The 72,089-nt window shown below is 38.0% G+C and overlaps 1 protein-coding gene and 2 pseudogenes across 4 annotated transcripts; 1 reads left to right on the top strand and 2 right to left on the bottom strand.

Moving 5' to 3' along the window:
* Positions 1-4,682: 4,682 nt before the first annotated feature.
* Positions 4,683-5,729, bottom strand: LOC114491109 (annotated as a pseudogene).
* Positions 5,730-17,372: 11,643 nt separating this feature from the next.
* CD200 (CD200 molecule) lies at positions 17,373-41,357 on the top strand. 4 transcript variants are annotated; one of them, XM_028504520.2, is made up of 6 exons: positions 17,373-17,597; positions 27,239-27,320; positions 30,271-30,591; positions 32,909-33,181; positions 34,331-34,438; positions 40,208-41,357. In XM_028504520.2, exons 1-6 carry the CDS (start codon positions 17,586-17,588, stop codon positions 40,213-40,215), a joined length of 804 nt encoding a protein of 267 aa, XP_028360321.1. In that variant the 5' UTR covers positions 17,373-17,585; the 3' UTR covers positions 40,216-41,357. The 4 variants fall into 4 exon arrangements, with proteins under 4 accessions (XP_028360321.1, XP_028360320.1, XP_035873978.1 ...); XM_028504519.2 differs by lacking the exon at positions 40,208-41,357 and adding an exon at positions 38,364-38,473 and having other exon boundaries at positions 17,448-17,597; XM_036018086.1 differs by having other exon boundaries at positions 17,459-17,597; positions 32,914-33,181.
* Positions 41,358-46,496: 5,139 nt separating this feature from the next.
* Positions 46,497-49,184, bottom strand: LOC114488765 (annotated as a pseudogene).
* Between the last annotated feature and the right edge of the window lie 22,905 nt (positions 49,185-72,089).

Consider the following 72,089-nt stretch of genomic DNA (forward strand, 5'->3'; position numbering starts at 1 on the left):
TCCATCATCACTTGTTCAACTAGGTTTTCTATCCCTTGTTCTTCTTCTTCTCCTTCTGGTATCCCTATTATACGGATATTATTACGTTTCATATTGTCTTGCATTTCTCTTAATCCCTCTTCATTCTTTCTGAGCCTCTTTTCCCTTTCTTGCTCTTTCTGGGTGTTTTCTTCTATTTTGTCCTCTAGCTCGCTGATCCGATCTTCTGCTTCATCGATCCTGCTTTTCATTCCTTCTACTGTGTTCTTCATTTCAGAGATTGTATTCTTCATTTCCTCTTGGCCCTTGTTGAGAGTTTCTACTTCCTTTTTTATGCTGATGTAGTTTTCATTGAGTTCATTGTAGCTTCCCTGTAGTTTCTCGTAGCTCATTGTGAGCTCATTGAGCTTCCTGACAATCACTGCTTTGAATTCAATATCTGATAGTTGAATTGCCTCTGTTTCATTTAGCATTCTTTTTTGAGGCTTCCTCCTTTCCTTTCATTTGGGGAGTATTTCTTTGTCTTCCCATTGTTTGTGAGGCTCTTCTTGTTCACCTCAGCTTCTTATATTGATCTGTTCCGGCTCCCTGGGTGTATGATGTGAACTTCTTTAGTAGAGTAGCAGTGAGTTTCAGTGGTGCTGTTTCCTTGACCCCCCAAGCTCGCTGGTCTTGGGCTGTTGCTTAAGTTGGCTTTGTGTTTGCCTTTGGGTTTTGATTGTTGTTGAGTCTTTCTTTGGTGGTTCCTTCCCGCCAGCTGGTTAAATGTGGGTCACTCTGTCCACCACCTTTTGTATTTTGTTGTGCTGGTGAGGGGAGGTTGTGTTGAAGCTGGTTCTTCTGTGTGTACAAGGTTTAAAGAAATCTTGTTCAGTTGTTTGTATTGGGTACTGTCTCTACTGTTTAGTTGTATTTCCAGATAAGTCCTGGATTGAGGTTTGTGTGGTTACTACTCCCTCCTTCACCTTCTTCTGCTGTTATCTGTTAGTGGTTCCTTAGTTGTTGGGTTTCCTCTACCAGTGGGTATCCTGGTGTTCACCTCCTCCACTTATTCTTTTTTGTCATCAGATGGAGGGGAAGGCAAAATGGTTTAAGACAGCAACCAAGAATTCTATGCTATTTACAGTAGTAGCAAGTAGGGAAGATATAGGAGATCCTTTCACTATGTATAGTGTTAACCGTGGTCTTCCACCCAGCTAGCTGATTTTTGGAAAGGATGGAAAGAAGATAATACTCTTGTTGGGGGAGGAAGGATTGTGAGTTGGATCTATCAAGCAGAGAGGTTGTGGGCGGTCAGATTCTGGGGTAAGGTGAGAGTAAAGGATAGTAAATAGGTGTAGTGTGTGAGAGAATAGAGTTAACCACTACAGTAATAGAGTTCAGGAAACTTTGAAATGGGCTAAGATCTGGGGCGGGGGGGGGGGTGTTGTGAAGTAATTACAATTGCATGGAACAGCAGTTATTTACAATAATATTATGGCGACATTCATATGGCAGAGTCTATGAAATCTAGGTAATAAGGATAGGGAGTACAGAACATTGAGTAGTATGCTGATAGGACACAGGTAAGTTAATGGACAGTAGATTAGTAATACGGTATAGAAAGAGATATCAGGGGAAAGCTGTCAGGTCATACAATAAAACCAGCCTAGCAAAGCAGGCTATACAAAAATAAGAGGGATATAAAAATATTGTTAAAAAAAAAGATGTAGGAACACTGGAAAAATAATAATAATAATACAAATATGCAATAACTTGAAGGTTCTCTGTAATAGCAGAGTGACATTTATTTCACTGTCCCAGCTGTTGTGATGCCCCTTCTTTGGGTTCAACTTTGGTCTTTTCACCGATCCAGGATTTTGTCTCACTTGTAGGTATTTAGGAAAAAAATTAAAAAAGAAAAAAATAGAAAAGGCAGACGAAGGCAGGAAGAAGAGATAAAATTGGAGGACAGGAAGGAGGAAGGAATAAAACAAGAAATCAGGTAAGAGAGGAAAAAGAAATCAAAAGAGAATAAAAACAATAAAACTTAAAAAATTAAAAATTGTTAAAAAAAATAGAATCAAATTAAAAAGTCTCTTGATTTCAAAGTGGCCAAACCGGTTTTTCTGCTCTTGCTGCTTGAGGCAGGCTGAAGGATGACTTGTTTGGCTTTTCTTCCTAGGCCTGTGGGGTTCTCACTGGCTCCACGGCCAGTCCGCCGCCCCGTGCTACCCACGCAGCCTGTCCGCCGCCCCACGCGACCCGCGCTCCCGTGAGCGGGCGCGGGCCCGTCTGCTGCTCGCACGGCCGTCAGCCACCACTCGCTGCGCTGGTGCCCCTGCGAGCGGGCGCGGCCCGTCTGCCGCCTGCGCACTCACAGCTGGGGAGCAGACAGGCCAGAGCCACTGATCACTTCAGGAGAATTCCCCAAACAGTGTCTGTGTCCATTCACTCCTTCCTCTTGGGAAATTCCTCCCGATCGAGCCCGCCGCTCTCCACAGTGGCCCGGCTTCTCTCACCGCCAAAGCTCCAGCCAGAACGGTGACCCTGGGAGTCCGGGTCCGCAGCGCGACTCGGCTCTGGTGTTCACCGCCTCCAAAGCTGCTCGCCACCCGGTGTGTTTGCCAGCACCTGGATTCCTCCCAGAGCCGCCCAGACCTTGCTCGGCAGGGGAGGGAGCAGTTGACCTGGCTCTCTCCCAATAACCCTATGGTAAACCCAGCCACGGCCCCCGGGCCTGGGGCTGCAGCCCCGGGACCACACGCCTGTCCTGGGAGCCTACCTTGATGCAGCACTCCCCCTAGGATCCGTTCTTTGTTCTTTCGGTTCTGCCACAATCCTTGGTCCTCTGTTTTCAAAAATGCTGAAATATGTTGGTTGCTTGCCTTTCTACTCCAAAGATTGGTCAGGACTCTCTCCCCTGAGCAGAGGAAAACCAAATCTGCTCCTTCCTACTCCGACGCCATCTTAGATCCCCCTGTTGATTTGTTTATGATGGCCATTCTGAGCAGTGTGAAGTGGTACCTCATTGTGGTTTTAATTTGCATCTCTCTGATGGCTAGCAGTGTTGATCATCCTTTCATTGGTCTCTGGGTCCTCTCTATTTACACTCAATAAATATTTATTGATTAGGTAGTATCTGCCAGAAACCCCTTTAGGAACTGTGTATCCATAGTGAAGAAGATAGAGAGTTAATTTTTAAGTGGTAAAAACAGGCAAATAAAAAGATAATTATAAAATAGTTACATGCTGCTATAAATCTAAGGTAGTATAAAACCACATTTCTCTTAATTCAAACTGGGTTTTATTTTCAGATTCTCCACACAGGATAAAACACAAAAACAAGGAGACAGCTGTATTAGGAGAAAATGTGACAATTTTCTGCAATTTAACAGCTCCAGCAGATGTTGTACAAATAACCTGATGGAAGATCCAAGATTTTAGTATTATTTTCACTGATATGTCCCCTAGAGTAAGGGACATAAAGAAAAGAATAAACACATGGGACTTCATCAAATTAAAAAGCTTCTGCCTGGCTAAAGAAAACATCAGCAAAATGAAAAGGGAACCAACCACATGGGAAGATATATTTGGAAATGATACCTCAGACAAGGGTTTGATCTCCAAAATATATAAAGAGCTCACATGACTCCACTCCAGGAAGACAAACAACCCAATTAAAAAATAGGCAAAAGACCTAATCAACAAAACAAACAAGCGAGCAAAATATAACCAGAGACATGGAAATTAAGAATAAACTGACTAACCAGAGGAAAGGTGGGAGGGGATAATGGGGGAAAAAGGGAAAAGGGTTGTCAGGAACATGTATAAAGGACACATGGACAAAGCCAAAGGGGCATAGGATTGAGGGTGGGAGGTTGGGGGGAGTGGTGGGGAGGAATGGAGACAACTGTCCTTGAACAACAATAAATAAAAGTGAGAGAAAAAAGATCCAAGATTTTTGCCACAAAATATTGGCATGTATAGCAGTAAATATTGAGAAAAGAATCCTCCACCATATATAGATCAACTGCATTGCAAGGTCATCGATCCCCATATCTGATTCATAACTATCTGTGAAGTGACATTTGAAAAAAAAAGCCTGCTACAATGTCTATTTAACATGTTTGCATTTGGCAGCTGTGAAGGACGTCTGCCTTAACACTATAAGTATAAATTTTTTTTGAGATTTTTAATTGAATTCATTGGGGTGACACTGGTTAACAAAATTATACAAGTTTCAGGTGTACAATTCTACAACACATCTTCTATACACTGTATTGTGTGTTCATCACCCCAAGTCAAGCCTCCTTCCATCACCATTTAACCCCCTTATACCGTCCTCCAGCTCTCCCTACCTGCCTGCCCCAACAATCAACACACTTGTCTGTGTCCATGACTTTCTTTCTTTTGCTCAATCCCCCCACCTCAACCTCACTGCTGAACCAGAGCTGTCAGCCTTCTCTCTGCCTATGAGCCTGCCTATACTTTCCTTGTTCAGTTTGTTCATTAGATTCTACATATGAGTGAAACTACATGGCATTTGTCTTTCTCTGACTGGCTCATTTTACTTAGCATAATGCTCTCTAGGGCTACCCATGCTGTTTCAAAGGGTAAGATTTCCTTCTCTTTATTTGCACATCAGAAATGCATTTTTATTTTTATTTGAAAACAACTTGCATTTTTTGACAAATGATTTTAGTGTATAAATTTGATTTTGTTTTTACACAGAGAATATAAAGATTTCCCTCATTGATCTTCCATGTGAAAGGTATTACAAGCTGAAGGGATATCCTTTCTGCATACAAGTGTGTCTGTTTCATGTAGGATTCTGGCAACCAATGGTGCAGTGCTCCCACACATAAATTAGGTCAAGTGACATTGCATATTAAAAAGGGGGTAAGAGAAATATTCTAGTTTATCAGATTCAAGAAGCAAACGTGACACAAAAACTGCAGATAAGACCAGGTCAGTAGCCTTAGTTAGGACACGAGATTATGCTGGAATGACAGCTTCGTGAGGCTATCATGTACACCACATTAACACAGCAAGGAAGAGTCATTATATAGAAAGGCTGGAGTGAGGGATTTTCACTAAAGCAAGTTAATTTCTTGTCAACTGCCCAAACAAAACAAAGCAGAGCATAAGGGTGTCAGTATACTAAAGGCATGATACACTAGTTTCTGTGCAGCATGCTAAAAGTTAGAACATCTTCACTGGTGCATCTGAATCATTAATGGTCACGAAACTGTTCTCTTTTTTTGCCCCCCTCACTAAATTTCAGACCTGTGTTATTTTAGATGGAGTCTAGCTTTTATCTATTATTTCATCCTGCAAAAACATGTGAAGACAACATTTATTCTGTGCCAGAGGATGACCAGCGGCCTTGTTTATGAATGGCTCCAGCCCTTGCTTCCTTTCTTCCATAAAACTGTCATCAAATATTCCATCATCTCCTCTAAAAGGAAGCTGATGCAAAAATGCTTTCCCAGGGAGTGGGGGAAGTACAACCTTGCTCTCTTTTTCTAATTCACTTCATGGCCATTCAAAGCCACTGTATTTTTTCTAACAGTAGTTTCCTTCAGCTGGAAAATAGGCAGATTTGTCTTGACTTTGATTTCGTAGGTGGTGAAGTGGCCCTGGCTGACCCCCATCACCTGAGGGTTGCTCACATCAATCTCAAGGAAGTTGTTGGGCAGCCCGTAGGTGTCTTCCAGGTTCTGGGGGTTGGTGATGAGCTGCCCAGTGACTGCCACTATCTCTGCCATTTCACAGTTGCAGCCACCTCCCGCTGTGGGTTTCCCACTGCCTCTGGGCTCCCCACTTTCCACAGAGGCTCCCCCAGCCTCCGTGGGTTAACGTTCTTCATCACTTTTGGAATATTCTTGGCAATTATCTTTTCCTGTATTGCATCTGTCCCATTCCTTCTCCTCTTTTTCTGAGACTCTAATTACAAATATATTGGATATATAAAATAAATAAATTAGATTTTTAAATATTATACATCTGAGAATTCCAATACTTGGATCTTTCTGTGTCTCTTTCTATTCTCTATTTTTCTATCATAGTTTACAGACAGCAGTGGCTTTTTATTTATAGTTATTTTTGACTGAATGCTAGATTTTGTATTTGAAATATTGCAGAGATAATTGAAACTTTGAATGTTTTTGTAGCTTTATTGAGATACAATTCACATAATGTACAATTCACACATTTAAAATGCGTAATTCAGTGGTTTTTTTGTATATTCACATAGTTCATGAAGCCATCAGCAAATCAGAAGTGCATCTAAATGTCATGCTTACTTCTCTTGGCTTCTGACTTTCACTGGATCTTAGTCCTACAAATTCTGATTACTTGGTAGCTCTTTAATGCCTTCAAAACTTTTTAACAATAACTTGTTCAGTTTTTTTTTATTTTCTCAGAAACTACCTAGATCATTGCTTGAATTGAACCCTTCTCTCACTATCCAATTTTATACTATCACCTTTTCACATTTTACAGCTATATTTCCATAGCTTCTTTGTCAATAAGTCTTGTCACCAACATCCTGAAATTAATGTGCTTTGACCCCAGTTTCCAGAAGTACAGGAAAGCACAGTTTCCCACCCTCACCACATAGCCGTGAATATTTCCTATAGAAATAGGGATACGATCCTGGATTATCTACTAACTAGAGTTTCTATTTCTTCTTCCAGAAGATATAGTCCTCCTAACAAAAGGTAGAAATTTTATTCCCATTCTAGTGTTTTCCCACATTTTCTTGATCCCTCAATATTTGCATAAATACTACAGAATAAGCTTTGGATGTCAGTGGTGGGAGGACAATCCTGCTTATCTCTTAATTTTTGATAATACATGATCTATAATTATATAATATAATCTATAATTATATCACAGATAATGGTATAAGTTGTCCAATGGCATTAGTTATATATCAATAATCTGTTCTTTTAGTCTGTTATTTATTTCACAAGCTTATTGCCTTTTACCCAGTTTAATTAGTCTCAAGGCTCAGTACTCTTTGTTACATTAGTTTGTCTGTTTTGACACTAACAAAAGTAGAAGTCACTGAATGTGGCACTGTCACCATTTAATTCAGCGGATAATCACTGAAGCCTATCATTAGGAGTTTTTTTCAATAGCCATGCCTATAATATTAGGTTAAACCATGTGATGTTGATAACATTCAATCACTTTTATCTATAAAATAAGTAACTCTATAAGGTTTAATCTAACATTAATATACTAGGTTAAACCTAATATAGGTAAGGAAATGTCATTTGAATATTATCAAAGCCAGACTAACAAAGCTTCCAATCATGAATTTTCAATTCACAAGAAGTTTTTTTCTTGCTTGACTTCACAACAGATTTTTGTGACATAAATCCCTGTTTTTGCTGAAATCTTAAATAGAGCTTTATTTCAATATGTTTTGTTGTGGTTGACTTTAGGACTGTGTTCACATTTTAGTGCCAAAGTCTTCCCATTCAGCCTCTTCCACCCATTTTGAATGAGCTCTGTGGTATCAAGCTGGAAAAAAAAAAAACGCAGTTGAAACTAGAAACTGAGATGAAGTGATGGCTGAACAGTCAAAAATAAATGGCAAAAATTCCTCAACTAAAACACTTGGACTTTCTAAGAGTATCTCAGGGAAGAAGCAATTGCTAACAAGCATTTGTCTTTTCCTTCAATGGTAATTAAAGATTCAAACCAGCAAGTTAAAAAGGGATGAGAGGTTGCAATGAACAAAGAAATGGCATCAGTCTGGACCAAAAAAACTATCATGAACAGAACTAAGGATGCAAAATAGTTCATGCCATTAATGTAAGCACAAATTTTCCTAAGATTAATCCATAGTGAATAGGTTAGTTTTTACATCGAAGAACTATGATTGGTATTCGTAATAATGGCCTTTTGCTAAGCTTAAATGGCAGTGAAATATGTAAATTGTATTCATAAGGCTATACAGAAAGAAGTAGAGTTTGTATGGTAGTTCCTCTTACTCATGGGGTATACATTCTCAGAACCCCAGGAGAAGCCTACAACTATGAATGGTATTGAACCTTATGTATACAATGTTTTTTCTTATACATACACATCTACAATAAAGTTTATTTTATAAATTATAAACAATAAATTTATTGTTGCAAGAGACTAGCAACAATAACATATTAAAATAAAACAATTATAGAACAATTAAACATGTACTATAATAAAAGTTATGTGAATGTGATTACTTCTCAAAATACCTAAGTTCTTAGCACACACTATGGCTGTAACTGTTGCAGTTAGAGTTGTGACAACAAAACTGGCACAAATTTCTTTTTTCTTCTTCACAATTTCACAAATAGAAGATTTATTCTTACTGTAGATCTTGGCAACTTCAGCATATGATTTTTTTCTTTCCTTATTAAGCTGGGAAGCTACCTTTTTACTTAAAGGAAGCACCGTATTGGTTTTTCTTTGGCATATTCAAATTGCCAACACCACCACTCTTGTGCTTTGGAGCCATTATTAGGCAAAATAAGGGTTACCTGAATACAAACACTAAGATACCTTGACAGTGGATCTGGTAACTGAGATGACTGCTAAGTGACTAGTGGGTGCAGGCTCCTAAGAGTGCAGGCTCTGGAGTCAGATAGAACTGAATGTGTTTTCAGATCTGCCACCTAACACTTTGCACCTTAGGGCAATTTTTTAAAACACCTTAGAGCTTCCATTTTCCCATTTGTATCTGATAACTGAACTCTGCTAGTTGATGCAAATAATCCTTATAAAATTCTTATTACATTTCCTAGAACATTACTCTTAAATACTACTATTATTATTATAAACTTATTTTCAGAGGATATTAAAGTATCTTTGGAAATTTCATTTTAGTAATTGGGTAGTATTTCATCAAGTAACTATATTATATTTTGCTTAAACATTTTTAGTTATATCTAGGTGACTATTCAGGTGGTTTTATCTTTTTTTATTCTTAAGATTGATAGGAAAATATTAAATATTATGTGTCTTCAATTTGAATATGCATTAGTATATTCTTTTATAAAATGGAATATGGCAAATAATCTCAACACATCCATTTGAATGTCAACAAAGTAAATGGGTATCAAAATAGCATTGGAGAGCAATGGTGCTGAAACGGCAGCACATTGTATAGGAAAGAAGTATGGTCAAAAAGAACACGTTTCTGGTTTGTGTTTCTCAAGTACTTCTGTTTCTTCTTCTATTTGGCTGTATACAGTTGTTGTATTTGTAAGTATTCTACTTATTCTTTGTGTTGTTCTGAGAGAGAAAAAGTAAGTTGTATCACTACTTGTCTGCAGTAGAGAACTAAGAGAAGGTGCTGCTGAATTTGAAGCTGAAACCTATAGAGCTTGTCCTGTAGCATCAACTGATGAGGCAAATTCATGTCAAGATCTCCTTTTGAAAACATCACGAGAATATGCACAGATTTTGCAGAGAAGTTATATGATCTGAAATATAAACAGTACTTTATGTAAACTGGACTGAAATATAAATAGTACTTTATGTAAACTGGACTGTTTGCATAATATTTTAACTATTTTCCACTAAACCCCTTGATATGTGAAATCTTTATTAAAGAAAAATATTTTGGGATCATAAAAAAAACCTATAATAGAGAGGTAGGTAAAATATGGCTAGTTTCAAAGCTAAAAAAAAAAAAAAAAAACAGTCCAAGGGCTTTAGCAAAATTTGTTGTGGAAAGAATCATCATTGAACACTCTTTTCCATGTGCTTGGTAATTCTTGCAGTCAAAGATTTATTCTTGTTTAGATGATATGCTAACTGGGATTGTTGAAAAGGTCAGCTGTTAGTAATCATTTATGCTTATAGTATGTTGAGTTTAAGATTCTTTCTTGAGGGCAGATTTTTGATGGGAGAGAGCATATGAACTTTAGACAACTGGTGGGAGCGGGGTACTGGGTTGTGAAAAAGGCTGAGACTGGACGCTTGAGATAAAGCTGCCAAAAAAAAGCCACAGAAAGATGAAAGTAGTGTTACTTTACAGGACTAACATAATAAATTATCAGCTCATTTACTCAACAAATACTTCTAGAGTGCCTATAGATTGTTATGCATTGTTCAGGGTGTGGGAGCCAGTGACAGTTAAAACAGACAGGTTCTTCACCTTCCAAAATGTACATCTCAGTGGGGAGAGATAGTCAATGAAAAGATACAAATGAACAAACTCCAAGAATATATTGAGTAAGTGATAAGGACTATTTAGAAAATAAGGTAAAACGATATCATTGAAAAATAAACACAAAAAGTTTTTTGGTGAAAGTTTCTTGGTGAAAAGTATTCCAGACAAAAAGGGAAGTATTAGTGTAGAGGCCAAGGTGGGAATGAGTGCAGTACGTCCCTCCCCACTGCCCCACTTCCCCAAAAAAGAGAATGTCAGTGTGGCTAAAACAATGACTTAGAAATAGAGATCAGGGCCAGAGCAGGTAAGGCCCACTGGCTTGGAAACACTAGCTGCAATATCAGCCCATTAAAGTATTTAAGACAAGGGAATAAGACAAATGATCAAATGTATACATTAATAAGATCTCTCTAGCAGGAATGTGGACAAAGTTTCTTGGATGTCAAGAATGAAAAGAAGCAGGTTTTTAAAGAGATGATGGCCGTGGTCAAGATAGGAATCAACAGTGGTCTGGACCAGAATGGTAGCAGTGGGAACTGAGGAATTAGGGATATGTTTGTGATGACAAGATTCGCTGATGAATAAGATGTGCAAAGAGTGAAAGAGAAAAATTATCCTGATGATTCTAAACTTTTTGCCATGGATAAAGGAACCTTTTACCAATATGAAAAAAGTTGGAGGAAGAACAAACTTTGGAGGGACGATCAAGAGTTCTGTTTTGAACTTGTTAATATTTAAATGACTATTTAACATCCAAGGAAATATATCAATTTTCTATGTATATGAGTCTGAAAGTTGCAGAGCAGATAAGTATGGGAAGTATAAATTTGAGAGTTACAGAGGGTATGTTCTCTATAGGAAAAATTGTAAGTTAGGACTTCCACTATTATACAGTAGAAATAACATATAAGTTCTCTATTAGTGTATTTCTATGCTGAACTAAGCATTGAAAGATCTTTTGATCAATCTCTCAATAGAATTTGAATCTCCCACTTCTTTATTCATAGCAGTAATAATGTGCTGCAGTGTACTGCACTGGTCATAAGGGGGAGCGTTTGGGTTGTATTCATCAATGTCATTGTGTCTTTGGAGAGTGCACAAACAGCTGAGACACCCCGACATGAAGACCCTTTATGAGCTTCTCATAAGCAATTGGCATGTGTGTTGATTGTTGTCATTGTGTACACTTCACATTTAAGACTTAACCTTCCACATTAAATCATCCATTTGGCAGCAGCAATTATCAGTTTTAAAATAAATGGAAATAAACATTTGTTTATATAATCCAGTTTCATGAACTTGTTGTTTTAAATGAAGTGATATTAATGTTAATGTCTTTGAATGTTTCTATTAATTCCCTGAATCAGGACCCCTCCCACCATCACCAAATCAATGGTTGCTTTGGTTTGTAGGGTTTTTTTCCTGATTGTTAGTATGAATATGTCTTCATATATTTGTTAGTCTTTGGGTTTTCCCTTCTGTGAAGTTTTTCTGTATATCTTCATGTGATATTTGGTTGGTTGTATATATTTGCAGAAATTCTTTATACTCTAGTTTCTTTACATATTATTAATAGATCTTGATTACTTCTTCCTATATGGCATTGCTCTATGAAATTTCTCAATTACGTAATTAAAAATAACAGAAGTCTTTAGTACTTTAGTGTTGTTAAATCCATCAATTTTTCACCTAATAGTTTGAGGTCTTATTTAAGAAGTCTTCATCCACCTATGTTCCCAAAAGTATAATCATATTTATTAACTTAATATTTTTCTATTTCATATTTAGGTCCTTTAGACCTTTGTACATAATGAAGAATTGATATGTACTGTTAAATTTTATCATATAATGTGCTAGATTTCCTAACACTAGCTACTGTAAAGTTTGTTCTTTGCTTACTGATGAGCTCTATTTTCAGCTCTCAAATGTGCAACTTTTCTTTCATTATTTATTTTTTTGTTTCTTCATAATTGCATATAGTTTTTATTACTATGGTTTTTTGTTATACATTAAAATGTGTTAGGGAGAGATTCCCCTAGTTTGGGTTTTTAAAAAATTTTTTGTAACAACATCAATTCAGGGATGCACAAAAATGTACACATTAAATAAATTTAAGTTCTTAAAAATTACAGCTGAAAAATTTTATTGTATTTTTTCCATTGTCATTTATTCTCTTTATACCCCTCTCCTTTACCCACTGCAGTCACCACACTGTTGTCCATGTCCATGAGTCCTTTTTCCTTTTTGCTCAATTACTCTACCCACTAAACTCACTCATAGCTATCATCCTACTCTCTATCCATGAGTCTGTCTCTATTTTGCTTGTTATTTCAGTTTGTCCCTTAGATTCCACATATGAGTGAGATCATATGGCATTTTTCTTTCTCCAGCTGGCTTGTTTCACTTAGCATAATGTTCTTCTGGTCCACCCATACTGTTGCAGCATAAAATTTTCTACTTTTATATGGCTGAGTAATATTCCATTGTGTAAATATCCCATAATTGTTAGATCCACTCTTCCAGTCATGGACACTTAGGTTGCACCCATTTCTTAGTGACTGCAAATAACACTGCCATGAACACAGAGGTGCTTATGTTCTTTGGAATTAGTGTTTTGGGTTTCTTTGGATATACGTGTATTTCCAGAAGTAGAATCACTGGGTCAAAGGGCAGGTCCATTTTTAACTTTTTGAGGTATCTCCAAACTACTTTCCACAGTGGTTGCACCAATCTGCATTCCCAGCAACAGTGCAGAAGGGTTCCCCTTTCTCCACAACCTTGCCAACACTTACTGTTTGTTGACTTCTTGATGATAGCCATTCTGACTAGTGTGAAGAGATATCTCATTATGGTTTTAATTTGCATTTCTCTGATAATTAGTGATGTTGAGCATCTTTTCATATGTCTATTGCCCACTCTGTATGTCCCCTTTGGAGAATTATTTATTCAGGTCCTTTGCCCATTTTTAATTGGATTGTTTATTTTTTTGATGTTGAGTCTTATAAGTTCTTTATAAATTTTGGATATTAACCCCTTATCAGAGCAAATATGTTCTCCAATTCTGTGGGTTGAATTTTACTTTGTTGATGGATTCCGTTGTTGTACAAAAACGTTTGGTCATATCAATAAATGCAGAAAAAGCATTTGATAAGATCCAGCACCTTTTATGATAAAAACTCTTAGCAAAATGGGAATAGAGAGAACATACCTAAACAGAATAAAGGTCATATATGACAAATTCACTACCAGCACCATACTCAATGGGCTACAACTATAAGCGTTCCCCTTAAGATCAGGAATAAGATGGGGATATCCGGGTTCCACCTCTCTTATTCACCATAGGACTAGAAATCCTAGCTATAGCAAACACATAAGAAGAAGACATAAAGGTGTCCAAATTAAAAAGTAAGAAGTAAAACTGTCTTTATTTGCAGATGACATGATACTGTACCTACAGAACCCTAAAGACTCCACCAAGAAACTACTAGAACTAAGAATTCATTTACTGATAAATGAATTCAGTAAAGTATCAGGATACAAAATTAATATCTAGAAATCAGTTGCATTTTTATATGCCAATAATTAGCTATGAGAAAGAGAAATTAAAGAAAAACACAACCCCATTCATGATTGCTTCAAAAAGAATAAAATACCTAGGAATAAACCTGACTAAGGATGTAAAAGATATGTACTCAGAAAATTATAGGACACTGGAAAAAAAAATAAAAGAAGATACAAATAAGTGGAAATACCTAGGAATGAACCTGACCATGGATGTAAAAGACCCATATTCAGAAAAATATAAGACACTGAAAAAAAGAAATAGAAGATACAATGAGTGCAAGCACATACCATGGTCATAGAAGGAAGGATAGGAAGAATTAACATCATTGAAATGTCCATACTATCCAAAGCAATCTATAGGTTCAATGCAATCCCTATCAAGATTCCAATGATGTATTTCACAGAACTAGAACAAATACTTCAAAAATTTATACGGAACCACAAAAGGCCCCATATAAAAATAGAAACCCTGAGAACAAAGAACAAAGTTGGTGGAATCACATTACCTAATATCAAACTATACCATCAGGCCATAGTGATCAAAACAGCATGGTACTGACATAAAAACAGACACATAGATTAATGGGACAGAATAGAGAACCCAGAAATAAACCCATGCCTTTATAGTCAATTAATATTTGGCAGAGGGAGCAAGCACATACAGTGGGCTAAAGATAATTTATTCAATAAATTATGTTGGGAAAACAAGACAGGTAAGGCCAAAAAATAAAAAGAAAAAGAAACTAGACCACCTTCTTACACCACACACAGGGATAATTCAGATGGATTAAAGACTTAAATGTCTAACCATAAAAATCCTAAAAGAAAACATAGGCATTAAAATCTCTGACATTGCTCTTAGCAATATTTTATTTGATGTATCTCCTCAAGCAAGGGAAATACAAGAAAAAATAAACAAATGGGACTACATCAAACTGCTAAAGTGTTGAGTAGTCTTACATTAAATTCATAAATTAATTTAGTTTGAAGAGTATCGATATCTTTTCAGAGTAATTTTCTCCACCATATATATGCTCTCTATTTAGTCAAGTCTTTCTGAATGCCATTTAGGAAAGTTTTAAAATATTCTTTGTGTAGGTTTTATATAATGTTTACAAAGTTAATTCCTTAATAATTTAATTTGTTTAATATGGACTTTTGTTAATAGAAATTTCTAGCTGGTTACTAGTGGTTTAGGAACAGTTCTGAATTTTGTAAGTTAACCTGCATTTGGAAACCTTGCTAAACTCTATTAATTCAGAGTTCTTCTGTTGATCTAATAGTTTTCCATGTGGATGAACACCTCTCTCTTGCACATAATGATATTTTTTTACTCTTTCCAATTTTTATACCTTTTTTAAATAAAAAATATCAACAACAACAGTTATACTGCCTTATTTCTGAGCTCACAGACTATGTCTAAAATTCTTCTCAGTATGATATTTGACCATTAAGCACATTATCAAGTTTAGAAAATGTTTTATTATTTCTATTTCCTGTTGGTTTATCATATTTAGATGGTTTAACTTAAGTAATTTTTTTGTACTTGTTGAGATAGTCATATGAATTTTCTATAGCAATCTACTAATAGGATAATTTAGATTGGCAGATTTTCTAATGTCAACCATTCCGGAAAGCTTATATATAAGTAAAACAGAAATATAATTATTTTTTAAATTATTTTTCCCTGGCTTTGAAATAAAGATTTTCCATAAAGTTTTTGAAATTAACACTAGCCACAAAGAAAGAGTTTACTCATTTACTTTTTCTCCTTTTAGAAACATGTATAAAATAGAGATTTCTATTCCTTAACAGCCATCTGGGTATATGGATATTTTGACCAGGGACTCTTTAAAATGTAAATTTTAAAAGTAAGGAAAAAAAGAGAAGACCCAAATAAATGAAAGAAAAAATGAAAGAAGAGACATTATGACTAATAGTACAGAAGTAAAAAACAATCATAAGAGACTACTATAAAAATCATATGCCAACAAACTGGATACCCTAGAAAAAATGGATAAATCCCTAGAAACATAGAACCTACTAAGACTAAATCATGAAAAAGTAGAAAGTCTGGGTATCTATCCATAGAAACCCCAAACACTAATTCAAAGAAAATATACACCTCTATGTTCATTGCAACATTATTTACAATAGCCAAAATATGGAAGCAACCCAGTGACTCTCAATAGTCAAGTGGGTAAAAACGTGGTACTACTTGTATGTGTATTATTCAACCAGGAAAAGAATGAAATCTTACCATTTGTGATAGCTTGGATGAATCTAGTAGGTATTATACTAAGTGAAGTAAGTCAGACAACAAAAGACAAATACCATATAATTTTATTTATATCTGGAATTTAAAGAACAAAATAAATGAACAAACAAAATAGAAACAGAATCATAGATCCATAGAACAGTTTGATGGTTGCCAGAATGGAGGGGGTTGAGGGACTGGGTGAAAAAGGTGAAACGATTAAGAAGTACAAATTGGCAGTTACAAAAGAGTCACGGGGATATAAAATACAGCATAAGGGACATAGACAATAATATCATAACAACTATGTATGGTGCCAGGCGGATACTAGTCTTATAGAGGGGATCATTTTGTAAGGTATAACTGCTATGCTGTACACCTGAAACTAATATAACATTCAAAGTCAACTGTCATTGAAAAAGAATAAAAAAAGGAAATATACCCATGTAGCCATATTTATAAAAGACAAAGTGGAATTCAATGTTTTTCCCCCCGCCAACACTTTGAAAATTAACTCATAGTCTTCTTGCATACAGAACTGCCTTGTGACCTTTAATGTCACTTTGGTTCTCTTTGGTTTTTGTCTCTCTTTTTCATTTTTGAAGCTTTTAGATTTTTCTTTTTGATTCTTTAATTCAATCTTTTAAATTTCATTATGTCTATAAGTTGGCTTTCTGTTAAGTATCTGTTTGAAACTCCATGAGTCTTTTACTCCTTTTAATATGTATATTTAATGTTTCTGATTTCCTGAAAATATTCAGTCATGATCTTATTATTTACAGCCTTCAGATTCACAGCCCAATGGATCCTTAAGTAAAAGCTCTTTCCCAGCACCTTGTCAGGGGTTGGTGGTAGGAAAACAGAAAAACTTTAGATGAACGTTTTATTGATCTGTTTTCTTTTTCTTTTTCTCCTCCTTTTCTTTTTTTAAGAGACAAGAACTCTGGAACTTGTTAAAAATAAGAATCCTTATCATCAATGCAAACGGGAGGAAATTCCTCACAATAAAGAAAAAAGAAAGTCACATGATGAAAGGAGGGCTTATTAGAGGATTTATTGCTTGAATATGTAATTTGATCTAGGATAAAAATAAAAATAAATGTACATTTGTTTTTTAAAATGTTTATTGGCTAAATTCGGCTTCAAAACATTTTTCATTTTTATAGGCAAATTTGGAGAGATAGAGTTTAACACTTTTCAAAAATCTTGATTTCCTACACTAGTGCTGAACACTGCATACTGCCATTCCTCCAAATGCTAAGGCAGTTAATCCATGTCTCTCCTTCCTCCATTTTTTTCTCTCTTTTAAAAATTAAAATGGACCAAAGTGTGTTTTTTAAACATAAGATTGCAAATGTTATGAAGATAAGAAAGGGCGATGAATAAAGGTTTTGACAGCTACACCGAACCCACCTGCCCCTTGACTCTTTTGCGCTTTTCTGTGAGCTGGAGGACCTAGCGCGTGGGGGGCGGAGGGGGGCGGAGGCAAGGAAGCAGAGGTGGGCAGCAGGCGCAGCTGCTAGCCATCTAGCGTTTCTCAGCAGCACTCGAGGAGCACTGCCTGGGCCGGCATTAGATCTTCTGGACTTTCCAGCTGAAGCTGGCTACCCTGCTCGGCCAGGAGCAAGAATGGAAAGGCGGGTAAGAGAGGCTGAGCGAGGGAAGAAGGGCGCAGGGTGGGCGATGTCGTACCGATGGCCTCGGGTGGCGGCTGGCTGAGTGCGCAGGGCTGAAGCTGGCCCCCTATTCTGGTCTGAAGCTGTGTTTTCCACTTGGGATTTCCACGTGAACCTTGCTGAAAAGCTAATTTTGCTTTCCCAAGTGGTCTCCCGTCCTCCTGATATTCTGGTTCTGTTTCAATGCCTTAAAAAAAAAAAAGGATGCTGCCAGCTGGGGGCTTCAAAAGTCCACCTCTCCATCCAGATCATTGTCATCCGGGGAGTGGAACTGGACCCGGCGGCGCGGGTCCTCTGGGCAGGGTGCCGCAAGGAGGCTCACTCGCCCTGGCTGGGAGCCTGACTCGCTCTCGGTGAAGACTAAGAGAAAGCAGGCTCTCTTAAATTGTCCCAAGTCGGAGAATGGCTCCCTGTTGACACAGCTGGGTGGGGCTGCAGAATTCAGGGCTAAGGACCCTCTGGCGTCTCTCTCCACCCTCTGGGCCTTTGCTTGCGAAACAATAAAGGATCAGATAAATCAAGTTAAAACCCTGATATCTAGGTATCTAGGAGAGACAGACGTCTTGTTTATTCGGGATTTGTTTCTATGACATGAAATGAAGGGAAAGATTTTCATTTACATTGGCATAATTGGTTAAACATAAAATAACAATTAAGAAAAATAAAATCCCATTGCAAGTAATGCCTCAAGATAATTTTTTTCATGTATAGTTTATTGGCAAGACCACACAGCCAGTTATTTCAAATGTCTTTCTGAACAAAGGAGAATGGTGGCCATTGAGCTCATGTTTACTGCGTGTGGCACGCTCTTAACAATTATCCTTCAAAGGAAAACTTATTACCTGATTTTACAAGTAAAGAAACAGGCAGAGGGGTTGATTTTTCCAAGTCCATGTGACTATATGGGGTGGGATCAGGATTTGGACCTAGGAATTTTCAGGAGGAAAGGTATGAACAGAGGTGATGTAACTGGCAAGTATGCAGCTGTCAGGTAAAACCCAGGCTTCTGTGAAACCTGGCCCTCTTGGAGGTAGAAGTGCACTTTCTTCATGTCCATTGTTGTATACATGATTTCAATAATAAATTTAGCTACCTAACACATATTAGCATTTATTGTGTCTTAAGCACCGTGTTAAGTGCCTTAAATGCTTAATTCTTATGGTAACCCAGTGAGATAACATCACTTATTTATTTTTTACCCTTCTCGATATTAGCTATTGTAGTTTTTCAATTATCATTGATATTCAATATTATTTTATATTAGTTTCATGTGTATAGTTAGACATTTGTATACCTTATGAAATGATCCCCTTGATAAGTCTAGTACCCATCTGGCACCATATATAGTTATTACAATATTATTGACTGTATTCACTATGATGTACTTTACATCCCCATTACTCTTTTGTAACTGATGATTTGTACTTCAAATTCCTTCACCTTTTTTTTTACCCAGTCCCTTAACTTTCTCCCCTCTGGCAACCATCAGTCTTGTTCTATGTGTATATGAGTCTGTTTCTATTTTGTTGGTTCATTTATCTTATTCTATTTATTCTATTTATTTATTTATAGAGAAAGGAGAGAGGGAGAGAAACACCAATGTGTGGTTGCCTCTGGCATGCCCCCTACTGGGGATCTGACCCACAACCCAGGCATGGGAATTCCTGATTGGGAATTGAACCAGTGACCCTTTGGTTTGCAGGCTGGCACTCAATCCACACCAGCAGGGGCTATTTTGTTCTTTAGATTCACATACAAGTAAAATTATATGGTATTTGTCTTTCTTTGTCTGACTTACTTCACTTAGCATAATACCTACCAGATCCATCCATGCTATCACAAATGATAAGACTTCATTTTTTTCCTGGTCGAGTAATATGTACACATGTAGCACCATGTTTTTACCCACTTGACTATTGATGGTCACTTAGGTTGCTTCCATGTTTTGGCTATTGTAAATAATGTTGCAATGAACATAGGGGTGTGTGTATTCTTTCAAATTAGTATTTTGGGATATATATATATATATATATATATATATATAAAATCTATGTGTGTATATATATACAGAAGTGGATATACAGAAGTGGAATTGCTGGGTCATAAGGCTGTTCCATTTTTAATTTTTTTAACAGAAACTCCATACTGTTTTCCATAGTGTCTTCACCAATCTTCATTTCCACCAATAGTGCCTGAAGTTTCCCTTTCTTCCACATCTGTGCCAAACATGTGTTTGTAGATTTATTAATGGTAGCCCTTCTGACATGTGTGAGGTGATACAACATTGTGGTTTAATTTCCATCTCTCTGACACTAAGTGACATTGAGCATCTTTTCACATGTCTATTGAGTACCTGTATATCCTCTTTGGAGACGTGTCTTTCAGGTCCTCTACCCACTTTTAAATTGGATTATTTGGGGGTTTTGGTGTTGAATGAGTTCTTTATAAATTTTGGGTATTAACCTTATTGATGTATCATTGACGAATATGTTCTCCCAGTTAGTACATTGTCTTTTGGTTTTGTTGATGGTTTCTTTTGCAGAAACTTGTTAGTTTGATGTAGTGCCATTTATTTATTTTTCTTTTGTTTCTCTTGTCTGAAGAGATATATCAGAAAAAAAATACTGCTGAGAGCAGTGTCAGAGAGTTTCATGCCTATGTGCCTTAAATGCCTAGTTCTCATATGCTTAATTCTCTTAATGATTAATTCTATGTTTTCTTCTGGGGGTTTTATGGTTTTAACTTTTATATTTAAGTCTCTAATCCATTTGAGTTTATTCTTGTGTATGGTGTAAGAAGGTTGTCTAGTTTTACATTTTTGCATGCATTTATTTAACTTTCCCAACACCATTTGTTGAACACACTGTCTTTACCCCATTGTTTATTCTTGCCTTCTGTGTCAACATATTAATCGACCATGAAGATATGGGTTTATGTCTGTTCTTATGCCAGTGCCATGAAGTTTTGATTACTCTAGCCTTGTAGTATACTGATACCAGGTAGCATGATGTCTCCAACTTTGTTCTTTCTCATAATTGCTGTAACTATTTGGGGTCATTTGTGGTTCCACATAAATTTTTGGATTATTTGTTCAGTTCTGTGAAATGCCATTGGTATTTTGATAGGAATTGTGATGAATCTATAGATTCCTTTAGGTAGTGTGGACATTTTAACAATGTTGATTATTCCTATCCATGAACAAGGTACATGCTTTCATTTATTTGTTTCTTCTTGAGTTTCTTTCTTCAATGTCTTAAAATTTTCTGAGTACAGGTCTTTAACTTCCTTGGTTAATTTATTCCTAGGTATTTTTTCAATGCAATTGTAAATAGGATTATTTTCTTAATTTCCCTTTCCAATAGTTCATTATTGAGTCAAAAAAGTACAACTGATTTCTTCATATTAATTTTGTATTCTGTTGATGTACTGAATTTATTTATCAGTTCTAGTTGTCTTTTGGTGGAATCTTTAGAGATCTCTGTATAATAGTATTTGTCAACAAATAATGACAGATTTACTTCTTTCCAATTTGGATGCCTTTTATTTATTTTTCTTGTCTGATTGTTGTAGCTAGGTCTTCCAATGTTATGTTGAATAAAACTAGTGAAAGTGGACTACCTTGTTTTGATCCTGATATTAAGAAAAACACATTTTTTGCTTTTCCTCATTGATTATGATATTACTGTGGGTTGCCATATAGGGCCTGTATTATGTTCCCTCTGTTCCCACTTTGCAGAGAGTTTTTACCATTAATGTGTGCTAGATTTTGTCAAATGCTCTTTCTGCATCTATTGAAATGATCATATGATCTTTATCCTTTTCTTTGTTTCGTGTTAATTGATTTGCAACTATTGAACCTACCTTGCATCCCAGGAATAAATACTACTTGATCATGGTCTGTGATCTTTTTAATGTATTGCTGAAATTGGTTTGCTAATTTTTTAATAGATTTTATTCATCTATTTTTAGACAGAGGGGAAGGGAGGGAGAAACAGAGGAAAAGAAACATAAATGTGAAATAGAAATATTGATCAGTTGCCCCTTGCACATGCCCCAACTGGGAACTGAACCCACAACCTAGATATGTGCCCTGACTGGGAATTGAGCCAGTGACCTTGTGGTTTGCAGGAAAATGTTCAACCAACTGAGCCACACTGTACAGGGCTATAGGTGATATTTTCTTGTTCATTCAGCTGCCTTATGCTTTGTGATTGGGGAATTTAATCCATTTACATCAAATGTAATTATTAATAGGTACATATTTGTTGCCATTTTATTCTTCAAAAGTATGTTCCTCTTTTTTTTCTTTTATTTCTTCTTTCTCAACAAGTTCCTTTAACATTTCTTGTAATACTGGTTTGTTGGCAATGAACTCCTTTAGCTTTTTCTTCTCTGGAAACTCTTTATTTTATTTCTCCTTCAATTTTAAATAATATCCTTGTTGGGTAGAGTAGTATTGGTTGTATATCCATGCTTTTCATCACTTTGAATATTTTATGCCAATCTCTTCTGGCCTGAAAAGTTTCTGTTAAGAAATCAGCTGACAGTCTTTTAGAATCTCACTTGTGGGTAACTAACTTTTTTTCTCTTGCTGCTTTTAAGATTCTGTCTTTGTCTTTAACCTTTGTCGTTTTAATTATAATAATCTTGGTGTAGGCCTCTTTAGAGTTACCTTGTTTGGGACTTTGTATACTTCCTGGGCTTGTATATCTATTTCCTTTACCAGTTTAGGAGAATTTCCAGTTATTATTTCTCTAAATAGGTTCTCAGCCCCTTGTTCTCTTATTATTCTGGTATCCATGTGGTGCAAATATTGTTGTACCTGATGTTGTCCCAGGAGTCCCTTAAATTATATTTACTTTTTAAAATTATTTTTTCTTTTTGTTGGTCTGAATGAGTATTTTCTGTTATCTTGTCTTCCAAATCACTCACTTAGTCCTTGTGGGAGGAACTCCATCCAGCAGAATCCTCCTGTCTGCCACAGATGAGAAATAAGTCGTCCGGGACACAATCTTGCTGTTCTAGCAGGAAAGCGGGTGGCAATTCCCTCTAGTGGAGAACACCAAGAGCCTTTCTCCCAAATGGCTTTTATTGGGAATGGTATGTGTAGGTGTATACAGCATACATTCATAGTTCATCAATCAATGTCAAAAGACTATAGTCACACAAAAACAGGTATTATCTATAGATAACAATTGAAGGAACACAGGGATTTGTCATAAGTCGGGGTCTGTTAGTCATGCTGATGCCAGAGGGTCTTTAAGATGTGTTTCATGAGATAAGGAGTTTTACTCCTTATGCCTTGACCTTAAATACCCCGTTTATATCACCAGGGTTATACAAAACAAAGCAGAGCAATCTGCAAAGGATACAATGTACTTATCAGGCCTGGTTAGAGTCAGGTCATGCTTGCCACCTGTGTTTTTACTTGGTTTTCCAGGTAGACTTACTAGCCCCTTTCAGGGCTTTTTCTCATAGGGCTACAGTCTTGGAAACCACACAGAGTGGTCCCCAACAAGTCCCCTGCTTCATCTAATCTGCAGTTGATCTTTCCAACGTATTCTTCATTTCAGTTATTGTATTTCAGTAATTACTGAAATACAATATTTCAGTAATTATTTGGTGGTTCTTTTGGTGGTTCTTTTTTATGGTTTCTATGTCCTTCTTTCATGCTTACTATATTTATGTTGAAATTCTCAGTAAACTCCTTGAGCATACTTACAACCAAGTGTTTTGAATTCTGTATCTAGTAGTTTATTTGCCTCCATCTCATTTAGTTCTTTTTCTGAGAATTTCTCCTGTTCTTTTATTTGAGACATGTTTTTTGTTTCCCTGTTTTGGTTGCTTTTCTGTGTTTGTTGCTGTGTGTTAGGTAGATCTGTTACATCTCCCATTCTTGGCAGGGTGACCTTATGTAGTTGGTGTCCTGTAGGGGTTCAGTGATGCAGTTTTCTTAATCACCTGAGACTGGTGCTCCAGAAGTATCCCTTCTGTGGGTGGATATGACCTTTTGTAGTTGAGCCTCGATTGCTGTTGGTACATCAGTGTGTGTAATTGACCCTCAGGCTGATTGTCTATGAGGATTGGCTACCAGCACAGCACATGAAATGGAGCAGGATTTGCCCTCATAGTGTTTGGTGCCTGACGAAACTACCTTTTGGGTGTGTCACTTATGAAGCTAATTGAGTGGTGCTCTGTTGTGGTCTAAAGCCAGTCACAGGGTGTGTTGGTTCTGGGGTGTCTGGAGGGATTGGGCTCTGCTTCAGGTCAATGTCAGACTCTGCTGCAACCAGCCAGGTTACCTGTTTGGAACTACAAAACAATCTCCACTTGGTGGCTGTCTGTGGCAAGTCTGAATGTGTGTGGGAGAGGGTTGCCACTAGTACTGAGCAAAAGGTCCAAGGCAGCCTAAGACCTGCTACCCACCATTTGCCCTAAAGCTCAACTGCTAAAAGAGCCTTAGGCAGTATGCAAATTGCATGAGGCGGGGTTACAGGGAGTCACCGGGATGGTGTGAGGGGTGTTCATCAGGTTAAGACAGATTCAATTTGGTGCCAATGCTGAGCCTGAGGTTACTCAACAAAGTCAACCCTGCCTGGGGCCTGCAAACATTTGCAGTGGGGTGGGGTCTCAGAGAGTTGTCAGAATGGAGCTAATGGAGTTCACCAGGCCAGTACAGAATCAGGTTTGGTCATGTGAAGGAAGGGCTCGACACTGGGAAAGAGGCAGTTGTCCCTCCAACCCTCACCACGAAGGCACACAACTCACTTTCTTCCTGTAGTTCTCTGGCACTTCCCAAGCTTGACCAGACCTGGAGAGTTTTTAAAGAAAGAGTGAAATTCAGACCCAGGTTGGTTGCACCAAAAGAGCCTCCAATGATGGGTGATGTGTGAATTGGGTGGGGTGGGATATGAGGTAGTCATCAGTGTGAAGCTAGTGGAGTTTACGAGGCCAATGCAGAATGAGGTTTGGCTGTATGGGGTGGGGGAGGACTCAATACAAGAAAGATAGAGCCTGTTGGCCCTGTAGGAGGAGTGCTCAACAGAGACAGTGGTTAGTGTCTCCCCAGACCTCACAACTCAGTTTCTCTCGACATGTCTCTCACACTATCCAGCCTTCCAACCCCCTAGCCACTGTCACTTTGCTGGAGCCCAAGGTGAGTGCCTGTGAATGAGACTTTGTGTGCAGGCCCTATAAGAGGTTGGCCTGGGTTTCTAGCAGCCTTCTCACCCAGATGGAGGGAATCTCTGCTGATTTTCATAACCAGACGTTATATGGCCTTTTCTTCTTGACTTTGGTGTTTTGGGCTGGGGAGCCCTGTTTGGGGCTGAGATCCCTTGCACCTCAGGGGGACCTCTGCAGCTGATATATCCCTCTAGAGTCTTAACCACCATACGTGGATTGGATCCAGCCTGTTTTTCATCAGTGCCTCTCCTACCAGTCTCAGCATGGCTTCTTCTTTACATCCTTAGTTTTATGATTTCTGTTAGCAGTCTCCAGATGGTTCTCCAGGTTGATTGTTCTATAATTTAGTTGTAATTTTGGTGTGATCCTGGAAGGAGGCAAGTATAGCATCCTCCTACTCTGCCATCTTCACCAGATCCTCAACATCAGCACTTATTTAGTAATTATTTGTGTCTGTTACTATTCTAGGAGTTCTACATATACTACCTCATTTAATCTGTTACTGTTATTTTTTTTATCTTATGCAGGTAATAGCATTTTTCCTAATTCATACATCTAGTATTTCTGCTAGCCTCAAGTCAAATCAGCAAGAGCAAATATGCATAGATTTAATAACAAGGCTTTCCTTCTAATTTCCTTTGCCTCCATTACTGTGTCTTTGTTTCTTAAACATTGCTGGCTCCCACTTTACACATCTTGTGTTTTGGTGTGTGTCTGCTTTCTCTCTTGTCCTAAAACACAGATTTTCACTATGAAAGTCAACCCATTCTGCATTTCTCATCAGAGCCTTTGCTAAAATTTGGATTTCCACATGCAAGACAGTCATGTTTCGTTTTTTTAATGGTGAGCAATTAAAATGTCAAAGAACTTTTAGTTTCAGGCACCAAAGTTTTTAAATAGCAAGAGCCTAAGCATTTGAGTTTTTAAAAGCCCAAGAACACATGTTTATTCCAGAAAGAGTTAATGGGAAGAATGGAGGCTGATAGAAGCACTAGCTTTTCTGACCTTAGAGGAAATAAATATTTTTTTAGTCTGGGAGAGCAAAGAGGTACTGACTAATGTCTAGACTCAGACAGCAGTTCATGTCCTGAAAAGGTGGCCCTGTGCCCATCCCCCTGGGGTGGGGAATTCAGGAAGATGGTAAATAGAATTTACAGAGAGGGGTTGAAATCGAAGAACAGAAAGCATCTGTGCCTTGCTTTCCTGGGGGGAGGGGGCATGGGTAGGGAACAGTGGGAGAGATTTGCCTACCCATCATGGCAAGGAAACAGTAAAACAGAGGTCGCTAGATACACAGGAGTGTAGGCAGAGAGGCTTGTCATGCTTCCCTTTGCCCAGCACAGGAAGAATCCAGGAGCACGGAATCAGCAGAACAGGAGAACATGTGACAGAACAAGAGAGAACACCTTGTAAACACAAGATTTAATTGCACAGACTGATGATGCTGATAACTTTAGGGGAACACAGCAGCCTTAGTGATTGCCAGCATAGACAGATATTTGTTACCAAGGATGAGAAGCCCCCAGGAATATAGATGCAATGCCAGAGACTGGGACAATAGTGAAGTGTTGCGTTTGCAGACCCTGAATTGACAGATAATGCAACACTGACTGAAACTAAGTCTCTACCTTTAATTGGAAAGGTAACATGAAGTTCAGTTAAAGAGAAATGCATATTTCTTACTTTTATTATAGAAAAATCTAGAAGTAGCAAAAAATGTGAGGAAAAGTTATATTTCTCGCCCATATCCCTTATAATGAACACATACATGTAGACCAAGTAAAAAGATCCACGGGGCTGCTGCACAGAGGAATTAATCTCTCTACAATCTACCCACATTTTATAGCAAAATGATACCCAGAATAACATTCCTTCAAATACCAACATAGTATGTAGAAAAGTCAAGGATTTACACCCAGATACATGAAAATAAAGCAATGAAGAAAAAAAGAAAGCTATTACTGGTCTTTAAGAGGTACAATTTATATAAAATTTGCAGTCAGTTGTTATTGATAAGTCATTCCACTAAGTTACATTAGTAATATTAACAGATGTGGATTATTTTGGAGGTGGGTGGTCTCTAACATTACAGTCTCCATGTATGTATGGCAGTTTGTTTTTCCCAGAGACCTATGCCTTTGGGATTTTGCTCTTCACCATGGTGGCTTTAGGAGCAAGGCCTCAAATTGCTAGGGATGGACGTGATGAAGGAGCCACAATATTGCCTTTCCCTTTCTATATCCTGAGCACACTCTGTTATTTCTTTCATTTATAGTTTCTGGTTCTGCTTCCTCAACACCAAAGTTCTCTCGTAGTTAAAACTTGAGCTGCAACATTCTCTGGGATAGCGATGAGACTAAAGCTTCCTTAGCTTTGTCCACATCCAAATGCCCATATTTGTACTTTGCTCTCTGTCTTCAGGTGTTCGGGAAGTCCTTCTGTCATCTGTCTACCTACAGACTGATTTGGTTCTTGGCAGCAGTGATGCTATGCAGGGCACAAGGTAAAGATACTCAAATCCCCTGGGTGGAGCCCAGGAAACCTGATTCCTAGAGTGGAGACATTTTGGCCACTGTTGTTTCTGCTGTGCTGGTTCATTTGTCTGTATGAATTATTTAAATGTATAATTTGATTGGAGGAGTGGGTGTGGTTCTTTCTGCTTCCCAAAGCATTTTTGTTCTCAAAATGAAAGCAGACTTTGCTATTTAGACACTGTTTCTGTAGGTAAAACTAGGCATGAAAAAAATCTAAATTAAGATTTTTTTACATATTGAATCAAATAACTTTTGACACAATAATTACTGATATTTGTAAAGATATGGGAATGCTTGGGGGAGTATGAATGAATACAGCCTTTGGGGAGGTAATCTGGCAGCAAGCCTTAAAACTGGGTGTGCCCCTCTTTTACAGAAAAATATAGAAAATAATGAAACATAAATGTTATATAAGTTCACATAGTCTATTATAAAAAAACATGCCTGTGCTGTCCACTAATCTGCTACATTTCCTAGTTGTGCCAGACTTTGCTTCTCTGTTCCATTGGAGGTCACCCACCCCTCGCTTTACTGCTGGTCTTTTATCACCTGTGTGACACTGAGCTCCTTAGCCTTCACAGGTAAAGGAAGGACAGACTTCGTACCACCTGCAAAACAGGATTTACTGACTTACTGCGGGCAAAATCTATATAAACAGTAAAGAGTTACAAACATTCTGCTAAATGGTTTCTTTATAATTAAAGAGAAAAATCACCTAAGAAGTTAAAACTCTAACTTGGATCCCTCTCTACTCTCCATTCTGAAAGCAGCAATTTCTTCAAATCCCTGATTTGCAGAATCTCAACAAACTTTTAGGCAACCCAGTCCCAACAAGTGTTGTCCTCAGAACTTCTCACACCTACCAAGAGCACATCACACAAAACCTGGACTTAAACGATACTCAGGGGTTCCAATTGCATTTGTTACTATGTCCATCTTTTTATGCCTGATATGGTTGAGGAGGGGTTGTTGAGCGCATATTGTTTGTTTGTACTGACTTCTTTTTTCTAATTACATTAGCCAATATTTTATCTATATTATTAGTCTTAAAACAAAAGATTATGGTTTTTTATTGTCTCCATTTTGTGTGCTATTTCATTAATTGGTGATTTTGCCTTTGTTAATGAACTCCTTTTCCTTTTTCTCTTTTTTTTTGTTTTTGGTTGGAGGTGGAGGATGTCAGGAATTCTGTGTGTATTCATTTTTCAATCTCTCTTTTTTTTCCTAATAAATGAAGTAAGGATTAAATATTGCTCTCTCAGATCTGCTTTATCAATTTCAACAGACTTTAAGGTATTATATTCTCAATGTCATTTATAGTAATTTATAATTTTTGCTATGACTTCTAGTGTAATTAGTTAAAAGAAACGTCAATTTTTGATTTTATTGTGTTGTGCCTCATTCAAGGTCATAAGATAGCACATATTTTTGTGTCCTATTTCAAATTCAATTTTGGGTAATATTTCATGTGTCTTGGAAAAGATTGTTTATTGTCTTTTGGGTAAGAGGTTATAAATGCTTACATATGTAATTTAAATATAAATATTTGTTTTTCAAATCTTCTATGTTTTTATATTTGACTTCTTTTGCTTTACTTTCTTTTTTAATATATGAAAGTAAAAATTCTGAGAGAACTATGGAAATTCTCCCATTATGATGGTGGATTTATAATTTTTTTAAGTTCTATTAGCTTTTTATATTTTTGAGGTTTTTTAGATGCATAGAGATGTATGATTAATATATGTTATTTTAGATTGTTCCTTTTATTATTTTGAAATATATGTATATTTTATATATATATATATATATATATATATATATATCTTACAGTATTTTTGCCTTCCAGTCTCCCTTTTCTCTTCTTTTAAAAGTCTTATTGAACTGATGTTGAAACATTTCAGGTCTTAGAGATTTTCTTTAATTCCTTCCATATCGTAATCCCTTTGTGCTGCATTCTGGGAGAATTCCATGACCTGGTCTTTCTACATACTTACTCTTCAGTGATATCCATTCTGCTAAGTTCAACCAATCTCTGTAGATTTTATATATCTTATTCTCTACATCTCTAATTTTTACTATTTACAATGCTGGCTTCTTTTTACACTTAGGATATCACACTTATTCTTGTCCAAGTGTTTATTTATTTATGAAATCTTTCTTTGTTAGATATGAATTTTTGAACTTGTAAAGTTTACCGAACCTCTTACATTGTGCTAACTTTCACAAATGTTTAGCTATTTGTTATTATATTGAGATTCCCATTGAATAATCTATTTTGTCAATAAGAGTAGCCAGCATTGGAAGGCGAAGAAATTACTGCCATGCCTTATATTCTGCACTGCATTCAGCAAAACTGAGGCAATGTATGGACTGCTGCTTGTTGTCAAAGCTCTCTGCTATGGTCAGCCTCCTGGAACCTTGTCTGAGTTATGTTGCTATATTCACTCCAGCTTCCTGGAGGCAGACACCTTCCTTTGCAGGGCATGTATGTGGCATGTATATGGCTGTTAGATTTTTATTCATACTAATCACTCCGCTTACTGTCCATCAGCTCTTTCCTGCTCCTGGCTTCTACCTCTCCGAGCATAAACTCACTTGGTACTGCTTCTCTCTTTTCTGACAGTTTTACCTTCAGCCTTTTCCCACTACTTTCCAACATATAGAGATTCTTCACATAATTTTTTCACTGAGAATTAACTTCTTGTTTGTCTATTCTGCTACTTTTAAAGATGGAAAAAAATATATTTGAAATTGTATTAACCTAGCAACATCATAAATGTAGATGAATGTTCTCTTTGCATTTTCTTTATCTTTTCTATATTTGACTTTGGTCATGCATTGTTTTTAGTCAGAAAAACATGTATTTATATGAGTATTAAATTTTAAAATATACTTTTTTGTGTGATTCCATGATGAAAGTGCTGACCCAAGACAAAAGAGAGAAGCTGAACACACCTGCTTCCTTACAGTGCTTTCTGGAATCTTCCCAGGAAGTCTTGATTGTGACATGGCAGAAAGTCAAGGCTGTAAGTCCAGAAAACATGGTCACCTTCAGCAACGAACATGGGGTTGTGGTCCAGCCTGCTTATAAGAATAAGATGAACATAACTGAGCTGGGACTTCAGAACACAACCATCACCTTCTGGAATACCACTCTGGAGGATGAGGGGTGTTACAAGTGCCTCTTCAATACCTTCGGTGCCGGGAAGATCGTGGGAGAACCCTGCCTCATGCTCTTTGGTGAGAATCTCTGAGAATACTTTTTCTCTGACTAGAAATGTTATTTTCAAGAATGTTTGGAACATGGTGGTAGTACCTAGTTTTTCAGGGTCCTAACCCCAGAAATGCTTGTTAGAAGATTCTTAGCCTTTCATGTCCACTGTAACTATTACTATGTTACTGGAGAGTCCATGGAGCTACACTGAATTTCTGCCTGGAGTTATCTTTGCTTTGAGGAATCCTCTTGTCAGCAGGAACAAATTAAGGGCTAGGGTAAAGACAAGTTCTCCATAAGCAGTGATAGGATGCAGACCTGGCTTTGACATTAGCAATCATGTGACCACAGAAGAGTCTGGCCCACTCTTTGCACCAAAGTTGATTTCTCCACAAGAAGTGTGACATAGATTAACTATAGTGCCTCTAATAGCTTTAACACTTCTGGGTGTAAGATCAGAGCCAGGGTGGGCTAACCTGGGACCAGTTATGGTGGGCCCTCTCTTTTTGTTTCAGTGCAGCATTCTTAGGGTTGATAAGGGGACCTTGCAGTACAGGCTCTTCATACCTGATGTCAACTAGAAAATTAACTGGATAATAAACATATTTTTAAAAATCTAAGGCCTAGTTAGACAAGATTCCTTTCCTCTTAACTGACACATAGCTGAGATAAAGAATTGAGAAGTAGGAATGAGGGGTATCTGTGGAGCATGGCACTCTTAGTAGTGGTTTTAGGAGGGAAGAGACCAGCTTAGACGGGCTTATTAGGAATGTTCACATTGGAGTTTGAGCACACCAAATATATTGGACATAGGGCAAGAGAAGGCTAAGTGGATAAGAATGCAACAGAGGGATGACGAGTACATAAGAATGCAAGGGAGGAAATCTTTCACTTATTAGACTATAATGAATCCTCTCTTCAGGATCTTACATTGGGCCTTCTTCATATCTACTTCTTTCTTTCTATCTCTCTCAGCCTCTCTATTGCTTCCCTCTCTTTCCAATCCTCCCTCCTGCTATCATTCCTTTCCTTTTTTCCTCTCTTCACTTCTTCCTCTCATCCTCCCTCTCTCCATCTTTTCCTTCCTCCCTTCCTTCCTCCTGTCTCATTTTTCTTCTTTTTCCTTCTTGTGTCATATGTTTCTCATTTCTGTCTCTCTTCCATTTTCCTTTGCTCATCTTTCTCTTTTTCTGCTATTCCCCCTCCTTTACTCATAATCTTTTTTTATTTCTTTTTGCCTGAAAATCAGAGTCTTCTGAGTCTTCCAGCTAGTAATATTGTTGTTCTTTTCTACACTGACCATTTCTAGACACACTGAGCTTTTATCTATCATTCTTTGATATACCAGAGAGCACCCGTCATCCATTCTCAGCCATAATCACCTTTATCTCTCTTTCCCAGTACTCATTGGTGTTAGTCATCTCGGCCTTCTTTGGACAGAGTCACAGGCCTTATAGCCCTATTTCCTCCAACCCACTGCCACTCATCCTCCTCTTGAACTTCTAAATACAGACCACTTTTTAATTTAGCACTGCCCTCTAATTATCTTGTGGGCTACAAAGCCAACCACAGAAAGATACGTCTGTATTTTGTTCTGCAGAAATAAAATGTATTCCAGTGAAAATGAATCCATTAGTCAAAAGGGACTTTAAAAAGGGGAACAGGGTAAAGCTGGCCTAAAAATAATGTCCTTTTTCCGTAAGCTAGTTATGTTTTCTTAATTTCATAAGGTGATCTCCAAGGTCCTTCAACTGTCATTTTATGATTTTCTGGTTATTGGCTATGAATTTCCAATTTGCATTTTGTATAGGTATGCAACCAGGGATTTTCCAAGTTCTTCTGTACAACTTAGTTCTTGGTTCAGTTCCAAAAAGAAAACTGTTGTCACTAAGCAACAGTCCCTCAATGGGCTCTGTGCTCTGAAACTGCCCTGGTGCTTCTGATGGGTGCAGGCTACGTATATGGAGGTGCCCATTGGTGGTCATTGTCAAACTATTTGTGAGTGATACCCAGAAAAAGGGAGAGATGCTTCATTGCTCATGAAAAAGGAAAACAGAATAATTGGGTTCAGGACTATTTGAGAGGGAAGACGTCCTTTGTCCATTCAGCTAATTTACCTACAAACTACAGAGAGGATTATTTGGTCACAGGGTTGTACGATGCCAGTCCCCATCTTGCAGATGAGAGAATTACACATAGGCAGAACGTAGAAGGCCTCAGTTGGGATGGACACACTACCTTATCTATCTAGTCCCCATTCTGTCATTTCTCTTGGGAGGGTAAAAACTCAAGCAAGGTAACTAACTGACGGCAGACAATCTTTTTTTTTTTTTTTTGTCCCAGTACAGCCCACGGTATTCCTTCACACTAAATTCTTTGACGGCCACCTAAATGTCACTTGTTCTGCCAATGCCCGCCCAGCCCCTTTGGTCTCCTGGAAGGTCTCTGGGTCAGGAATGGACAACAGTACTGAGACTATCTCACATCCTAATGGGACTACATCTGTCATCAGCGTCCTTCAGGTCAAAGACCCCAAGAATCAAGTGGGGAATGAGGTGATCTGCCAGGTGCAGCATCTGGGGACTCTGACTGACTTCAGGCAGGCCCTAAACAATGGTAAGAGAATGAACATGGGCAAAAATGGCTGTGGTCACACCTATGTACACACATCTGGAAAGTGGAGAGTGTTCTGCAGAACCTCTCAGCCTCTTAGCAAAGAAGCTAATGAGGAGAAAATGGATTAACTAGGGAAAGAAAAAACAGAGTTGAGGAAGCCAATAAAGCCAATGTTATTTTAGTAAATGTGGCATGGCTCCCACATACCAAATGCTGAGATCCATTCACTCATTTATTTTCTATGCTAATATATTACTGAGTATCTGTTGTGTGCCAGGCTTCATAATAGTGAGCAAGACTCAGAGATCATGTAATTGGAAAATATTGAAGTGGCTGAGCAATTGAAAAAACTGCATGTTAAATGCTTTCATAAGAAAGCTATAGTGCAGCCCTGGCCAGGTAGCTCAGTTGGGTAGAGGATTGTCTCAATACCCCAAAGATATGGGTTTGATCTCTGGTCAGGATGCATACAAGAAGTAACTAGTGAATGCATATATAAGTGGAACAACAAATTGATGTTTCTCTCTCTTTCTCTCCCTCTTCCTCTCTTTATAAAATCAATAAGCAAAAGAAAAAAACCCACAAAATTTAAGTTATAGTGTAGCAATATTTCTGAAAAAACGATAATCTGAAAAAGAATGTGTTTCCTTTTCAAAGAATGCCAAAAGTAACTTATAATGTTTATAATGATTTTTCCCTTTATAGTTCTCTGTATTTTCTAAAACTTCCTCAATAAACATATTACTTTAATGGAGAGATATGGCAAATAGACCTCTAAACAAGCTTTGGTTCTACCACTTACTATGCTGATTTTAGGTTTAATTTCTCTGAGCCTCAGGGTTACTTTTTTTAATATTAGATAATAATGATAGTACCTAATTCTTGGGCAATTTTGAGGATTAAATGAGATAATACATTCAAAACTCTTATTACATAGTAATTACATAAAACATATTAGCTATTATTATCTAAATGTTTTAAAAATAATATGTTATGAATATAGACATCAATATGTATACGTTTAATAATAATTTTCATTGAGAGCTTAACTCCAGTAAAAACTCACCACAACTATTGCTTTATTCTTTTTTCCTCAAAAGCTTCCTTTTATGAATTTGTTTTACCTCTTTTTCCCTCCAATATCTGCAGGCTTTTGGTTTTCAGTTCCACTACTGTTAAGTATTGTTTCCCTGGTAATTCTTCTGATCTTAATCTCAATCTTACTATACTGGAAACGTCGCCGGACCCAAGACAGAGGTGAGCTGTTACAGGAAGTACAAAGAAGGAAACATGATTTTTTAATGATAATTTGGTAGTCATATGAAGATATAAATAAGGGAATGGCAACGGGTGCTTTGTTTATTGTTTCCATATTACATAAATGTTCATGATATTTTGAAACAACAGTTCAGTATCATTGTCTTGCAATTGTACATTAAACTGGGTGTTTCTGCTTTTGATTTGCTGACATTGTTTAAAGGCTAATTGTTTTGTAAATTGAGAGTAAGGGCTGATGAGAAGAAATGTAGGAAATGTTTTCTGATGACTATGAAATCATATGATGACAAAACCAAAGAAAGGAGTTTGCCACCCATGCTGTATTCTTTCTATCCATTAATGAGGGGAGGAAACTATTCTCTTTTTATAGCATTCCATAGGCCAGCTATTCTATTTAAGAGACTATGAAATTGTCCAGTGTGATCATTAATTAAGTAGTAGTTTCTGTGTTACACTCTGACTGTCTCAAACATTTTAAGCAACATACAGGTGACCCACATGTATATAGCTGTATCATGTCATTCTGCCCTCATAAATTCCTCTCCATCCCCCCCAGCATCTATCACAGTGTCTTATGTATACTATATATAAATATTCATTAAAATAGTAAATGAATGAGTTAATGAATAGAAGGGCAGATTTAAAAACTGATTTTTTTAATTTCCCTTTTCTTATTATAAATTCAGTACCTTGTAAATGCTGAGTCTAAAACATTGTGAGACATTATAAGATGAGAGATGCTATAAAACAGGAGGAGTCAGCTAGATGCTATAGAATCAGCTAGAGAGAGAGAGTTACATTTCTTTGGTTTCTGGAGACATACATAGTTTATTAAAGCCAGTGCAAAACTGCTGTTTATGTTGGGTGTGATGGGAATTTCCTAGGGTGAAAGGGTAAAAGTTTACTCCATCTCAGATGACTGAAAAAGTTAAGGAAGAAAAAAAATATTGGCTTTGAGTGTTATTTTAGATGTCCGTTAAAAATCTCACTCAAATGCAACCTTTTTTTCTTTTAATTTTATGTCTCATAGACTAATATCTTTCAGGTTCTAGGTTTGTTGAGCACTTAATTTTGCATAAGACTTTTACAAATAACAGATTAATTCTTGTGGTTTTATAAGAAAGGCAAGAAATCTTGTGTGTCAATTACCCCTTCACAGAGTAGGTAAATGCATTTGCTCTGTCAGGGAGAAGACATTGCAGACCAGCTGATGTTATTGCACATAAATATAAGCCTATAGACCTCATGAGCAATCTGTAGAATGTCAAAAGCATTCTGCTTTTATCCGAACATTTTACTTTTCCAATTAGGAACTGAAGCCTGGAGAGGAAAGCTGACATTTCATCCCTCAGGTCACACAACTAGTAGTTTACAACAGTTTTCGGCCTCCCCGGTCTCCTGACCGCTGCCAGGATGTTCTTCCAGTCAAGATGCCCTGGAATCCAGACTTCAAAGGCGCTGTTGTTTTCAGTTGCACTTACTTCATTCTGTGCTTGCTGTCACTGCTGTGTTCTTTTGGAAAGTTTAAGCAGAAAAGTACAAAGTGTTCAAATTCATTTTTAAAAGTCCCTTTTGGACAAGAATCATAATACAGTCTATTTAAGCCTGAGGTGAATTCCACTAGAAAGGGGCATTTGGAAAACAGTATCTTTTGCCATTCAGTCAGTCACGGATTTCTGGGAAACATAATTAATTATTCGATGCCTAATCCAGTTCCTGAAACAAAGAGTCAGCTTATCTCTGTACCCAGGCTTTTTCTCATTTGTGGAATATAGTAGTTCCCCCTTATCTCAGGGGAATATGTTCCAAGGCCTCCAGTGGATGCTGCAAACCATACATAGTGCTGAATTCTATAGATATTATGTTTTCTCCTATACATTCATACCTATGATAAAGTTTACTTTATAAACAAAGCACAGTAAGAGATCAACAACATCTAATGATAAAGTAGAACAGTGATAACAGTATACTGTAATAAAGTTATGTGATGGGGCATTATTACATAAAATAAGGGTTATTTGAATGCAAGCACAGCAGATACCTGCAGCTGCAGTTGATCTGATAACCTAGATGGCTACTAAGTGACTAATGGGCCAGAAGGATATGCAGCATGGATATGCTGGGCAAAGGGGTGATTCACACGCCGGTGGGATGGCGTGCAGGCATGCAAGATTTCAATACGCCATTCAGAACGGTGAAAAATTTAAGTAGTAAGAGGTAGAAGGGGTCAAATATACAAGGGGGGGGCAAAAAAGGAATCAATTTATTAAAAACTGTGTATTCTAATGTGCTTAAACTTCAGTCACTTTCAAAGTACTCTCCATTTGGTGCAATACACCAATGGAGACATTTTTTCTACCACTCAAAAGTTTTTGAACTCATCAATTAGGATGCCTTTTAGTGCTTCTGCCATTTTGTGTTTCACTTCTTCCACATCAGTTTTCCTTTGAGGACTTTTTTCAGCCAGGGAAATTAAAAGTAAGTCACTAGGGGCAAGATCAGGTGAATAGGGAGCGTGGGGCACAGGGGTCATGCTATTTTTTGGTCAAAACCACTGAACACTCAGCAGTGTGGGCAGGTGCACCCATAAATCATCCGTCATGAGATGGGCAAATGCATTGAAAGAGCCTTCAAAAAAAATTCACTGAGGCCAAGTGCACCCCCTCACAACAACTCCAGCTGGTACACTGATACAGGTGGGCTCTTAGAGCACTCACCTAGTGGGGGAAGCCTGTACTACAAGGGGTCTGCCTTCCAGAAGATAATTCTGGTTTTTGGAGAGGTTCCCCCTCATATGATGATGGGAGGAACTTTGACTTAGGGTGGTGAACAACATGCAGCACATAGATGATGAATTATAGAATTGTATACTTGAAACCTATTTTATTAATCAGTTTCAACCCAATAATTTAATTTAAAAACTTGGGAATTGTTTATTTCTACAATTTTCTACATTATATTTTAGACTGCAGTTGACTGCAGGTGACTGAAATGGTGGAAAGCAAAACTGTGAGTACAAGGGAACTGCCATGAGCAACCAAACCTGTATCAAATCTTGTGAGCACTGGGAATGCCGTTCACTGATGATGTCTTCCTCACATATGGGCAACTCAGTTAACTACACTTGTGTTTTGAGTGACTGGATTTTTTGGCTGGTTTCAAAAATTTTAACAGCCAGATCACTTGATCCCATATATCTAAATAGCTAGTAAAACCAGTTGTTTATGGACACTTAAATGTTCAAGGCTAAGGAAATACTGGTTTAAGACCAAAATTTAAGTTGCACAAAGTTGGAAGAAGGGGAAGAAAATCATTTTTATTTCTTCAAGTGACAAATTCTGATTGTCAGTCTGTGGAAAAAAAATGAATAGTCCTACTGCCTTTGCTTTCCATCTTTCCTTTTACTTTTGGTTATTTTTTTCTCTTTTTCTTTTTCATTTGTTGAAAACTTAAAACTTTTGGATGGGCAGCGAAAATGTCTCCAAGATTCTTGACTTGATTTGAAAAATGGTGACGTAACTAAAAACAGAGGGGAACTGAGTGTGTGTGTGGGTGAGCATGCATGCACTTGGTCTGTGGGGAGAGGAGAGGTGAAGTAGCTCTTGAACTCACTGAATGTGAGTAGACAAAGCATAATCTCCATGAGCTGCTCAGTAGGGAGACACACCTGGTAGGTAAGGAAAATTTGTGAAGTTTCAACTCTTTGTTAGTTAAATGACCTAAAAAAGCTCATTTTAGGTCAAAATCACTTATTGGCTGCTCACAAAAGCATAAGCAAATTGATAGTTTTTAGACAGAGGCATAATCTGTAATAACTACATTATTTTTATGAAGATCGACTCTGTTTACTTTTCTTGTGATTTTGTATAATGCCAGAGAGTATGATTTTGATTTTTCTCCACAGTTAAGCTGTCTAATGAAGGAAGGTATGATGAGTTAGAGGCAATTTCTCTTTGCACCATTCCTGAAGGGATCATTGTAGTTACTTCTCATGAGACTGCAACAGTAAGATAATATGTTAATAGGTTTTCAAAGAACTTTTTTTCTTTTATGAATCAATTCCTTTATTACTGAAATAGAAAATGAGAAAAAATTAAAATTTCCTGGGGAAATTTTCCACCATCCTATGACAGTTATTTCTTTTTTTATTATTGTTGTTCAGTTACAGTTGTCCCACCTTTTTCCCCATTGCTCTCCCCTGCCCCGCCCCCCCTCAGTCAACCCCCACCCCATTGTCTGTGCCCATTAAAACCAAATTGATGTCACAAATCTGTGCTTTCCACATCTACAATCAAGTTAATCTGGGTTTGAGAATAATCTTTTATTGCTCATTAGTCAACCCCAAAATGATTACATGCTTCTCAGAAACAGAACTTCACTTCAGGGCAAATCAGTGTAGTCTATCACTTAATTTTTAGAAATTTTTATTTTGAGTAGCAGTTTTCTTTTGCTTCATTGACATAAGGCTGAACTAGAAAACAATAGAAAATTTAGACAATCATATGAAAATCATGTTCCAAACTTCACTTTTTCTTCAAGAATATATCTATGTCATATAGAAGTGTTTTGGTTTTTACCCACGCTATCTGTATTATTACTTTGATTTCTTTCACTTCACTTCACAATAATCTATCTTACTAGTGGGCTCTTTGCAATGATAACAATGGCAGTGTGAGTGAAACACTACATCCTGGGCAGGGTCATGTTACTCTCTCCCATTTTAAACTTAGTACTCTGCCAAATAGCAGAGATGATCAATAAACAATTTGTAATGGGGAAACTGGTGATTAGTCGGAAGGACAATACAAAAAAAATGTGTTTCCAAAAATAATATAAGAATATTTGCTTGGCAAAATAATTATATTTATGCTTTCCAGATCAAAGTTGGATGAGTGGTAATTCTCATCCTTACCCCAGTTTCCTCACAGTTCTAGGAAGAAGAAATGTAATGCATTACATGAGAAAAGTGTTAAGCAACCTTTACTGAAATCCTAGGTCAGAATTGCTGTGATAAATTTTGCATTCCAAGGCCTATTTTTCTACAAAATTTTACCCTTGAATGAGTGCAAATGCCACTTAGATAAAAATTTCATGATATAATCTGGTCATGAAGTTATTAGTTAAAAGACCTTTGACCCTGGGCATTCATTCTTGCCTGAGCAGTTGTGTGTCTTTTGCCACAGACAGCTCACACTGGAAACACTGGCAATATTCAAACATGCAGAGCTCTCCAGGGTTTGGTAAGAAATATTAAGATTACAGAGTGAGAAATAGCACCAAGACAAAATTCCAGGTCTTTTGTTTCTGTCTGCATGCTGTAGGGAGGCCCATGTCCTCCCACTTTCAGTGCTAGCAAGCTAATGGCCCTGGAAAGGATCTCCATTTGTCTTCTCTGTGACCATTCCTAAGCTTATGCCCAACAAGTCAGTATCCATGGGAAACAAAGCTCAAGATCTTATAAATAAAATACATATAGATCATTTGGAGTTCTTGAACATGTTCTTTTACTTGTAGTCTTAAGTGATTTTGCACACCTTTATTCCCTAGAATTACCTGTCTTTTAAAGAGAGTCACATTCCCTTCACATCACATTTCATCAAGCATGTCTAATTCCGTATCTTTGCTGAAGAAATTTGCATGAGGATAATTCTACATTTATTGATCTTTCTGTTATTTATCTTCTTAAAATCTATTAGGACAGAAATTATAAACGTGCAAAGTTAAAATCTTGGTTTTTCTTTTATTCAGAGCCTTAGAAGAGTCACAGAACCCTGAACATTAGTCGCTGGTCTACTTGAATCTGATGCAGGAAGAAAGCAGGAGAAAAAGGGTCATCTCCAGGGACCTATGAGAGCAAAAGAGATGGAAATTAAAGACTTAAGAATTTCAAGACTTTCTACTGCCATCTAAGCTCCCAGTACCTGTGTGAGTTCCCAGATGAAGTCATTCAACCTCTCAGGTCTGTTGTAGGAACTGATTTTGTAAAGCAATGCAGTGTCATGCTACTGAATGGATGCCGGACTCAGAATCAGCGGCCACAGCTGGTGGCCGACTTCGCCTGAGACTGGCAACAACCCTGTTAATCACATTATTCAGAGCATCTCCACGAAGCATCCAGAAAATTAAGGAGCTGGGCCAAGATCATTTGCCATTCTGCTCTAAAAAATGAAGGAATCCTGGAAAAAGGAAAAAAATATGAAAAAGAGAAAAAAATTGGGAAGGTTAAGGACCAAAGAACTTTTTTCTGCAATTACCTTTTGCTTTTCTGTGGCAGTTCCATCTCTTCTTCCCTGTTCTTAGGTTCATGAGTCTGTTTCCTTGTCACTTGCTATCTAGTCCACTGCCTGCTTCCTGCTTTAATAGCTGCTCTCTCTAGAACCCTTGGTTTCACTGCTGTCCTTCACGTAGTGCTGTGACATTTAACACCATGAAAATGGGATTGAATTTATTGTGAAATAACATTGGTGACTTCAATTTTACTTACCTATTTTTATAGCAGAATAAATATTGTTAGCCTTAGATAGCAGCTCACACTTGTTTAAAAAAAAACAAAAAAGCATGCATTCTTTGTCCATTTGTCTCATAATATGACCTGGCCCTATTTTAGTCATTCTGCATTCAGACTAGTATAATGAAAATATATTATAAAAACAAGCATTGAGGATGTTTCCTAAGTAGCAATTGGCGAGTTCGAATGTTTTGTTTCTCCTGTCTTCTCTCTCACGAGTTCACTCTTCCCAGTAGTAGAGGAAGCATGTATGGGCGTGCAATTCCCTTTGTCCTAACTATTTTGTTTTAACTAATGGAATAATTTTTGAACTCCTTAATAATCCTGAAATCAAATTAGTGATTTTTTCAGTATCTTTTGCTTTCTTGTCTCTATCCAGTGACCTAGAAATGGACACTTAAGTTGTTTTCACTTTTGAATTGGGTATTTATATATTTAGTAACTTTTTCAGGTGTTATTTAATTATGTATTATTTCTTATATTTGTATAAGATATTGAATTAAAAGTTTCAACTCTAAATATTTGTTTCTCTATATTCTCTTGGGACATGTGGGAAACATGGATGTTGATGATGGTCTTTGTAGTTTCCCTCCATGTGTAAAACCCTCACCTCCACTCTCTCTCACCCTCTAAAGATGCCCTTGAGATTTCTGATCATTCACAGTGTCACAAATCAGATTTCTCTGATGTTCCTGGTTACCTCAGACAGTTTTGGATTCAGTAAGAATTACCACCCTGCCTCTGGTTTTGCAGTATTTCTGGTATCTCAACTACCACATCAGGCAGGATAACTTAAAGCAGCAATTGTCAAATAGTTAGGTCTTGAGACCACTTGACACACTTAAAGACATTATTAAAGACCCCAGAGACTTTTTGTGAAGTGAATTATGTCTGTTGATATTTACCATATCTGAAATTAAAACTGACAAATTTTAAATATGAAAATGTACAAGCCCACACTCTATGAGCCATCAGAGTGATGTCAACATGACAGATCACGTAGCTCCTAGAAAACCCCACAGCACTCATGTGACAGAATGAGAGTGAAACCTGGTCATAAGAGAAACCCAAGGCCCACCCCAAGGAAATCAGTTCCTCATCTACTGGGTACTTGGTTGCCCTTTGTGGACCCTCCAGGCCTTAGGAAGATGCTCCAGAGACTAGAGGTGGCCTTGGGGAACTGGGCTAAAAGGGCAGGAGCAACTGTGCCCTCCACCCAGCACCCCAGGGGCGAAGCCAGCAGGGGTTGCTGTGTGAGATGGTTGAATATGCATCCCAACCACAGCAAGGGAGTTGTCTCATGCCACACTAAAGAAGATCTCCAACCTTGGAGAGGACTGGGCACTGAGGGCAGGTACCAGAGAAGGCCCAGGAAGAGGGTGGGGCTATTCAGGTTAGGGCATGCTTGGATGGCCACTGCCAGTGATGACCAGGAGCACCTGCCAACAGCACCTACCCCCTCCAAGGAGTTCACACTGAAGGTCAGGCTGGAGCTACCTTTGACCCTGAAGGAAGATAAGGACCATGACAGGCCAAGTGGGCCATGAGGACTCCCGAGGACAGAGTCCTGGCCCCAAGCAGCATTGGCTGCTGATGCTGCTCGGCCTGGCTGTGGCCACCCATGGCCTGCTGCCCCTGACGACAACATTTCAGAGGAGGGTTCCAGACCCCTGAGACCTGGCAGGAGCAGCCTTTAGAGCCTGAGGGATTATAGGTTCCTATTGGCCTCTTGGGGACAGGTCCCAGGTGCTGACCTGATGGGTTTTAGTCTGGGCCTCTGTCACTGTGGTGTGTCCTCTGGGGCAGGACCCAGCTCCTTGTCCTAGGTCAGACCAAGTTTGCACCCTTGGTTACTCCATTTCTGCCCTCCCCCAAGGAGCTCAGCAACAAGGCCACATTCTTGTGTCTCATCAGTGACTTCTACCCTGGCAGTGTGATGGTGGCCAGGAAGGCAAATGACAGTCTCGTCACCCAGTCTGTGGACACCACCAAGCCTCAAAACAGAACAAAAACAACTACATGGGCAGTGGCTACCTGAACCTGATGTCTGACAAGTGGAAATCAAGCCTCAGCTACAGCTGCTACATCACCCATGAAGGGAGCACTGTGAAGACAGTGGCCCCCGCACAGTGTTCTTAGGACCCTGAGTCCTCCACCATTGGGGTCCCTCCTCAGCCAGGCACTCTTTAGCTCCCCACTGCACCCCTGAGACCCCTACCTAGGTCGCTTCAGACTGGGCAGGTCCCCCTCTGTCCCTTTTTCTGCTTCTCCTTAATAAAGACCCAATCATTTATCAGAAAAAAAAAACAAAAAAAAACTACTGAAGACAGTCCACTTACAGTATAGACAAACACGGCGACCACTTTATGAGAACTAAGACTTCATGAGTCTTTTTCAAAGGAAGCACTTACTAAACAGCTATTGTATTCATAGTGCCTAAACAGTCTAGTAATTACCTTTCTAGGAGTCCCCCTTCAAGTGCTGAGAGCCATAGGACTAATCCCTTTTTAATCACTAACAATTGTATTTAAATTGGCTTATTAAATAGATTATCATTTATCTTGCAAGATATTGAGAGCTTTGGACTTGGAACAGGTAGGTTTTGATGGACAAGACTAGGGAGGGTCATGGAGAACAGAGAGAAGAGGAGGACGGGAGGGCAGACCTGATGCGGGTAGAGCACCAGTGTTGCCCTGTGACTCCCGCTGCCACACCCCTGGGACAGGCTCACCCTCCATACTCATCTTGAAGTGCTCCTTCTGAATTTGTGAATTAGAAAGAAGCAGCCTGAGCTTTCTATATTTAAACCATATTAAGAAAGTTGTAAACATTTGAGTCACTTAGAGTAACTCAGTCACATAATTTTTTTCTTAGTAAAAATTTAGAAAAATTCCAGGGTGATGGTAAACTTACTGTGAGGCAGGAAAAGGGGGGGAAAATCCCTTTGTGCTTAAATAAAACTAAAACTAAAAGTGAAAATTTAGAAGAAGGAGGAGGTATGAATTTATGAATTACCAACTAGGTAACATTATGTAAACTCAGGTTTAAAGAGAACCAAATCCATAAGGCTTTGGTTAAACTACTTTTCTTGGACAAACTTTCCTGTAATGTCATTCTTAGATCATCAAAAAAGAGGTTTTGGAAAATAAAGCCTCCTCAACTAATTCCTGAAAACTGTAATGTTATTTCTAAAAAATTCCAGATTTGATTTCAACCTCACCACCGCAGTTGCTCAGACCAATGAACATGCGCGAGGAAACACAGAGCTATCAGTCAATTTTAAGCAAGCTAACTTTTGTACAGACACTACATTCATTGGAGCCTTGTGAGATTCAGAAGGTATTTAGGCCCACTTTTGTAGGTATGAAAAATGAGGCTTTTCAGAGACTTTCCTCAGGTAACGCTGAGATGGGGCTAAAATTCCAGCTGAGACTTTCAGGCTTCCTGCCCAGTGCCCTCTCTGTCCCCTTTATTCATCCTGTGTTTCATTTCCCACATCCTATTTGTCAGTATATCCTGTTTGCCCTATTAATGTACTAGGAATCCTACTCCTACTCCTAATCTTTCCACCTGGCCTAAACCATCATCATTTTTCTCCTAGATTGTTGTCACAGCTTGCTTGCTTGCTGCTGCTACCACCTTCACCTTCTTCTTCTCCTTCTTCTTCTTCCTCCTCCTCCCCTTCTCCTCCTCCTCCTCCTCCTTCTTCTTCTTCCTTCTCCTCCTCCTCCTCCTTCTTCTTTCTCCTTCTTCTTCTTCTTCTTCTCCTCCTCCTCCTTCTCCTTCTTCCTCCTCCTCCTCCCCTTCTTCTCCACCCCCTCCTCCTCCTCCTTCTTCCTTTTTTTGAGATTTTATTTATTTATTTTCAGAGAGAGGGGAAAGGAGTAAGAGAGGGAGAGAAACATCAATTGGTTTCCTCTCACGTGTCCCAGCCAGGGACCTGACCAGCAACCCAGATATGGGCCCCCACTGGGAATGGAACCAGTGACCTTTTATTTTGTGAGACAACACCCAACCCACTGAAACACACCAGCCAGGGCAACTTGTTGCTGTAGCTTTCTAATTAGTCTCTCTGCTTCTGCTTCCTACTTCTTTTAATCTATTTTTAAAACTGTTTTAAAATATACATAAAGAAAAATCATGTCATTCTTCTGCACAAAATTTCCAAGTACTTCTCATCTTATGTAGAGTAGAAGCCAAAGTTGGTGACTCTGTCTATACGATTGGGCTCCAAAATCATCTCTTACTATTCTTACCCTGATCTTGCTTTACCAGCCACACTAGTCTCCTTGCTATTTCACCAACACACGGACATGTTTCCATCACATGACCTTGGCACTGGCTCTTTTCCCTGCCTGGAGTGTTTTTGTTGTTGTTTTCCTAACAAAAAAATATTTTAATGTAGGAATCCACAAGAGAACATTACATTTAGTTGGTAAAATTCAGGTTATAAATATAAGATAAATATTAAATAATATCATACTTCTGGTTTAATGGAAAACAAAACAGCTGTTACAGTCATGCTATAATTTGGTTAAGTCTAAAAAGGGAATGGGCAAAAGTATCAAAGATGTATGCAAAGATTTAACAGTTCACGTAATCCTTAGCGCTTCTGAGAAACTATGCATGGGAAACATGTGACAAATATCCGTAACAGGCGGCTTCAGTTCATCAGAGTTCATTCTGTTCACCCATTTTGAGCACTAAAAACTAGATTCAAAGTCTGCTCAACAAGCTAATAATGCTATGAATCCCTTATATTAAAAAAATATAGTTTAAATTTGCAAAGTTCAAGGTAAAGCATACTTGCTTTCATACTTACTTTTAGATAAAATTGAGACAACACCACTGCACACAATCAGGTATACTACTGTGCACAGCTCATTCCAGTTACCATATTCTGTATTTGTATTGTGCATCAACTACACAAAGTTTATGCCCCAAAAGAAATCTGTCAATCCAGAAAAATAGTTACATTTAACTTCTTTCAAAGGTGAATAAACTAAAGAATAGGCTTTTCTTGATATCTCATTTTCAAATTATTGATACAAACTTACCAGAAGAAAACCATATTTTACCATATATAATTTGTACTTTCTTGTCCAAATTTTGGAGGGAAAAATAAGGATGTGCATTATACGTGGGTGGTACCTGAAATACCTTGTATCTGTTCTTGTGCTTTGTAATTATTTGTTACATAAAATTTCTTGTACCATAATATGTTGAAGAATAAATGCTAAAATTCCTTTATAATACAAAAATAAGTATCTAAATATAAATAAATAAAAATTAAGTGAAAAAATTAAAAAAGATTTTGTTCCTGAAAATCTGGGCCAAAAACATGGCTGCACAATGTACACGGCAAATACAGTAATTATATATTTTTCCCAACATTCAATAACCTGGAGAAAGTTTCCAAGATAGCCACATTTTTTGTTCAATTTACAAAAATAAATAAAGGCTGTCTAACTGATAGTATTTACATTCCTAGCTCTCTAAAGTAAATATTAAAAAACAAAGTACAAAAAATTATTTTTCAGCTTCTGACCAAATCACTTAGTTACATAAGGTATTTTTTGTGCCAACATTTTCTCAAATTCAAAAGGTATCTACTGAGGACTTGGCAAAGTCTTCATTTCCAACTATTCATTCTGTTTCCATGACAACACTGCAGGATTCCTTGGCTACCATTAGTTTCATCAGTTGACTGGAATTTCTCAATCTTTACATCTTGAACTTGGTCCGTTCTACATACCAAACAAAGTAAATCTTGTTACTTTAATGCATAAACCCCAATCAGAATGTCTATACTTGAGAACCTCACATGCCTTCATAAGGTCAGCGAGGTAAAGTTTCTCCACAGCGGGGGACTTAACTCCTCCCAGGTCTTGTATTGACGATTTGTGGGCCTGGGGCTGAACACCAAAGGGAGGCAGAGTGGGTGCTTTTTTTTTTGTTATTGTTAGCACACAAGCTTCATCCCCAGCACTTTCTATTTCTCCTGCTTCATTTTCCTCCACTGCATTCATCACCATTATACCATGAAATATACTTTACACGTTTATTTTATCTGTCTCCTTCTGTTAGATTGTAAGCTTCATCAGGGCAGAGGGTTTTTTTTTAATCTGTTCGCTTGCTTGCTTGCTTTTTCCGAGCACGTAGTACAAGCAGTAGATACATATTTCTTGAACAAATTAATTTTATGCTAATACATTATGGGAGGGAGGAGTAGTTCAAACACCTTTGCTTTGGAACCTCTTCCCTGACCATGGGAGAGTGAGATTGTATTGCAGAGGAGGAAAAGGACTTTTAGAAATTGTTGGTCTTGAGGTCTAGAAAAGTACAACAAATTCAGACCCAAAAAGGGGGCTTACGTTCCATTACTGACATTCAGTAATGTGTGATCAGTCACTTAATCTCTCTGAATTTGCATTTCCTCAATTATAAATTTCCTGTGCATCAAGTCTGTTTTACTGAGTGGCTGTAAAGCTCAAGTGCAAGTTTATATAACCAAATCCCCCACTGAAATTGCATAGAACACAAGTTCTTAGTTGCCTTCCAATTCCTTCTCACCCCCAAAGTCAGCCCCACCCTTGTCCAGAATGGATGTGGGGTTGAAGTGGAGGTAACAGTGCTGGCAGTGGGAGCTGCCCTGTGGCTTAGCAGAGAAAAAAACATTGCTGGGATCTGCTTCAACAGAAGCAGGTACCCTACCACACCATCCAGAATGGTTTGGCCTTTCCTTGTGCTGAGGATAAGGCAAAAGAGTAAAACACAAAAGTTAACTGTCTTGCTATTGAGCATTTAGTTTTCTGAATACAATTTTGCCGTCTTGCTCTGGAGTATTAACAGCCACAACCTGCCATTGGAGATGGCAGAGAGCCCTCCAAAACATTTAAGGGGATGCCAAAATTGATAGTCCTTAGAATTCTCTCCTTAGAGTTGTCTTGTTTTACCAGATCTGATAATATGTCATGATAGAAAAATCTTGCCAGAACTTAAAAGGTTCCAGGGAACTCAACAGATATTTTGATACATGTAACTAAAATTACATCAGTTTGGATCATGGAAAATTCAACTCCAAGAGTTGGAACTCAGAAAAGGAGATGTTTTTCTGGAAGTAGCTTGTACTTTCTAGTCCAACAGCAGAAAGGCACTGAAGCCCAGCTGCCCAGATGGTGCACTTCAAATATTTCATGATTCTGTATCTTGTGTTTAGTCTGCATGTAGTAATTTCCTTAGTGTATACATGTGTTGATTTCCCTTCTTAAAAATCCAAGACAGTATTCTAAACATCTCATGTAAAAATAAGGCTGGTGATGGCTTTACTTGCTCTTAAGTCATGTATTTATTAATAGGCCAAATGACTCTTAAATAAGAGATATCAGGAAACACTAAAATTTTAGTGACAGTGAGCAACCTGATGAAAGCACGTTGATTCTGTTGCAGGGACAGGACTGGACTAGACCAGTGTTTGTGAAAACAGCCTAAGAATATCCTAGGATTTTATTCCCCTTTTTCATTTGTCCCAGTGAATTTCTACAAATCCAAGTCGGTTCTGCAGCTGCCCAGACATGGTTAGAATTCCGTGGGTAAAGGAAATGCTTCTCTCTACTTTGCCTACAGCTAATTTTAACTTACAAATCCCTTGGAAACAGAGGCTGCATTCCTTGTGGGAACTTCAGGCCTATTAACTTGCATTTGATTTGACTGGGTTTTATCCCCAAAGTGTCATCAGAAGCCACTATCCTGTATAAACAAAGGTTAGCTACAGTTGGAGACCTAGGTCTCCGGAGTTGACTGGCATTAATGCCCCTGGGCAAGCTGGAACTTCCAACAGTGTGGCATCACGTGAGTTTCCATGGAAAAGACTGTGTAAAAATCATAAAAAGTCAGAGTTAGGAGAGATTTCAAAGATGGGGAAACCGAGGCCTAGACATGTCAAGCGACTCACTGATATCACACCAGCCTCGCTCCTTTACTGTAATAGATGAGAGAACCAGAGGGCAGAAATTCCCAATGTAGCCACACAGACCCTTTTGTGGCCTGACAAAACTGGTTAGGGGTACTGACTCAGCAGAGAAAAGACATTTTCTACGTTTAAATATAGTTTCAGGACCTCAGCACTTACTGGAACCAAAACTTTTCCTGGACGGCTTTCCTCTGTATGACATTCGAAACAATTTCCATCACTGGTTTTTGACATACCTCCAGCATCTTTGGCAGTGAACAGGCAAACATCTGGTTTGGTAGACAATATGGATAGTTCTGATCTTATGCTTAAATTCTTTTCTTTGACTAGAATAATTTTTATTGTTTTCAGCAAAGCTATTTTTTGCTGGTATCTTGATGTGGGTGTGTGAGAGAGAAACACATTCTTGAGTAAGGAGGGGAAATTTCCCAGATACATCAGGTTAACAACAAGAACAAAAACACCAACAACTACTCGTGAAGCTAACACGTATAAAGCCAGACTTGAATGAATTTCTATTCACTCTCATCAAAAGCTAAACATATTGGAGAAAATATGTCAATAGTGTCAGAAAGTTAAAAAGAAAGAAAGCAAGTGACTTCATAAGCGGGGCACTCATGTTTGGCTCGGCTTATTGAACAGAGAGATGGAATAAAGGTGGTGATGCTATTAAATGAAGTTTGCGATAATTGGATTTTTTACCAATTAAGCATGTAATTTTCTGATCATATAGTTGTTAGTAACATTTAATTTCTTTTTACTGTTTTCTACATGTGTTTCTGCCTATTGTGTTAATGGCTGTCAGAACAGCAGTGAGTAGCTTTTAGCAAGGACTGTTTTAGCCACTCCACTGTGCTGGGTCCTGAGAGATAGTTGCACAGGGAGACGCTAATCAAATTCTTTTTCTGGAGAAATTTAACACTTAATGATAGACAAAATAAACTTATCTGTGTATATTTAAAAAAAACCAAACTTGTGAACATTCATAAAATAATGTCATAAATGGGAAATAAAGTTTAGAAATGAATCTATTATCATTCAATTTATACTTTGATTATACATAATTACAATGTAATGATATGATGTCTTGGATATGGATGATAGGGAAGAAGACTGTTTATATATTTATCACTATTGAAACTGAGGTTCATTATACTCTTCTTTCCACTTTTGCATATGTTTGAAAAACCTCATAATCCCAAGCTTAAAAAAAGAACAAGGTTCCAACTTTCTTACTGACTGACTGCCTGAGGGTGGCCTTTCATCTAAGTAAGAACACCGTAATCTCTATTTTCACAATCTATTTATATTTAGTATCATTGCCACGTTTTTTCACCTGGTTTCCAAACAAAAATTTTCCTCAGTCAACAACCTTGAATTCGATTACTCATGACCTTTATCAATAAAAACATAATGGCAAATGCTCTGTGCTCAATCTTTCATCAAAACTCAGGTGTTAAAATGATTATACAACCACTTTTGACAAAGGTCATAGTAGTAAAGTAGTCAGACAGGATATACTTTGGGATTCAAAGAAAATCACCATGATCAGGATACATAGCAGAGAGCTTTGCAACAGTTTCCTTTACCAGATGGGATGGCGCTCTCTACCTCCAGTGCTTTATCAAAGAGTACACAGTTGCAGATGGCAAAGTAGAAGTGATATTTACTTCACACCTTCTGGGAGTACCACTGTCATTCTCTACAACTAGGGTGCCCCTGCTCTTCGTTTAAAGTGGATACAGAAAAGCAAAAATGGGGGAAAGAGAGAAAATTAACCTAATATCCCAGCATCCAGAAAACACAGTTAACATTTTGCAAGAGCCAAATATGACACACAATTTGTGGAACTGAATTTACCATTTTGTTGATATGAGCACTCAGCTTTTACTTGCTTCCTATTTTTCTAATTTACTACATTTTTAATATACATATCTTAAAACTGCTTTAAGTCACTATGGGGAAGAGGAAGGGCAAATAAATGTTAATGCTTAAACTAATACTGTGGAAATATTAGACAACTCTTGACAAGTCTGGATCTCCTGATGTAATGCCTAGCCAACTGTGAGATTATGAGGATTAAATCAGGTAAGTTAGTGGTTATACATTGAAAATTTCAAAGTACTATAAAATAATGATAATAAAAAAAGCTAATATTTATTGAGTGCTTTGCACTTTTACCGGGCATAATGCTGATGGCTGTTCATACAGTTTGTCATTTGATATTCACCACAACCCTATAAAAGCATACCATTATTCTATTTTACAACCATAACAAAAAATCCTACAAGGATAACAAGTGCAACAAAAATCCTGAAGACTAGGGAAGACTAAGTAGTATTTTCAGTTATAAATTGGCAGAATCTTTTGGAGAATTTCTCCAGGAAGAAACACTTAAAACCCAGCCTTTGGTGTTCTTAAATAGATTATTTTATTCTTTTTTAAGGTAATAAGCTCCACATCCTTATTTGTAGAACCTGAGAATGTGATCTTATTTGGAAAATAGGTATGCAAAGATGTAATTTAAGGACCATAAGAAGAGATCATCTTGAATTATCTCAGCATGCCCTACATCCAGTGAAAAGTGTGTTTGTAAGACATGCATAGAGAAAAGGAGAAGTCAGTGGGACCATGGAAGCAGCGTTTGGAGTGATGTGGCAACACGCCAAAGAAAGCCTGTAGCCACCAAAAGCTAGAAAAGGCAGAGAACAGATTGACAAAGAGACTCCAGAGAAAGAGAGTGTAGCCCTGTGGGCTTCTAGCCTCCAGAATGGTGAAAAAAATAAATTTATGTTGCTTTAAGCCAGAAAATTGATGGTAGCTTGTTATGGTAGCCCTAGGAAAAGAATACAGAAATTTAGAGAACAGAACCAGAACCAATAAGGAGAAAGTAAAAGAGTGAATTTTGTAATCATTGGAAATGCTCAAGAGTGTGAAGGGCTGAGCTATGAAATCACTGGCCTTTGACAGTTGGAGTAAGTAGTTCAGTTGTTGAATGGTTGGGCGGGAAAGTTCATTGCATTGAAGTGGGTATCTTTTAAGAGTTTTTATGCTTCTATTTTCCAAAAATTTACATATTTTTGACTATAGTTTTCTGGAATTACTTGTCAGGAATCCCTAGATTTTCCTTACATTATTGTTAATTGTTTTTGGTTGGGTTAAGAATAACACAGTTAGGCCAAAACAGGAAGAATAGTTCCCAGGACAGGAAGAAGCCAATGTTGACCTTGCCTGGAAAATAGGTCAGGAATACCTGGCAGAGCTTCATATCTGTGCAGCCATCTCCCTGAAGCTGATTAATCTGATGCCTTCTACTCTTACAGAGGGACTAATTTCCTACGGGCAAATAAAGAAGAGACCTTCTTAATGTTATTGTAGCCTCTTTATTCAAGCCATTAGCCTACCTGGGGACTCAAAACATGCATAATTGTAATTGACCATAAAGTCAGTTAAATAATTTCCCTTGCCTTTGAGAAGGTAAAGAATTAATACTTTGGGTCCAATTAGTTTATCTGTCCAATTAGATGGCTTTTAGGAAGCCACAGGTAGGAGTACTTAACAAGGGCTTCTCTTTCTTGAAACTCTCTCCCATTATTATCTATGACCCTACATGCTCTCAATTTTTCTCTTATCTTTCCAGCCCATCCTCCTGTACCTAACATATAAATTTTGCAGTTCTTAAAGTTTGGATATAAAATCTCTCATTTTCTCATTTTGTGCTTTTTTCTGTGTGATCTCATCTCTAACATCCCCCACCAACTCGATCTTCCTTTACAGCCTCTACAGTTTTGTCTTTTACAGAATGTCATATAATTGGGATCATATAGTATGTGGTCTTTTCAGATTGCCTTCTTTCACTTAGTAAAATGCATTTAAGTTTTCTCCATGTATTCATAGTTATTTGGTGCAGGGGTGGTACTGCATGGCATTTTATTATCTGATGGACCACAGTTTAATTATCCATTCACCAAGGACGTCGTGGTTGCTTCCAAGTTTAGACAATTACAAATAAAGCTACTATAAACATTTCTGTAAGTTTTGATGTAAACTTTTAGTTCATTTGGGTTAATATCAAGGACTGTGAATGCTGGATCATATGGTAAAAGCATGTGAATCTGGTAGGAATCCACCACACTGTCTTCCAAAGTGGCTGTATCATTTTGTGTTTCAACCAAAAATAAATAAGCATTCCTGTTGTGATTCAGATAGGTGTGCAGTGGTACCTCTTTGATGTGGAACATCTTTTTATATGCTATGTGTAATCTGTATATCTTCTTTTGGTGAGATGTCTGTTAAGGTCTTTGGTCCATTTTTCCCATTTTTCAATCAAATTGTTTGGGGTTTTTTGTTGTTTATTTGTAAGCATTATTTGTACATTTTGGATAATAGTTCTTCATCAGATATGTATCTTAGCTTTTTCCAGCCTTGGGTTACTTGAGAAAAAATAAAAGAATGCAATCAATATCCTCTTGCTCTTGTCTAATAACCTTCAAATTAGCTGCTATTAAGTTGAGAAAGAAATGATGAGGAATGGTGGTGGAGAAGGAAAGAAGTAAGGCAGGCTGGAAAACTATATCTAGAAAAGAATATTGGGTGTTTACCGGACACACAAATCACTGGAAGAAGGTACCACAGAAGGCTTGTAAGTTCCTGAGGAAATTTCATTGCAAAAGAAATCATAAGACATAACCAAAAAGCACTTGATTGCTGGAGATGTTGAAAAGACAATGTGACTCCTTTTGAAGAAGCAGATGCTGTACATACTCTGCAACACCCATTTCAGTGGTCAGCCCTGTGGTGGCATTGGTGCTAAAGCAATGTTTCTTCCCTCCCATACTGTATACCCACCCTTAATGATGGTTCCATTTTTTGCTTCTAAGTATTAGACCCCTAGAGCTAGGAATATTTTCTAATATCTATGTTTTGGGGCTTCCTCACTGACAGGGGTTGCAGGTACTTGGTGGCTAGTAAAGCCAAGGATAGTATTGTATTTGGAGAAGAAAATCAAATCTCCTAGTTATTATGGTGTAACTAGTGAGACAGTCATTTTCCATGAGGATGTACTGCTTCTCTCTTCCAATTGGTTCATCTGATTCTCTCAAGGGACATAGGATGGAAATGACAGCATTTACTTACAAGGGATTTGTAGTAAAGATTCCCTTCCTTTTTAACCTTTTGAATACTCATTTTGTGCCCAGGAAACCCTTCAGGTCTTTTATTACAACTAGAAGTCAGAGTTTATGGTCTGAGTAATATTAACAAAGATTACTGGCAGAATGTTTTTAAAGGATGTGTCAACAAAGACAGGCAGCACCCACATGTGCTTTGTCTCTCTGAACTTTTCATAAGGTTTTCCTTGGTGCCTTGGTTCTGGTGAAATGTACACATTTTTGCCCATGTGTCAGAAGTTCCTGGAAGATTACTTACTACACAGTGGTAGTAACACTTCATTGCCTCTATTCTCTCCAAATCCTGGTGCATCCAGTTGGTCATCTCACTTGAAATAAAAACAAAACAAAACAAAACAAAACAAAACACCTCTAAACTAAAAAAGAGAGGGAGAGAAGGCAGATAAGAAAGGGAAGAGGGAGAGAGAAAGGAAAGTACTGTACTTGACCTTCCCTTGGGTCTCCACTGGGCTTCTTCTAAATGGGAAAGCCTGCCCACATGCTCTGTAGTGCCCTCCTTCCCAGCCTTTCCGTTTCTTCATCCCTTAACCTAACCTCCTGCTCCTATTACATCCTTCCCTTTATAATCCACATTTAGAGGGAGATAGGGATCTTGGAGACTCATGACCAGAAACCATGTTTGTGAGATAACAATAGTTTCTAAATTAAAAAAAAAAAAAGAAAAAGAAAAAGAATACTAATTTATTATTGACCCAAGATAATAGTCAGGGCAAACCCTTGCTAAAGAATCACCCTTTCCCCAGCTCTGTCAAGGAGGTAAAAGCACAAAAAAAGGAGAGTACTTCTTCTGGAGTCTCTGACTCTGTTTCTTCTTCCTCTACATTTATTCAAAGACTCCAGAGACTTTATCCTATTATAAAACCTTTGTTTTTTTTCTAAGATGCAGAAAGGTTTTTCCCTGGTACTTAGCCCATAAGAGAGACTTAGAAAACACTAATTCCTTTGCTGTGGTTAAGGAGAAAGTGACCTGACTTATTAACTCACAATAAGGTGTTATAGTTACTTCCAATAAGATTTGCTTTTTAAACATATAGAATTCTGGAAAAGGTGTATTAGCTAAGCAGAGATCAAATATTGGTCATATATCTCCTCATCTTTTAGCAGATGTGTTTTCTTTGGCCTACAAAGTATTTTAACAAAATAAGAAAATATTAAAATCTAAAAAAGTAAATAGCCTTAGTTAAAAAATATTAGATATTCTTATGTAAAAGGTCTTCTCATGCACAAATACACTGCTTTTTTTAGATTTGCCATGACTCTTGTTTTGCCACAGAGCCCACCCCGTCTTATCTTATACTCAGATGGCTTCGCTCATGTTGGCTACCTGCTTGACCCCCTTATGGAGCTTGTATTTCCCACTTCTGATCAAAATTAACATACATCTAGAGCTCACGTGCCTGACTCCCCCAGGAAGCTTCCCCTGAGTTCCACCCCACCCTTCCCTAGGCTAAATGTCCTCATCTTCTGGCTCCACTCACTACTGCCCATTTTCCTCTATAATTTCTCTGTCCTTCTCCCCAGCAAACTGCAAGAATCTTGGTTGTGGAGAGTTTTAATATTCTCTGTGGCCCCAGGACTGTCCCCTGGCAGAGAGATAAGGTCTCACCAGCTCAGTATGTGATTCTCTTGGCATATCCTATGGAGACACAGTAGTCTCCCTTTATCTGTGGTTTCTCTTCCCTGGTTTCAGTTACTTGCCATCAAACCATGGTCCAAAAATATTAAGTGGAAAATTCCAGAAATCAACAGCTTGCAAGTTTTAAATTGCACGCTGTTCTGAATAGCGTCATGAAATCTCTCACCAGCCAGCTTCATTCTGCCCAGGATGTGAATCATCCCTTTGTCCAGTGTCTCTGCTGTATACATTGCCACTCATTAATCTCTTTGTAGCTGTCTGTTTTTTTTTTTTAAATCAGATTGACTATTGTGGTATCACAGTGCCTGGGTTCAAGTGACCCTTACTTAACTTAATAATGCAACATAAATTTTATTCATTTATTTTTTATTTTATTATTTATGCTATTACAGTTGACCCTACTTTTTATCCCTTTGTTCACCTCTACTTAGCCCCACTCCCACCCCTCCCTCAGCCAGTCCCCATGGGTCATGTATATATGTTCTTTGGCAAATCCCTTCACCATCTTCATCCAGTCTCACAGGCCTCCCCTCAGACAGCTGTCAGTCCGTTCCATGTATCTATGCTTCTGCTTCTATTTTGTTAGTTTATTTAGTTCACTAGATTCTACATATCAGTGAGATCACATGGTATTTGTCTTTCACTGACTGGCTTATTTCACTTAGCATAATGCTCTCCAGGTCCATCCATACTGTTGCTAAAGGTAACAGTTCCTCCTGTTGTGCTGCTGTGTAAGATTCCATTGCGTAGATGCACCACAGCTTTTTTCATTCACTTATCTATCGATAGGCACTTAGGCGGTTTCCAGATCTTGTCTATTATAAATAATGTTGCTATGAATATAGAGGTGCATATATTTTTTGTAGTGTTTTAGGATTCTTAAAACATAACCCCTAAAACTTTAATTATCTTCTGCAGGGCCAGAACATTGTAGTACAGGGTCCCCCTCTCAATGAGAGTTCTGGAAACCTATCTGTATCAGTGTACTAGCTGGCAGTATTGTGAAAGGCTGCATTCTGCTTCAGTGAATTTTTTTTGAAGACTCAGTATGTTTGCCCATTTCATGATGGGTGATTTACAAACATATCCACCCATACTGCACTGAGTGTTCAGTAGTTTTTGACTAAAAACTGCATGACCCTCATGCCCCACCCTTCCTATTCACCTGATCTTACCTCGAGAAACTTTTTTTGTTTGTTTTCCTGGATGGAAAAAGTCTTCAAAGGGAAAAACTTTGCTGATGTGGAAGAGATGAAACAAAAAGTGGCAAAAGCACTAAAAGACATCCAAATTGTTGAGTTCAAAAACTGTTTTGAACAGTGGGAAAAATGTTTCAATAGGTGTATTGCATCAAATGGAGAATACTTTGAAGAGGTCTGAAGTTTAAACATGTAAGAATAAATACAAAATTTTTTTATAGATAATTTTCATTTGGGGGGGGGGGGGAATCCTCCCTCATGTTCCCAGAAGTGGAATTGCTGTGTCAAAAAGGAGTTCCATTTCTAATTTTTTGAGGATACTCCATACTTTTTTCCACAGTGGCTGCACCTGTTTGCATTCTCACTAGCAATGCACTAGGGTTCCATTCACTCCAAATCCTCCCCGATACTTGTTGACTTATTGATGGTAGCCATTCTGATAGATGTGAGGTGATATCTCATTGTGGTATTAATTTGCATCTCCCTGATGATTAATGATATTGAGCTTTTTTTCATGTGTCTATGGGCCTTTTGCATGTCCTCCTTGGAGAACTGTCTATTCAGTCCTTTGCCCATTTTTTAATTGGAATGTTTGTCTTCCTGGTGTTGACTTATAATTAGTTCTTTGTATATTTTGGAAATTAAACCCTAATCAGATGTTCTTTCATATATGGGTTCCCTTTTCATTTTGATGATGGTTTCTTTAGCTGTGCAGAAGCTTTTTAACTTGATGTAGTACCATTTGTTTATTTTCTCATTTGTTTCCATTGTCCTAGGACAGGGGTCCCCAACCCCTGGGCTGTGGACTGGTACTGGTCCATGGCCCATTAGGAACCAGCCCTGAGCAAAGTTGGCCTGATGCCTGAACTCTGCCTCCTGTCTCCCCACAATGATCCAGAGCAGAAGAGCTAGTGAAGCTCACCTGAACTTTTCCTACCTGCCCCTCCCCACCATGTTCCAGGAAACTGGTCCCCAGTGCCAAAATTTTGGAAACCTCTGTCCAGGAGATATATCTGCAAAAATATTGCTATGTGCAATTATGTGTGATATCTGAGATTATGCTGCCTGTTTTCTTCTAGGATTTTTAAGGTTTTATGACTTACATTTAAGTCTTTTATCCATTTTGAGTTTATTCTTTTGTATAGTGAGTTGGTGGTCTAGTTTCATTTTTTACATGTACCCATCCAGTTCTCCCAACACCATTTATTGAAGAGACTGCCTTTATTCATTGTATGCTCTTGCCACCTTTGCCAAATATCAATTGACCATAAAAACATGGGTTTACTTCTGGGTTCTGGGTTCTGTACCACTGATCTATATGCCTATTCTTATTTCAGTACCAGGATGTTTTGATTACAGTGGTTTTATAATATATAGTTTGATATCAGGATTGTGATATCAAACCTGAGACAGAAAGTTCTTCTTTCTCAAGATTGCTGAGGCTATTTGGGGTCTTTTTTGGTTCCTTATAAATTTTTGTAGTATTTGTTCTAGATCTGTGAAACATATCATTGGTATTTTCATGGGAATTGTGTTGAATCTATAGATTGCTTTGGGTAGTATGGACATTTTAATGATGTTAATTATTGTAATCCATGAAGACAGTACATGCTTCCATTTATTTGCATCTTCCTCACTTTTTTTTCATCAGTGTTCTGTAGTTTTCTGAGTATAGAACTTTTACCTCCTTGGTTAAATTTATTCCCCGGTAACTGATTATTTTTGTAGCAACAGTATGGGATTTTTTTTAGTTTCTCTTACAACAAAACTTATATTACAGTATATTTTTAGATTTGTTCTATATTATTAGTAGTTATTGTTTCTATCTCTTACTGTGCCTGATTTATAAATTAAACTTTACCATAGACATGTATGTAAAGGAGTATGTATACATTCATACATTCACACACACACACACATCCTGTGTGGAGATATATATATATATATATATATATATATATATATATATATATATATGCTGCCCACCATTTCAGGCATCCACTGGGGGTTTTGGGACATATCTTCAGCAGATATGTTCCAAATTATAAGAAATTACTGTACTTCCAGAAGTTTTCTAGTTTGTAATTTCTTTATCCAAGTCTATTTTCTCCTGTAATTTCCTTTGGAGGATTGCTTCTGAGACTACTGTTAGGCAGCCAATAGGGAGATAATTCTACATAAACAAACCATTTCTCTAAAATTCAAAGACTTGGAACAGTAGTAAAGTACTACTTATATAACCCAAAACTCTGTAACAAGGCTCCACTAAAGAAGCAATCATTTGGAGCAGCATACACATCTTTATGACACATTTTCTCTATCTTAATAAATCCTACTTTTCCTTCAAGGCACAGTTTCAGTGTTCTCTCCTTTTTAGAATTGTTCATAGTTTTTCCAGGCTAAGACCCTATTGTACTTTTACATATTTGTAATTTGGTGCTTAATATAACAATTCATTTGTTTTACTCAGTGGCCAGACAACACTCTATATCTTAATCTTTCTGGTATTCCCAGCAGGCACATAAAAGGTTCTCAATAAATATTTATGAAATAGATTAAAGTCGCTTCAAATTTGGGATCATAAAGAAACTTAAAATTGTTTCTATTTGAAACAGTGGGAGGAAAGGGACATTACTAGAGTGCATAACATGGGATAAAGGCAACTATTAATTCATTAACTGCTCATGAGTATGTCCTCTAAGTCATAAGTAATATAAGATCTATTTCTCCCCGTGAGTCTTATGAAAGTGCAACAATATTAAAATAGAACATAAAACTGAGTTATTAATATCTGCAAAATTCAGTTGACATTTAAGCATGTATTTTGCTAAATTTTTTGTTAAAAGTTTAAATACATATGTAATTTTTTGACCAGCACAGGTATCCTTTCCCCTGGGAAAATTTCAGATAATGTGCTGAGATCTTCCTATAGCTAAATGATTATGTAGACACAATCACTTTCTGAGGAGCTACTGTTGACAGAGAAACACAAGGTAGCCTGTATTGAAAAAGAAGTCACACCTCTTTCTTAGAATCAGAGCTGGGGTACAGGCCCAGGTGAGCCAGATTCCAAAGCCCTAGTTCTTTTTTCTCCGTCTTACTGACAGAAACTATTGCCCTGAGAAGCAGAAGCTTCCCTCAAGGAAGAGCTGTCATTCAAGGTCTTGTGAGAAATGACCCTGAAAAATCCATCATGGGAGACTACGAGAGAGTTCCAAAGTTTTGAATGCTCTTGGTAAGACTTCTCTCCCCATGACTCTCAAATGTACCATCTTTGTCAACATAACCCAACATGTCTTAATCCTTTTTACATCAGTCACTGCAAGAAGCTCAGGGTGGACCCCTAGGCAAGCACTCATTCCTCCAGACACTAATCTTTATGAGGCCCTGTGAATCCTCTTTCCTGACTCTACCTCCCACCAACCCCCAGCTCTTGAAATTCTTCAACTCTGCTCCTTAGAACTCATAACCAATGATCAGCAGATGGCCCTCTGTCCTCAACGACTTTTTCTGAAGATTCCCTTTCTTCTCTATACCAACTGAACCTGGCTCCCCTTGAGAACAGTGTTCCGTTGCGGCAACGGTCCATTGCAGCAGACCGTTGCAGTGGTTTTTCTTTCTTTGGATCACTGGCTCAGGTTATGACATTGGGAGGTGTCTTTTTTTCCTCTCATTGCCACTTCTAGGCCACTTTCCTTTATGATTCCATGAAAAGCCCCTCCTTTGAATCACAAAACATTAATTTATGAATCCGTGCTCTTTCTTTTAGTCATCTACCTCCCTTAGGTCTTTTTCCTTTATTCCTTGAAGATTTTAGTTTCTGGTTAACTGTCACTGTCTCCTAAACTACTTCAGTTCTCATTATTGGTTATAAGAGTATATATATCAATGATTGTTTCAATTTCCTGACCTCTTTCCCTCTAGTAACCTAGCCTTCACCTTACCTTAAGCACTCACTTCTATGCTTATATCCTAAGATTTGTTAATATAGAAATTGCTTATCCTTCATGACTTCATTTTCACACTTGCCAGTGCCCTAAGACAACCTCCTGTTTACTTCCTCAAATACTCCAACTCTAGTTATTATTTATCTGTGGTTTTATTTATCCTTTTTCTGTTGTTCTCAACTAAGGACAATTTTAACACATATACCCCAACCCCCACCTCCCCTGCTTCCAGGAGATACTTGGAAATGTCTGGAGACATTTATTGCTGTAATCACTGGATGCTAAGAGAATGCTTGTAGAATCTAGAAGGTAGAGGCCAGGAGTGCTGCCTAACATCCCATAATGCACGAGACAGCCCCAGAGCAAAGACTTATACAGTCCAAACTGTCAGTAGTGCCATGTTGAGGAAGTCTACTGAATATGACCAGGATCTACAGTTCATTGATTCTACCATGGTGTTAGAGATTGAATTGTGTCCTTCCCCAAAAAATACAATGAAGCCCTCACCTTTGATTCTTTGGAATGTGAACTTATTTAGAGATAAGGTCAATGCAGATATAATTAGTTAAGCTATGATGGGGTCATGCTGGAGTAGGCTAGACCTCTAATCCGGTAAGACTGGTGTCCTCATTAAAAGAATGCCATGTGAAAGGATATACACAGGGAAAACTCCATGTGAAGTATGAAGATTGGAGTGATTTATCTACAAGTCATGGAATCCTAAAGATTACAAGCAAACCAACAGAAGCTAAAAAGAGGCAAGGGAGGAATGTTCCCTACAGGTGTCAGAGAGAACATGGTCCTGTGACACCTTAATTTCAGACTTCTAGCCTCCAGAACTGTGAGACAATAAGCAACTCATTTTGTGGTACTTGGTTACAGCAGTTCTAGGAACCTAAGGCACATGGTTTCACTAGACTTACTTGATTTATGTCTTATTTCCTGCTTTATCTAGCTTAAATGATGGTGGTTGCTAAAGGAATGAAATCTGTAGTCTTGCACAACACCTAGTTTTTCCAATCCAGAAGCAAAGAGATTAAAATCTGGGTGTGTTACAGCTTCACCTACCCAAATCAAGTGATATAATGTTGTTAGTATATATGATAAAGTTTGAGTAAGGTGAAACTGGAGAAAGGGTGAGGACTTATACATACTAAACTGGTATGCCAATGGGTTCTCCATTGACATAGCAGAAACCTTGAAAAGGGACTTACCCTATAAACCTGAGTTAAATCTTCTTGAGATGTGTTGTGTATTGGTTTACATCTTCCAGGCTTTAATTCCTTAACCAGTGACCAGTAGCCCCAAGTCCACAGCACTTGTATCAAATCTCTGAGTGAGGACTCTGTACAATCTCAGCTACTGTGGTGGGCCTGAAATGATGATTCTGTTCTACTTAGTTAAGTCAAAGACTTTGCAGACCTGAGTTCGTACACAAAAATAGACATATAAATGAAGAAAAAAATAAATGATATTATTGTTTTTGCATATATTTATTTTATGCAAATATAATGGTTTTACTGCTTTATATAAGCTTTGTATTAAAGATGTTTAAAAATGACTAACATAGTAGACAAAGGGGCTTTTACCCATTTATGTTTGCAGTTAGTTTTTAATAGTTAAGATAATCTGATTTACTAAATTTATGAGAACTCTGAAACACCAATTCAAAAGAACCTATGTGCCCCAATGTTCATAGCAGCACAATTTACAATAGCCAAGTGTTGGACGCAACCTAGGTGCCCATCAGTAAATGAATGGATCAAAAAACTATGGTACATTTACACAATGGAATTCTATGCAGCAGAAAGAAAGGAGCTCCTACCCTTTATGACAGCATGGATGGAACTGGAAAGCATTATGCTAAGTGAAATAAACCAGGTGGTGAAAAATAAATACCATATGATCTCACCTTTAACAGGTTTAAAGTGTTTTTTTTAAGATTTAATTTATTTATTTTTAGAGAGAAGGGAAGGGAGAGGGAAAGAGAAAGAAAGAAGTGCGAAAGAAACACTGATCTATTATTGCCTCTCACACATCCCCAAATGGAAACATGACCCTCAACCCAGGCATGTGCACTGACCAGGAATCAATTCTGCAACATTCCTGTTTGCAGGCCAGTGTTCGATCCACTGAACCACACCAGCCAAGGCTAGATTTCATATTGTTAAAATGCTTAAGAGAACCATATATAAATTTATAAGTTTTATTATTAGCTTTATTATAGTTGTTTGTGTGTTTAAAATGGTTTGGCTTATGGCATTTGTATGTCTTCTTTCTTAGGGACTTAAGGTTCTAGAGGAAATTCATTATATGAAATGTGAATTGTAGGTGGAAATATTGATAGGAATGTAAATTACCAGGTCTGTAAAATGTATTTATGTGTATAAGAACATTGAATTATTGAATTTATGCATTCATTTATTGAATTATATTTATTTAAAATATAAAGTAATTAATTTTATGTATACTATCTAAAGAACTATGCACATTTTGTTTGTGAAATGTATAAGCTAACTTAACAGTTAACAAGTAAAAAGTGTGCTTAATTTCAATCTAAAAATTCTTAAAGCACTAGAGTTTTGCAACTGCATTTAAAAGTTTAAAGAAAAGCAAGGTATTTAATTTAGAACTATGATAACACTGGCTATGATAATTATTATTTTCTTACACAAAAACCTCTATGAGAGTTAAAAAAACAAAACAAAACAAAACCTCAACTGATGTCAGCTTGAGGTGGATCCAAAAAATTTTTCTGATGAAATCGACTGAGGCTGAAAAGAAGAAATATAAGTTAGCTACAGTAGAAAAGGCCTGAGCAGGAGTGAGGAATCACAGTGTGTGGGGGACCATGGAACTTCAGTTTTGTTGGATCATAAAAGTTGGAACACAATTCTCTCAGAAAGTAGATGCCAAAATCCTTAATTGGAAAACTATAAAAGAGGCAGCTAGAAAAAAAAGCTCTACAAAATGCCTCCCACTTCTAAAGCACACATGCATATTGAACATGGTAAAAATGAACCTGACTGCTTTCCCCAGAACTCTTTTCCGAGAAGAGGCCTTCGTGGGCAGTGCCACTTAGGAAACAAGGCTCTGTTTTGTACTTCCTTCAGCAGAGCCTGGTGCCAGCTCTGTGGCTCAGGAAACAGAGCTCAATTGTCTCTCTCTTCTTCCCCCTTTTTCTAATCTAATAACTTTCCCTACAGGCCATAAAACCACAGGAGGCCTCCTCCCCCTCTAACCAGAAGGTCTCCATTCACCTTGAGGTCAACACACAGGCATGAATATGAGGAAGCCTTATGGAAGATCATTAGAAAACATGTTTGGATGGTATAAAACACAAACTAGGTTGATCTCTGCCATGCTGCTGGCACTCCCAGATACTTCAGATTCCTCTTCCTTCTGGCCACCTCTCCTACACAGCCTTCTCCCAAATTCACTAGGGTTCAACTACAAGGATTTTCTGCACTTCACACACATTCAGGCCTTTCTTTGCATTTGCTATTTCTTTTACCTCATGACCTTCTCTGTCTTATCCACTCCTATATTTCCAGTGCTTCCAGAACAGTATCTTTACAGTATCCACTCAGAAAACATGTGTGGATGCCTGAATAGAGAACAGGAAGTGTGAGGACCTCTTTCAACGGCCTCTTCAGCATTTACTGTGTTAGTTTACCCAAGGGGCAGAGCAGACCCTACTGGGCAGCACCAGCTGTCTGCACAGGAGAGTTTTTGCCACCAGGCAGCTTTTTGGAAAGTTCACAAAGCAAAGTCCTTTAAAAGCACAGATGGGTTTGGTGTATTTAATCTATTTTTCTCATATTTGGTGTCCTTATGTCCTACCCAGCCCCGCAGAATAAGAGACCAGAATAAATGAGTGCCACTTTGGCATACAAGAGCCCTAGATTGAGACTGTCTTTCCTATTTCCTATTTATTAATTTTTCTATTTTCTTTGTGACTTGGAGAAACTCACTGATCTCTGTATATTTCTTTCCTTAAGTGTAAAAATATTTAAAGACAATATTGGGCTCATAAGGGGCAGAAAGTAACAAAGAAGATATTTATAAAGATTTACTAAAGCCCTCAAGAGATATGTGCTCAAACTATGTTGACTCTATTGGGATACCTGATGATGTCGTTATTAGTTATGAAATTAAAGAATGTTTCACTTGGTGGGTTTCAAACTGTATTTCAGATGACTGAAGGTTTCATAGGGGAGCATTCAGTTCTGCAAATGTTTAATTTTGTTTTTTTGTTTGTTTCCTCTGTTTCTGTTCTGCTTGTTCGTCTATCTGGTTTTTTAGATTCAGTTGTGGTAGATATGTATTTGTTGTCATTTTATTGTTTATATTTTTTATTATTTTTCTTCTTCTTAAAGAAGACCCTTTAACATTTTATGTAATACTGGTTTGGTGGTGATGAACTCCTTTAACTTTTACTTGTCAGAGAAGATTTTTATCTGTCCTTCAATTCTAAATAATAGCTTTGCTGGATAGAGTAATCTAGGTTGTAAGTCCTTTCTTTTCACCACTCTGAATATTTCTTGCCACACCCTTCTTGCCTGCAAAGTTTCTGTTGAGAAGTCATTGGCAGTCTTATGGGAGCTCCATTTTAGGTATCTAAATGCTTTTCTCTTGCTGCTTTTAAGATTCTCTCTTTGTCTTTAACCTTTGGCATTTTGATTATGATGTGTCTTGGTGTGACATGTTTGGGTACAACTTGTTTGGGACACTCTGTGCTTCCTGAACTTGTATGTCTACTTCCTTTATCAGGTTAGGAAATTTTTCCATTTTTTTCACCTATGTTTTCAACTTCTTGCTCTCTCTCTACTTCTGGTATCCTCGTGATGTGAATATTAGTATACTTTAACTTGTTCCAGAGGCTCCTTACACTATCCTCATTTTTTAAAAATTCTTTTTTCTTCTCTTTGTTCTTATTGTTTGTGTTTGTTTGTTTTGTTTGTTTGTTTTCTTCCTTATATTCCAAATCACTGATTTGATTCTTGGCTTCATCTGTTCTACTATTGATTCCCTGTAAAGTATTTTTCATTTCAGTTAGTGTATCCTTCATTTCTGACTGGTCCTTTTTTATGCTGTTGAGGTTCTCACTATATTCATCAAGCATCCTTATAACCAGTGTTTTGAAGTCTGCTTCTAGTAGATTGCTTGTCTCCATATTGTTTAGTTCTTTTTCAGGAGTTTTGTTCTGTTCTTTTATTTGGGATATGTTTCTTTGTCTCCTCATTTTGGCAGCCTCCCTCTGTTTTCTTCTATGTGTTATGTAGAGCTGCTACATCTTCCAGGCTTGATAACGTTGCCTAATATAGTAGGTGTCCTATCAGGTCCATGGCACAGCTTCCTTGATAATTCAAGTTGGGCACTCAAGGTGTGCTCACTGTGTGGGCTGTGTATACCCTCCTTTTGTCTTTGAACCTTCACTGGGGCTGGCACATCAACAGAAGGGGTTTAACCCCAGACCAATGAGCTTCAAGGACTGGTTGTAACCACCAACCACTGACCTCCAATCACCTGGAGGGTCAGCTGTGCAGGGGTCCACCCAATAGAGCAGGACTTACTTCTGCAGGCTCTGGTGCCTGCTGAGTCTACCCCTTGAGTGTGTCAATTGTGGAGGTAGTTGGGTGGTGATGTTTCAATATGGTCTGAGGATATTTACTGGGTGCATTGTAAATATCCCCTATATCTCTGGGGCCCCTCAGGAGGTATAGGCCAAAGTCATCTGCCACCTGTGTCCTGCCCAGGGCCACTTTGCATAAGCTACAAATTAATCTGCAGATGGCTTCTACTTTTGATTGGCTTACAGGTGCCCAGGTGAGACCCAGCTGCAAACTGAGGCTGGCTGTTGTTTGTGCCAAGCCTGGGGCCACTTAGAGAGAGGTATGGAGCATGCTGAGGTTGGATGCTGCTTGTTTGAGAGATTTTAGGAAACCCTAAAGCATAAGCCAAGTAATGCCATCCATATAGAAAAACTACTTGAAACAGCTTGGGTGGGCTTGAAAGTTAGGTGCAGTAGGGCCTTGGGGAATCACCAGTGTGGGACAAATAGTGTAAGCCAGGTTGATGGAGACCTGCTGGCTCTGTGGAGGGAAGGCTCATTAAAGGAATAATGGCCTCTGCCAACACTACTCTCTGGAAGAAAGCTGTTCCTAGCTCTTTCACTAATGCCAGACAGTTCAGTATCTCCCATAGGTCTCTAGTGACTGTTGAGCTGCTGCTCCAGCACTGAAACTCACAGAGGACAGGTTTGAGTAAGTTCATGGGTGGGGCCTTTAAGAGGAACTGCCTTGGATTCCAGAATCCTCCATCTCCCTCAGCCTCAATCCCTGCTGGTTTTTACAGCCAGAATTAATGGGGAATTCTATTTCTGGCACTAGAACCCTGGGCTGGGTGGCCTGGTGTGGAGCTGGAACCCTGCTTCTGAAAGAGGACCTCCGTAGCTGAGACATCCCTCCTGATGTTCATCTGCTACATGTGGGTGAGGGACCAGCCTGTTTCTTGTTTCCACCTCTTCTATCAGTTTTGATGAGGCTTTTTAATTAATTCTCTAATCGTAGGACTTACATTCAGTCAGATTTTGAGTGGTTCTGAATGTCAGTTGTTCTGTAGTTTAGTTGTAATTTTGATGTGGCTGTGGGAGGAGGTGAGTACCAGTTTAATTTTCTAATAGACATTAGTTTTTTTAATAGACTTTAGTTTTAAGCTCACAGAAAAATTGAGGAGAAGGTATGAAGTTTCTCACATACCCCATGTCCACTCCCCCCTAGACAACCTTCCATACTATCAACTTTCACTAGGGTAACACATATGTCAAAATCAACCAACTTACATTGACATTTCATTATTACCCAAAGTCTATACTGTACATTAGGGTTAAGAGTAAGTCTTTACTCTTGCTATTGTACATTCTACAATTCTCCACATATGTATAGGCATACCTCAGAGATATTGCAGGTTCAGTTCCAGAAGATCACAATAAAGTCATTTTTGGTTTCCTAGCATATATAGAAATATGTTTATACTATCCTACAGTTTATTAAATGTGAAATAGCATTATTTCTATTAAAAATGTACATACCTTAATTTAAAATGCTTTGTTGTTTATCTTCTTCTGAACTTCTGAACTTTCAGCCAGTTGTTATCAAGTCTTGCCTTGATGTTAAGTTGCTGATTGAGGGAGGGTGTTGCCTTGATGTTGATCACAGCTGACTGAATAGTGTGGTGACTGCTGAAAGTTGAGGTGGATGTGGAAATTTCTTAAGACAACCATGAGTTTGCTGCACTGACTGACTCTTCCTTTTATGAAAAATTTCTCTATAGCATATGATGCTATTTAATAGCATTTTACCTACAGTAGAACTCCTTTCAAAATTGGAGTTGTTATTGTAGACAGAGAACTCTGGGGAGTCTCCCCATTGATCAGATGGTTCAGGGAGAAGTGCTTGCACTGAGTGTGCCAATAGCCAGAGGAATGAATGGGTAGGGCTCGGGCAGGCCAAAGCTAGCAGGATGATTGGACAGAGAAAGAAGGCCCTTCTCTCCCTATCCATATAAGAACTGCTGGCTTTAGGAGGCAGAAGAGATGGTTTTTGAGACAGGAATCCACAAATCTTCCATGTCTCAGCACCTGAATAAAAATCTCTTTCCTTTTGCAACAGCACCCGTCTCATGAACTTGGATTTTACTGCCACAGGCAGCTGAACATCCTTGTTCAGTTTCGGAGTCAATCTTCTCAAACCTTGCCACTGCTTTATCAAGTAAGTTCATGTAATATTCTAAAAGCTTTGTTGTCATTTCAACAGTCTTCATAGCATTTTCACCAGTATTAGATTTTCTTTCAAAAGACCACATTCTCTGTTCATCCATAACAAAGCATCTCCTCATATTTTGAACTTTCATCATGAGATTGCACAAAGTTATATCTTCAGGCTCTAATAATAATAATAACACCCCAAATAATTCCAATAACAACATTAAATATCATGGAGTACAGATCACTACAACAAATATAATAATAATAAAATATGAAACATCATTGACAAGGCCATGGCTATGGGCAAATGGTGATTGGCAGCTTCATCACAACATGCTTGCTCACACATCATGTCTTGTGTAGAGGTTTTTGGAGAAACATCAAATCACCCAGGTAACTCAGCCCCTCACAGCCCAGATTGGGTGCCCTGCAACTTCTGACTTTTCCTAAAACTAAAATCATCTTTGAAAGGGAAGAGATTTCAGGCTGTCTAGGAGATTCAGGAACATATGACAGGGCAGCTTGATGTAGATCCCGGCTCCTGGAGTCCGTGGCATTATGGATGAGATGAGACAAATTCACATGGAGGAAAAGGGATGGTGCAGCTTCTCTCTCAAGGGGAGATCACCTTGGAGCACCTCAGCCACTCTCTCGAGAGGAAAGTGCCTCAATGCTTGCCTTGACAAGCTTTTATTGGGTTCAATTTGCATAGGAATACAGGGTGTATACATAAAGCTCATCAATCATTGTCAGGCAGAAATGACTAAACAATAGATAACATTCAAAGAACTCTGAGGGCTTATTCTAAGTCAGGGTCAGATAGTTAAAGGGCCATAAAACTTTGGGGAACAAACTCACTTCCTGCTTGGACCTTCATTGTTTAAATTGAGGGTATTAGCCAAGTATGTTTCATAGGATTTTATGCATTCTTTCTTAGGCCTGATGGCCCTAGGGAACCCGCCCTTTCCAGCACAGGGCTGCACCCACTTCCAGCATTGTTTTAGGTGTAAGGCATTGTTTCAGGCTTAAGTCAGGCAGGGGAAGTAAGACAACCAAGAGATTAGAAGATTTCTTGCAGACAGAATGAGGACTCAGGCTATGTCAAAGCCCAGGGGCGAGAGTCCATCACCCTCTTTTTCTATAGCACCCCCCAAGTCCTTCCCTGAAGGGCCCCTTCAAGATTGTGCCTGTCTTAGGTCATCCCTCTTTTGAGGAATCTTACCCATCATTGGCTAACCAGTCATCTGCCTGGAGCCAAGCAGGGTGAAGAGAAAGGGGGCAGAGGTGGTACCCATACAAGGAAGAGAAGCTTTGTCTTCTAAGTGGCTTATGGTCCCAAATTTCTTTACTCAGCCTTAGCCATGGGGGATTACAGCTTCTGAAACCAGGCAGGGCAGTTCCCAACAGCAGCTGATGGTGATTAGGAGAACTGTGTGAGGTCCCAAGGTGCCTACTTTGAAGGAGACTGAGGTGTCATTGTCCTATGTACAATGTTTCTTTTAAATTGTATCTTCTTCAATAAATGTCTATATGTTTCTATTACATGGCTGGATACCTTCTGGACAGACCTTGTACATGTATAACACATAGAAAAAGACAATAGTGTGGTGATGGCCTGAGAGAACAGAAGAAAGGGCTGGGTAAATTTGAGCAAAAGAGGAAAAATTGGGATGACTGTAATAGAGTAAACAATAAAAATAAAGTTAAAAAAGAGTATGTTTAGGTTTATAAGGAACTGCTGAACAGTCTTTCAAAGTGGCTGTAATATTTTAGATTCCCACCAGAAATTAATGAGAGTTCCTGTTATTCTATATCCTTACCAACATTTGGTGTTGTAAGTCTTTTGAATTTTGGCCATTCTAATAGATGTACAGTGGTAGGTTGTTGTTTACACAGATCCTTATTTGCCACCTGTATTTCTTTTTTGGTGAAATGTCTTTTTGGGTCTTTGGCTTTTTTTAAATTGTGTTTTCATATACTTATCACTAAGAGTTCTTTATATATTACATAATAGTCCTATATCACATATGCATTTTGCAAAAGTTATTTTCTTTAGTCTTCTCATTCTCCTGAATATGTCCTGTAAAAACAGAAGTTTTTAATTAAAATAGAATAGCTTATCAATTAATTATTTATTTTTTAATAGTTTTTCTATTACAGTTGTCCCAATTTCCCTCCCAGCTCTCCCCTGTCCCTTCCACTCCCCTCTGCCACTCACCTCTCCCACAATCCATCCCCACCCTGTTGTCCATGTCCATGGGTCATTTATACTTGTTCTTTAACTAGACCTTTCCCCTTCTTTCCTTCCTTATTCCCCAATGCCCTCCCCTCTGGTCCCTGTCAGTTTGTTCCTTGTTTCCATGCCTCTGGTTCTATGTTGTTCATTTGTTTGTTTTGTTCATTAGGTTCCTATTATAGGTGAGAATATATTGTATTTGTCTTTAACCTCTTGGCTTACTTCACTTATCATAATGCTCTCCAGTTTCATCCATGCTGTCATGAAAGGTTGGAGTTCTTTCTTTCTGCTACATAGTATTCCACTGTGTAAATGTTCCACAGTTTTTTGACTCACTCATTTACTGATGGGCATTTAAGCTGTTTCTAGCACTTGGCTATTATAAATAGCACTGCTATGAACATTGAGGTGCATAGGTTATTTTGAATTGGTGTTTCAGGGCTCTTAGGGTATAATCCCAGGGGTGGAATCATTGGATCAAAAGGCAGTCCCATTTTTAGTTTTTGACAAAATTCCATATGTTTTCCACAGTGGCTGAACCAGTCTGCATTCCCATCAACAGCGTACTAAGGTTCTCTTTTCTCCACATCCTCATCAGCACTTGTTTGTTAATTTGTTGGGCATCCTGCATATGCTTGTGGACCTCTGTATGTCCTCCTTGGAGAAGTGTCTGTTCAGGTCCTTTGCCCATTTTTTATTGGATTTTTTGTTTTCCTGGTGTTGAGTCATATGATTTCTTTACATATTTTGAAGATCACACCCTTGTCCAAGGTATCGTTGGCAAATATGTTTTCCCATATAGTTGCTTCCCTTTTCATTTTGGTAATGTTTTCTTTAGCTGTGCAAAAGCTTTTTAATTTGATACAATCCAATTTGTTTATTTCTTCCTTCATTTCTCTTGCCCTAGAGGATGTATTGGCAAAAATATTGCTGTGTGGCATATATGAAATTTTACTGCCTATGTTTTCCTCTAGGACTTTCATAGTGTTGTGGCTTATATTTAAGTCCTTTATGCATTTTGGGTTTATTCTGCTGTATGGTGGAAGTTGGTGGTCTAGTTTCATTTTGTTTTGTTTTGTTTTTTTGGCATGTACCATTCAAGACACCCAGCACCATTCATTGAAGAGGTTATTTTTACTCCATTTTATGCTTCTTCCTTTTTGTCAAATATCGAT

This window comes from Phyllostomus discolor, chromosome 2, assembly GCF_004126475.2.
Source record: "Phyllostomus discolor isolate MPI-MPIP mPhyDis1 chromosome 2, mPhyDis1.pri.v3, whole genome shotgun sequence".
NCBI lineage: Eukaryota > Metazoa > Chordata > Mammalia > Chiroptera > Phyllostomidae > Phyllostomus > Phyllostomus discolor.

Excerpts from the sequence above, each read along its gene's own strand:
- CD200 (XM_028504519.2), top strand. Across the intron at positions 33,182-34,330 it reads CAGGCAGGCCCTAAACAATG|GCTTTTGGTTTTCAGTTCCA; the intron begins GTAAGAGAATGA and ends CAATATCTGCAG. Across the intron at positions 34,439-38,363 it reads TCGCCGGACCCAAGACAGAG|TTAAGCTGTCTAATGAAGGA; the intron begins GTGAGCTGTTAC and ends TTTTCTCCACAG.